Source organism: Echeneis naucrates, chromosome 9 (assembly GCF_900963305.1).
Source record: "Echeneis naucrates chromosome 9, fEcheNa1.1, whole genome shotgun sequence".
NCBI classification, from domain to species: domain Eukaryota; kingdom Metazoa; phylum Chordata; class Actinopteri; order Carangiformes; family Echeneidae; genus Echeneis; species Echeneis naucrates.
The window spans coordinates 3,971,615-4,036,031 of NC_042519.1; the positions used below are offsets into that span (position 1 = coordinate 3,971,615).

Consider the following 64,417-nt stretch of genomic DNA (forward strand, 5'->3'; position numbering starts at 1 on the left):
AGACACATGTCTTATTGATATATTCCACCGTGAAGTACAGGAAGACATCCATCAAGAAAGAAAAGAGGATGAGAGTGGATGTCCAAACCTTGAATATTACATTGCCACTTAATGGTGTCATGACATTCATCTTTGCTTTTCTCACTTCAAAGCTGTTCAATATTAGTATAGTAATAATAAATCTAGTTTATTATGGGTAATGTCAAAGGGGTTGCTCATTGAGACCCACCAAAAGAAAATTATAGCCTGACTTAGTTTAGTTTCCCTGAACGTTTGGGAGCTTACTTGAAAATGTATTGTTTTGATATCCAATATTTTTGTTCACCTTCACTGTTCTCTATGCCACAGTCAGCACCTGTCTTTAAAACTACCATCTGCCCGGAACAGCCTATGGCACTATGGGACAAAAACAGAAGTATTAAACTTGCCTTTCTCAGGTGGTCAAAAAAAAAAAAAACACAGCACTGAATTAATGTGAATATGAGTTTGTGCCTGGTAGTTGTGTAAATAGCCAACACAGTCACTGTTTTAACTTCCAAATGATGATAGGGATGATTATTGTTGGGCAGGTCATGAGGCCAGAGTCTCTTGGACCCACAAGGCTGGAATTTTAAAAGTAAAAATATCATTCAAAAAGTAAAATTAAAATCACTGCAGAGGACAGGTGCAAGAGAAAGTACCAAACAAAAATAAACCATTGCAAAGCACGGAGAAACAGAAATGAGCCATTCCATTGCAGAGCAGGGAAAACAGAATCCAGCAGTTCAGAAGATAATAAACCAAAAACCAGTGTGCAGCAGGGAGAAGACAAGAGTAAAACACCAAACGTATCGAAAGAAAAATCACTACATCCAGGGACACAGGTAACGCTAGGGAGACAGGAAAAGCCAGCAGGTCAGGCTGGGAACAGGAACACAGTGCAGGAAGACAAGGCAACAATCTGGCACAGGACACACCACGACAGCGGGTATATATACACACCGGGAGGTGAGCAGACGAGGGACAGGTGCAGGGCATGAGGAAAACCAGGAGGTGATTACAAAGGAGGGAAAACACAGGTGTGCTGTGGAAAAAAAGAGCCAAGACAGGAAGTGCTACAAAATAAAAGAGGAGACACAGCCAACAGGAAACGGAGGGAAAATAAGGCAAAAGGATCATATAATCATAGGTGATATTAACCTGTTTCTGTTGCTTTCAAGTGCCCAAAGCTTTAAACATATTGGTTTATAGATGTTTTTGAGAAGGAATTTATAATTTCATCATTGGACTGGATTTACAAAAACATTTACCTCCAACCTTGTTATATCATATATGTTGATATTTTTTCTTATTCATTACATTACACTTTGCTGTCAGGATTTTTTTAAAGAAATGTTAAAAAAAAAAACTACTGATCTGTAGGTACGTCTAACCTACTATTTTTTAATTTTAAAACACATCACATTTGCAATGTTTTTGAGTTTTTGACCACCTAAAACTGAGATTTTTTTTTTTTTTTTTTCAGCAGAAATTCTGCTGACTACTTTCAAATTTGACTAATCTGGGGTTTTGTTGTTGTTAACGTCCTTATTTAATCTTTTCCAGCTAAACTACTGTGGGTGTAAAACAACATGGATTACAAAATGAAAGCTTCACTGACTGTTTTGTCTTGAAGCAGCTGTTGTGCGGCTTAATTCTGCATTTTACCATGGAGGGGTATTTTCTTTATCCTAACAAACTATAGAAAGGGAAATTTACTCCCTGCCTCATGGAGTCATGTGTATGCTCAGTGTTCTTGAATCGTCTTGTCATATACTTTAAATTGTGTTTAGGCAATTAAAAAGTACTACCCCCCAAGTAGGGTGGGAAATAAATCACCAAGGAAGATTTTTTTTTTACCCTCAAAGGCTTCCTGCTTCTTGGTGAAAGTTCCTGTGGCCAGAATTCAGCCACAGCTTGGCTTTGGTTCTGTGTTGCATCAATGACAGCAAGGAAAGATGAGAGTGACAGCGATTGGCAGTTACGCCCAAAGTCAATCAGAGAAGAAGTATGGCCTGCACTCTGGGAAGTTTGGATTTTTGACGTCAAAAAGGGCCATCTGTGAACATTTCTGTTTGTTATCTGTACCATGCTTTGTCTGTTGTACCAAAATACAGCACCGCAGTATGGGCAAGGAGTTTGAGAACAGACTGGTGGCACGCCTTGAGAAATTCTCTGTTTTCCAAAATTGCACACAACACAATCTCCTAACAAGATACAAGACTACACGATAACAGATAGTACATGCTGCATATCCAGAGGACAAAGAGAAGGAAGATTGGAAGCAGCAGGAAAGGCAAGGAAAGAAAAGCAGGAACCTCTTTCTTTGTTCTACTGAGTCTTTAGCTACACACAGCCTGCCAAAAGGAAAACACAGGACCACGTCTTCAAGTGGCATCCCAGACCCAGCAGAGGGAGGGGGCAGAGGCAGCCGAGCCTGTCCAGCCTCAGCAGAGTGCCTAACATCATGCGCCTAAAGTCCTGGGGAGATTATGCAAATGACATTTGGAAAAGTTGTCAAAGTAAGCACAGTCAACCGCCAGCCTGCTTAGTGGTGCTAAGAGAAAACAAAGGCTGTATAACAACTATGATGATGCCATGTTAAAAGAAAGTTCAGCTAGTCGTTGGTCAAGCAGTCTCTCCCCCCACCTCCCCCTTTTCCATCTTCAAGCCAAAGCTCTGTACCACAGGAAACAATCGAAGAAAAATTTAAAAATAGTTAAACCGTGTGTTGTGTTGATAATTTTGTTATTTAGCCAATATTTGTTGGTCTGGTGGGCCCACTGTATTCTTTGGATTTCTAATTCAACCCAGACAATTTTGCATTTGTTCAAATGGGATGCAATTCTTATCTCCTCTGTAACACTCGCCTGCCTGTGTCATTATTATTCCATTATTATATGATCTATTTATTTTCTTTCTTTTGGAGGTTAGGTGCATATAATTATTTGCATCAGTATTTAATATGCATGAAATTTTCGCTCAGATTTTGGCGTTAATATGATTATTATAACATGCCCTTATATTTTTTCTTTGGTTTTGTCAGATTTAAGCAGGGTGAGGTGTGGATCTGATATGACCGCAGCACTATGACAAATCAGTGCAGGTTTTAAGGGCTTTGTTGGAAACCAGGAGGTAGAATGGGTAGGGCATTCCAGCACGGACAGGACTGGAAGGTACTGTAATAGTGCCAGCAGAGATCCAGAACAGGAAGTTGGGCTCACAAGAGAAACACGGGAGCTGGTGTGGGCAGGCAAGTTACTGGGTGAGGCTGGATGAGTTGCAGCGAGATCCTGGACACAGAGAGTATATGTTAGGCAGCGCTGTAGTGGAGGCTTAAAATTTGCAACCCGTTGTACCTACGCAAGCACAAGCGATGTATCTGTCTCATTGTTGCGCTGCATTATGGCCCGTGTCGGTGTGACCAATCACTGCCTGTGGCGGCTATCTGGAAGCGGCAGGTTGTCTCTGCTGATCTGTGGTGCGATACACTGCAATGTGGTTTGGAGAATGGACTGCTAAAATGGACATTAGGCGATTTCCGAAGCGTCCCTCCAGCGTCTAACCTCCTACAGATGCAAACAAAAGGCCGTGATTACAACGCAAGTCCAAAGAGCAATACTTCATGTTTTCTTTATAGTTGTTTTGATTTGCATAAGATGACACATTCAGTCAGTGACAATAATGCCTTCACTATTGGGAACAGCTCTTTGATAGTGAGTTGTGTTAATGCGATGCTGTACAGCGTGGAACAAAGCTTATTTTCCTCTTACAATGCAATCTTGGGTATAAAATCACAACGAGCAGTTGTAGATGATGTTGGTGCATGTCATCACTTCGTAGGGAAAGAAAGAGCAAGCTTGCTCTGGTAGAAAGTTTTCTAAGGGGGGGGCGCCCCTTTCTGGAATCTTTTTCAGCATTACTATCCGACAGAATTGGATATAGGTTAGGGATAGGGTTAGTCTAATGGTCACACATAGCACACATGCACAGGATAAAAACATTGGGTAATAGACTGCAGCTATTATCCCATTCCCTTTCACAAAATGAACATTCAACAATAACCACAATATCATCATAACCATAACCAACAATTTTGACAGTGATGACACCAGTTTGGTATGGCACAAAATATAGGCCTACACCACGCGGCTGCTCGCGGTCTGCCCTACTGTATTGTCGTCAATCTGATCACAGACTTCATAGTTTACCCACCTCAGCCCTGAGTGGCCCACCCACATTCAAGTCACAGACATGACAGACAAAACAGAAGACAAAGGAACCATACAGTAAGCGGAGCACAGGGAAGACACTAAGGCCTCGCAGGGGGCCGTGACAGGTTATGAAACTGCAGACAAAGGTTTGTAAATTGGGAGGACTTTCATGGAGTACCTATGACGAAAATCCTAGATTGGGAAAAAACCCTTCCTCTGGCAGAATTCAACGTAACCTTCTGTCTTTTTAAAGACACCATTGCAAAGTATATCCACACTGCAGGGAGGACCCCGATACCTATTTGGCCACAATATCAGAATTGGACTCACCTACTGTAACAGTTGCTCCGTCTTTTGTGAGTATCACAAATCCACAGATATAAAGCCGCCACATATACTCAGAAATTCAATCAAAAACTGGATTGGCCAGTAATTGTCGAGACATTTTATTGGGCATAAAACCTTGTGGATGCAATTCCTTCTCCCACACAACCTCTGTCCAAGAACAGTGCTGCAGGAGCTGTCTAAAGGTCGGGTTCACTCTCAAAATCTCCCTTCTCCATTTGCGGAGTAAGCCCCAGTGGAGTTGATACAAGGAAATATTCACTCAAAATATCTCATAATAGATCTCTTAGGTCTTCTGGATTCCTCAGTTCCAAATAAAGACAGCTTAATCCTCCTAAAACCATTTTCCTTGTACGACACAGATGATTAAATCATGGGGGCTGGTGCGTTGCTGGTAAAAGCAGACATTGCAGATGCCTTCATGGTCATAGTCCCTTGGAATAGCATCTTTTTGGTGTTAAATAGTTTTCAGAGGTATATTTCTCTGTCAAGTTGACACTTGGTTACCATAGTAGCTCTTGGATTTTTAACACCCTGTCCGAAGCGCTGTAATGGATTCTCTATGACTATTGTAGACATTAATCTTGCATCTCCTGGATGATTTTTGGTAATAGACTTCCCCTCGGCTCAGGTAGCCCACTGCATCTGCAACAGTCAAAAACCCCACTCACAAGTTAGGTGCCCCACTTTTGGATCCTCTTGGCATAATTTTCAACAGTGTAATCATGCAAGACTCACTGCCACAAGAAAACTTTGCTAGGTGTCACACCTCATGGATGTTTATTCATAACCTGCTGGCTGGTATTGGCTCAGGTTTTAGATGAAGGTTGTTGTTCAGATTTGCGTCTTTGGTCTGCGAGGTTTAAGTTTCTCTTCAATTTTTTCCTGACGCTGCTCCATCGCTTTGTTTTGGGGAATTATGCAATAATAAATTGTTAGCAGATGTCTGGCCAGCTAAAATTAAGTCCTTCAGTGTTTCCAAATTCATCACTCTGCGTGAGCTTTACCCAATTGTCGTCATTTGCTTGCTATGGGGTAGCCACTGGACCTGTAAGCAAATATTGCTGTTCTGCGAAAATGCAGCTATTTATACATACATTTGAAATGGTCAGTAAATGTCACTCAAAAATACCAATGCTCTTATGCAACATGGACATGTAATCTAAATAATTTCATCCTGAGAGCTACCTTCATTCCCAGTCATGAAAACCAGTTCGCTGATGCTCCCCCTGATTTCAAATTTCAGGAGTTCACAACTGTGCCCTCAATCCAGGGCCTCCAGCCTCCAACCTGTCATGCCCTCCATTCACTCTGATGACACTCAATTAAACATTAGAGCTGGCCGTCTGCTGAATCACCCAGGTTAAAGATTTGAATCTTTGTATTGGATCACGAATGATGAGTCCGATGTCCTATGGTTGGCTGCTGCTAAGTACAACATGGTGAGTCAGCAGAATCACCAGAAACATTACCGAATCAGACGATTCAGGTGAACCGGTTCACTGACTCAATAAACAAGTGGTTGAACACACTGGTGTTTGTTATGTAACTGATATATTTTATGCACTTGCTACAATGATGATGATGATGATTATTATTATTATCAGGAATAGTGATATGGACTACTCCTAAACAATGCAGCATATTTTACTGTAAGCAAAACAACAACTATATTATACTACTAAGTTGAGAGAAAGCACTGCCACTTTCTAACCACTCATTCATAAAAAATACTTTCATACATGGATAACATCTAAGGAACTACTGAATGGCAATTTTTTTTATACATATTAAGAGCAAGACAAATAATATTAACATGTCTTACAGTACTTAAATTCTCAGCTCATGAGTTCTTCCTATTATTAAATTTTTGTATTTTAATAATTGGAGCATTCTTGTTCTCTTGGCTTACATGATCCTGTTGGTTTATTCATGTTTTATAGTTTCTTCTTAGAGCTTCTCTACCAGCACATAATGATAATTTTATTTAGTTTATTATTTATATATTTTATTTAACGCATGATCTGTACAATGCAATTATCTTTTTTTTTTTTTTTTTTTTTGCCATCTTCATAACATCTAAGGAACTACTGAATGGCAATTTTTTTTATACATATTAAGAGCAAGACAAATAATATTAACATGTCTTACAGTACTTAAATTCTCAGCTCATGAGTTCTTCCTATTATTAAATTTTTGTATTTTAATAATTGGAGCATTCTTGTTCTCTTGGCTTACATGATCCTGTTGGTTTATTCATGTTTTATAGTTTCTTCTTAGAGCTTCTCTACCAGCACATAATGATAATTTTATTTAGTTTATTATTTATATATTTTATTTAACGCATGATCTGTACAATGCAATTATCTTTTTTTTTTTTTTTTTTTTTGCCATCTTCATTCTTGAAATTCTTACAAATCAAAGAACTGATGATTAAAATCATGGCACCCCAACAACTGACTCTTTAATGTGTTTTGAATGAGTAGCATTGAATTACAGGGATTTGCACTTTAGTATTTAGGTTTTCACTGCTTCGTGTTAAAGCAGTTTTGCTAAATAAATGAATCAATTAACAGAATTTAAAATTACGCTTCTTGTACTCAAATGCCCCAATTACTATCAAAAGAGTTCAGGACTGAAATAAATAACCCATTTGAAGATGTTAAAGACAAGCTTGGTATTGTGTCACTGCGACTTCAAGAATTTAAGACAACCAGTTTCTCTGAATGGAGTGAGTAGCCACTACTAAAGCCTAAATTGTCTTGATGGAAGAAAACTGAATAAGTAAAATTATGTGGGAGCATTTTTATGATGAAGATACATTTAAGTTTTTGCTTCTAAATTGCCATTTACAGCACCAGTCCAAGGTTTGGACGCACTTACACATTCAAATGAATAGGAAAATGTGCCCAAACTCACTGTATCACTGTAGTTTTAGGTTGATACTCTTAATTTTATGTGCACATTCTAAATACTTAATTTCTGTTACTGAATCAGAAGTAATGAGTTGAGTAAGCCTGTAGTAAGTTAGTAAGCCTAAATGATTCAAGACAATTGGATTTGAACTAACTCATGATATTTTACAGGGGTAAAGAAACTAATATAAGACAAGTTTATGCCTTTTTGCACTACAGCATTATCTGATCTCATTAACTATATTGCTTATCTATCAGAGTCAATCCCAGCTACTGAACAACCTGCACAGGTCACCGGTTTATTGCAGGACCGACATATGTAGACAAATAACCATTCACATTCACGACTATGGGCAATTTAGAGTTACAAATTAACCTAGACATGCATGTCTATGGACTGTGGGAGGAAGCCAGAGTACACAGAGGAAACCCGCACAGGCACAGGGAGTGAAGATTGGTCCCAGGCCTGGGTATCGAATGCAGAACTTTTTTGCTGTGAGGCAACAGCACTAACCTCCATTTTTCACCATCTACATATTTGGCAATATGTGATTGGTTTTGATTTCCTCATCTTATACTTGGCAAGACAGCAAATAATTGTATTTTCTAAAATGTCAAATATTTTCTTTATCAACAGAACAGAATTCAGTTCTCAGCAATATGTAATTTGAGTGGCTGTTGAAACTCTATTAGTCCAGTTTAATAAATTGGCATCATTATGACCTCCTGCCAACCACTGATAAAGTGACATATAGTAACATTAGTTTACATTTAAATTCCTTAATTAAACCAAATAACATACAACTATGACAAGACCTATATGTTGCATTATATTCTGGCTGAGTACATTTGAGAAATGTTTAGAAAATAGGACCACACATGCACCCACATAGCCAGAGAATATATCTCATCAGTCAAAAAATCTGGGACTTTTCCTAACTGTCAAAACACTTAAATATGGGAGGCATAAAAAAAAGAAATACTGCAAATGTGCTCATGTGAGCACATGAGTCCTGAGCTCCATCCTAATATGCTGCAATATTGGAAAGAGAAAGATAAAAGACAATGAAAGAAAAAGTAAAAGAGCATGACTAACAAAGCAGGAGAACATATAAAGCGAAAACAGGAGATTAAAAAAAAAAAGGAATGATCAATGAAAAAGGGCCAGAGATGAGAAAAAAGGGAACAGCACAGAGACAGAAAGCAAGCAAGACTTGCATGTGTGTTAGTTCCCAGCCCTGTCAGGGCCCTGTCAGGCTGTGATTTATGGCACTGAGACTGGGAGCAGTCTTTGCTGCCAGCTCAGTATTGTTACAACTGACAGCTAATGAGGCCGGACGGGCTTTCAAGCACAGCACTTAACAGAGGCCTCCATCTTCACAAGTCACAAGCTCGCCTCTTTATTTTTCCCCTCTCTCTTTCTCACTCCAATTTACTTCTTTTTCCAGGGTGGCAGCAGTGTGGCCAGTCACCACAGATTTCTGAGGGTGCAGAGTGAAAATAAGGCAGGCCAACAGAGATATGTGGCAACACTCACAGTTACTGCCGCACTTCCACTCTCTTCCTCCTGCATATTATTAAGCCAGAAGCTCAGCTCATATAAATAAGGTAGGGAGGATGAAATGCATAAATGGAAAGGTTTAGCTTTACGTTAGACTATGCTTCTCTTCTACCAAAAATATTCTGCTCCTGCTACTCTTACCCTGCCATGCCATTAAATGCTGGAGTCTGTCCTCTCATCTGTAATATGTGTGAAAGTTGCTGAACTTTAAAACTAGCCTTGGCCGGGGTGTGCTGTACCTTCATCACCCCTGGCCCGGACTGCCTGGAACCTGCTTCATAATCACTACCAGTCTCTGGCAGAGCTGCCCTCCCTCCTCTCCACTTCCTCCCGCAGCCCCTGGTCTCTTGTCAGTCGTGATTAATGGCACTAGGGCCCCGGTGTGGCTTACGCTGCCAGTTCCAGCGATGTTCCCTTGATACTTAATGAACTCTGACAAACTTCTTTTCCCTTGCTCTGTTGTTGCCTTTCCCACTCTACCTCCCCGACCATCCCTGTTTTACATGCACAGCACAGTATTGCCACTGCAGCACCTAGGGGTTAGCGCTGGTCCTTTGTAAATTTCTCAAGTGGCCAGCATCTAAAAATAGTGCACAATCATTTTAGTGTCAAGACCTAGTTATGTGTCAACTGGAGGCCTGTTGCTGATCAAGGACAAACTGAATCAACCTTTAGAGTTTTTGTTAAGGGTTAATCAGTTGTTTGTGACAAATTAAAGGTTTGAATTTAAAATGTTAAATCTACCAGTTTGTTGCTTATGCAACCAGCTTAACCACTCCAAGTGACTGAATGATTGCAATAAATACATGCTACTTTAAAATAATGAAAATGCTTTGATACTTTTGTAAAATGTTGAAATGATGTCAGACTGAAACAATGAGGTCTCTTTGGCCTATTTATTATGTGTATTCAAAAGTTTAAAGTGGTCTCTAATGCCATCTGCTGGTGAAATCAGCAATGTGAAATCAAAATTCGCCTTTATACCATGAAAATGCACAAAAGGTTAAAGAGATATTAAATTGCAAAGTGAAAAAAAAAGTTAGTTGTATAAACCTTATAGCCAAGGCTATAGTGCTAAGGCTGTTGGTTTGTTGTGCAAACAATGCAAATGTATGTTTTGAATTAATTTTATTTGTCATGTTTATCAATTATTATAGGGGACTGCTGAACTTCACTGAAAGACTTATGTGTGCCAAAAAAAAAAAAAAAAAAAAAACATACACGCCTTCTGCTGCTTCAGCAGAAATCTCCATCCAACATCATCCACTTCCAGTCTTCATCTGTCCTGTTTGGTTTCCACCGGAGTCGCAGATTTCTGCTCCTGTCTGACAGTAGTGCAACCTAACATGTTGCTCTGCTGTTGTCGCCCAAGCTTTGATATGCTGTGCTAACAGTGATGCATTTTTGTTGACAAAGAGTGATTAACTGAGTTACCGTAGACTTTCTGTCAGTTCCAGCCAGTCTGCATTCTCCTCTGACCTATTTCCGTCCACAAAGATATTGTTACATTTTTGTAACAGTACAGTTAAATTTTTTTTTTTTCAAACCGTTCTGAGTGAAGACCCACACTGTTTTTCATAACAATCCCAGAGGATCTGCAGTTGTTCATGTTCTTGGCAACAATTATATCACAGCCAATATGACTGAAATAGCATTTTTCTACATTCATGTCTTTGATGTGACACCACTGACCTGTATGTGCAGAATTTAATAGGCTTAAGTGTTCCTAATGAAGCGATCCATCAGTGCATACAATTATTTGTTTCAGCAGTAAAGTATTGCAAAAGGCTAAAATTTGAAGCATGAATGAAATCTGTCACTTCCTTGAACGAAAATTCGACTGCTTATCTGTCAGGGTCGTAGAGGTGGTGACAGAAGAGCGTAATACATTACAGGTCAGACTCAAGATGACCAACAACACAGCCGAAAGAGAAATTAAAAATTCATGCCATGAAAAAGTTCAGGTCTTAGGAGGGTGAGGCTAAAGTTCTGTTTTCGGCAGCATTCCTTTCACAGCAGCATTAAAATAATAATTAAGTGTAAAGTTTAAAGAAGTGGCTTGAAAGATGTAACCTCCCTCCCCACACACACACACACACACACACACACACACACACACACACACACACACACACACACAAGTGTTTCCCGACCGCCAGGGGGCGCGGCAGTAGCGTTGTGAGTGGCACAGACTCAACCGAAGAAGAGCAAGAAGCGCTGACTGCTTCCTAACACTTCCTGTTGTCATCTCGCTCCAAACTGCAGGTAAGAGTTGCCGAGCGACGAGAACCGCTGTCTCTGTCTATAACTCTAACCCTCATCAGGAAGTAAATACTTGCTAAGATTGTTGTTGCTAACTTTGTAACAGCGGTTAATGAATATTTGCCTTCCTGTTGTGCTTTAACAGTCTCACTGAGATAAAGGTGCCTGCAGGAAAACCGCTTATTTCAAATATGAGCAGTCCTTTCTTTGAGGTAACAATAGTGCTGTAATTTGGGAACTTGCTTTTACCGACAGCCCGTGAAACCAAATCTCCGTTCAAAATGTTCACATATTACAAGCTAACTTGCCAATAAGTCATAAATGCCCATCTCAAATTGAGTATTTTAACGCTATAAACACTTGTTTGGATAAACTCCCACCATTCGGCAAGCACGCGTTACCTTAATTTATTTTGCTAGTGTTATTTGTGAGCTGCTTTAAGGCTGTAGTCGTTTCAGGTGACGCCGAGGGTGAAGTGCTTTAATTGTTCCTGTTTCGATCTCCCCGCATCTCTGCTCATTTCCACTGCGATTATATCTGTGTTTGTGTTATGGAAAACTAATGACAGCAAAAAGCAGCAAACCGGTGACACGCGATTAACAAAACAAACAGTGGAGATCGATGACTAGTTTAAACGTGTATTTTTAAACAGGAGTTAACTCCTTCGAGTCTCAACATGAATTGTTTTGAGCCAGTAAAGCCACCAGATTGTATCTCTGCAAATCCTTTTCAACTCCTCATCCAACTCATTTAGCTCAAACTAATTCCATTACCACTGAATATACGCATGTGGAGAAAAGAAAGCACTGCTACAAGACTGGAGTGGCAGGTTTATGTGGTAATATATGATAAGAGAGGTTACAACGTTTTTGCACTTTAGTCTCAATCCTCTTTAACTGTGACAAGGTCATTGAGTCCCAGCTGATGCCTAAGCCTGAGCTGAGAAGAGATAAACCAGTGAGCAAGAAGCCAGCTTCAAAGTGCTACTACACAAGCTGGTGAGTGAGTATAGGTCATGTTGACTAGGTGGTTAGCGAGTTTCTCCGTCACTTACGGTTGGAGGAGTGTCTGAACATGTGAGTGTAGTTAGGGTATTGTGAAAGGGAAGTCTCCTTTCCCATCTGTTTATGTGCGCATGCTGTCTCCCCCCTTGCCAGGATGGCACAGTGGGGTGCCATATTCTCAATAATTGCTGCTCTAGGAGGAGCAGTCCTTCTAGCCTCCGTACACAAGATCGATGAGGGCCACACTGGAGTTTACTACAGGTGAGATAGCAGGACCCCAGTTTTATTTTATTTTGTGTTTGACACATTAGTGATATATTGCTGTACTGTGAAAAGGGAAAGATAGAAGTGTTTTCCTCATACAAATAACTGCTGGATAGTAGGTTAAATGTCTTGTGATTGCCAAAAAATGTTGTTTATTTCTGTGGTGCTGTACCTTCCTGGGGGCCGGGACACTTAGGTCTTATCTCTTGAGCAAACATGCTGTAAATATGACTAAGCTTGTGGTCTCTTTTGACTCATACAAATGTGGCCCAAGAGCAAAGTTTGATTCTTTACAAATAGAAAGTCACAGAGAAAGATGGCAGATAAGGAACAATGGAATCAATTGTTTTGTTGCCAACATTAACTCCAAAACTGAAACTGCCTGACCTCATGTCTTTTGAATCCTCGTCTTTAGATTCCTCTTAACACAAGTAATTACAGTGTAATTTGTGTTTTTCAATTACAAGCTAACATCTCCATAGGGGGTAGTTTTATCCTACTCTGAAACCTCTCGACCAACCATCTCTGTGACACACAGGGGAGGTGCTCTCCTAACAACCACCAGTGGTCCTGGTTTTCATCTAATGCTTCCGTTCATCACCACTTACAAGTCTGTTCAGGTTGGTGAAGTCAGTTTTATTTGCATAAAATCATATCACATAAAAGTGCTAGGTAAAGGGGGTAAATAATCAATTCCTTTGTTTTATTGACATTGAGATAGAGATAGTTATCCTCACACCGCCGAGTGAAGTGTTCAGTGGTGTTGTGATTGTCCAGGGCATAGTTGTTGCCTGTAAGCAGAGCTGTTGAGGTATGTTGCAGTGGGTGATAGACTGATGCAGTCATGGGTAGAGAGGGTGTAGATAAATAGTCGAGCAAACGAACTTGCTTCACTGCAACAGAAATGTTTTTTTGTGGCCTTCCCTAGATCTGTACCCTAACACAGTACTCCTAGAGTCAGTGCATACAGGTCCGCTCTTAAGTGGTTTTTTTCTCTAATCTGGATTATCAGCTGTAAAGTCTTATATAGACAGATGTGTGGCTGTCTAGTCAAGTGTTTTTACCACAAGTGGGCTCCAGTTGTAGAAACATCTCCAATGTAAGAGAGAAGTAAGAGGAACCTGAGCTAAATTTGCCATGCCAATTGAAATGATCTGAATAAGTGTTTTAAAAATGATGTATCAGTTTCTAGATGCATTTTCAAAAAATTGAGAGTGTTTTATTTTGTCATTATTGGACATTTAGTGTAGATTGGTGTGAGAAAAAAAAAAAAAATAAAAAAAAAAATATATATATATATATATATATATATATATATATACTGACAACATAGATCTTTAAGGAAGGTATGGAACTTGCCAGTGGTATTTGGATAAACTATCATACAGAGACTGAGGGCTTAAAACCAAATTTGCCACTTCTGTGCTGCATTTTGTTGTGAGTATATTTATCTGCAATAAACTCGTGTACTAGTCTGGCCCATATTTATTTGTATAGTGTATCAAATGCAAAGTTCTGCTGCTGACATCCAGAATGTGATAGTAATACATAGACACGGGACTCTTTTGCATTGCAGACGACGCTGCAGACGGATGAAGTGAAGAATGTACCATGCGGCACAAGGTGGATTTGCTATTTTGACTGTTTTAAATTGCATCATATGCAATTTGTGTTCACATACTGTTGTTTTTTTTTTTATTTATATTTCCTTAAAGTGATTATTTTCTTCGTTTTTTTTTTTTTTTTAGTGGAGGAGTGATGATTTACTTTGATCGGATTGAAGTAGTGAACTATCTCATTCCCACCGCAGGTACAGTAAACTTGCCTGAGTTGAACTGGCCAAAAACATCAGTGATGCCTTTGAGATTCTGTAGCTGTGCGTCATTCAAACAGACACATCTGGAGAACTTTTTTGGAACTGACATATACACATTAGTGGTTTATTTCCAATAACTCAATTCCTGTGTTCCGTGCAGTGTACGACATAGTGAGGAACTTCACAGCAGACTACGATAAAGCTTTGATATTCAACAAGGTTCATCATGAGCTCAACCAGTTCTGCAGTGTACACTCACTGCAGGAAGTCTACATTGGATTGTTTGGTAAGTGTTTTGTTTAATTGTACTTCTAGAAAAGTTCTAATTCCCCTAATCTCCACTCAGTCATTGGGCCTAACTTTTATTGGCAGATTTTCCGTTTCAGAATTGGAACCTGATGTGCCGTTGTATCCACTCTGCCTCAATGTGTTGTACATTCTGAGATCATGAGTCTCTGTTGTGTGTGAAAATGTCAGGAGTAATTTCAGCTCCTAGGTTATATCTGCAGGACTATATGTGCTGCTGTAGCACGTTTGACTGATAGGAGGGCAATAACAATTTTTTAAAGGTAGTGTGATGTCTCAATCAAGCTATCTTTACACATGTTTGAGTTTGAAGTCAAAGAGAGTTTACTCTGCATCATCTGCTTAACCATCCTTGCCTTTTTAATTTTCCACCGCAGACCAAATTGATGAAAATCTGAAGTTGACACTACAAGAAGATTTAACATCCATGGCACCTGGTCTTATCATACAGGTACAGTGAAGCCACCAGAAACACAGGAAACTCACTTGCTTTTGAAGATATCATAAAAACGTTAGAGCATTATAATGCTGGAGCATTTATCATAACAGTACAAGAGAAGTCTTATATATATATATGTAGATTTTTAAGTCACGTTTATTGTTGCACTTCTGCTGTCTGTTTCTACCTGCAGTACAGGCCAGAAGTTTGGACACGTTTGGCCTGTACTTTACTTAACAGAGCGTCTCTTTTTTGTTTGTCTTCCTGGCATGCAGGCGGTCCGTGTGACAAAACCCAACATCCCAGAAAGCATTCGTCGGAACTATGAGCTCATGTGAGTTTTCTTTTTTCTTCTTTACCCAACATGCTGTACCGTGAAGCCTGTATTGTGTATTACTTTCACTCTCAAAATGTTCTCAAAACGCCCACCACCAATTCCTGTAAATGACTATTTCAAAATCCAAGAGCTTAATTTAGCACCATTGATAGTTTGCTGTATCCTTCACCTCTCTTGCTGTCCTGTCCTGGGGCCTAACCATTGCATACTCACAAAACAGGCCCTGAAAGTGATGCACCAGTAAACTAACTTGGCTATTTTCGTTAGCCTCTGGATCACTTCCACTCATTTATCATCGACATCAACCTTCATAAAATTTCTTTTCAGCTCTTTATTGCAGAAATCAGAGTAAGTTAACTAAAACGAAACAAAGCACACTAAGGGTCAGTCTGGCATAATTGGTCACTGTGTTTTATCAGTCCAGACAACTGAGTTTAATCCTGGTCCCGTCTCTATCAGTGCTAAACTTAATATGAACACAAGAAATAGCCCAAATACTCATTCATTCATTCACCTTGTACCGGTTATCCAATCCCGGGTCAGGTGGGGTGTTGGAGTCAATCCCAGCTCACACTGGGTGAGGGCAGAACGACGACTCACACTCGGACCTACAGGCAATTTAGAGCCACCAGTTCAACTAAACTACATGTTTTTGGATGGTGGGAGGCTTTCATTTTCAACAGTGTCTAGTCTCTAAGGCTTTACAGGAAACAAAACTGTCACACAAAGTAATATCGTCTGTATAGACAGAGGTCATTTTCTGTACCCATTCTTGGGTCAATCCGTGCTGACATGAGGCAAAGGCAGAGTATACCGTGCAACATTTTGACCACCTGCCAAACAGAAGGTGAGGCAGGTACCAATCAAGCCAGTGAAAAGGGAATGACGTAAATGCCAAGTAATTATCACAAATATCACATGGGATCAGTTGCTCTATGCAGGCGAATCCCTGGTTAAACTCCACGCAAGTCATTGCATTGAAGCTTGTTGTAAGCATAGCCCTTGATGCCCTTGATAAATTGTGCATTATTTACAGGGAGAGTGAAAAGACGAAGCTGCTGATCTCTCAGCAGACACAGAAGGTTGTGGAGAAGGAGGCTGAGACAGAGCGGATCAAAGCTGTCATAGGTAAGAGAGGAAAAAGGAAAATGCTGTTGGCTGTTTCAGGGGTACCCCTCAGCAAGGTGACAGTCTAATGTTGACTCTCCCGATGCAGAGGCTGAAAAAGTGGCTCAAGTTGCAGAGATCAAGTTTGGTCAGAAAGTCATGGAAAAGGAAACTGAAAAAAAGATCTCAGAAATTGAAGGTTTGTATGTCTTTGAACAATTTATCATAATATATTTGATCTCTTCTGCACAATCAGACTCTTTAATCTTTGTCTTTAATATCTGTCCATCCATTATCGATACCACCTATTCAGGGAGTATCTTGCCCACATGGGGTGAGGGCAGAGTACACCCCTGGACAGATTGCTCATCTCTCACAGATTTGACACAGAGACAAACAACAACCCACGCTCAAACTTTCAATTTAGAGTCACCAATGAACCTAAAGGTGCATGTTTGCGAACTGTAGAGGGAGATGAGAAAACTGCAGATTTATTCACCATGGCTCTTATTTTGCAAAGGTACGTTGTTGGGTTCCTCTGGGTACTCCAGTTTCCTGTTTGGGTTAACTGGTGACTCTAAAGTGTCCGTAGGTCTGAGTGTGAGTGGTTGTTGGTCTCTGTCCTTCTCTGTGTGTTGGCCCTATCATGAACTGGCGACCTGTGCAGGGTGTATCCCACCTTCACCCAAGTGAGCTGGGATTGAATCCAGCAGACCCTGCAACCTGGAAAGGGATAAGTGGTATAAGATGGATGAATGAATGAGTGAAGTGTTTGCATTGCAGCACTCACTTCATCAGTGAGCACCTTAACAGTTTTCAGGGGGCTAGCTTTAGTCAAAATCTGTAATTTCCTTTCAACAACCAAACTTGAAAAGGATAAACTGCTGATTGATTCTGAAAAGAGCCTTCAGATTTTTTTTTTTTGTTGTTTGTCTGTTTGTTTGGGTTTTTTTTGTTTTTTTTTCTTTGTTTGTTTTATTGTTGGAGCTGCAGATGAGATTGTAATTCATGGACGGCTTTACACCACCTTCTTGCTTTGTGGGCTGTAAAGCAGAGTAAACTTTTTGTTCTTGACTCTTTTTGATGACTTATAGACAGTGCTTTCCTGGCCCGGCAGAAAGCCAAGGCAGATGCAGAGTTCTATACGTCACAGCGGGCTGCTGAGGCCAATAGGGTAAATGAATGGCACATACACACATCCCGCCATAGCCTGATGAATAGGGACTGGACAGTTTGTTTGTAATTTGAATTCTATCCCCTCTTGCAGCTGAAGTTGACTCCAGAATACCTGCAGTTAATGAAATACAAGGCCATCGCAGCCAACAGTAAAATCTACTTTGGGAACGACATTCCCCAGATGTTTGTGGACTCTGGCTCTGCAGGGAGCTCTTTAAAAGCCTCGGCAGCCATAGACATTGTGGGCGAGCAGATTATGGACCTAGATTAAGTAATAGAACTAACAGGACCCTCTAAGCATATAGGACTATCTGCTGGAGTAGTAGCTAGCCTAAAAGCTGCAGGTTACTACTCTGGTCCAGAGTAAATCTGCTGACCAAGCCTGGGTTTCTCAAACATTTCAGAATACCTACTAGATATCACATTGATAGTTTCAGTAGAAAGTAGAATTCTTCTCCTTCGGATTAAAGGACCCACATTTTTTTAAAGCTAGCTGTCCTTCCATTTGTTCTGACAGAATAGGCCATCAAGTACATCAAGAACCATAAATAAAGAGGAAGTAGGAACTTTATTACATAGCATCACCTGTGGGTGTATGATTAATTCAAATTACACAAAACAATAGTTTAAAGAAATTAGCCCAGTTGCTGCTTATCTTTTATGGACTTTTTCCATACCACAAATCCATGACCATTTATGTGCTTATACTGTGTTATCTGTGTATGTGTAATGTGTCCTAATTGAACATCTGATGCACTGATATTTGCAAACTGTTGTTTAAAAAAATAAAAAGAAAAATTATTGTTTATTATTATTATTATTATGAAGTTAAATTGCACGGTGGTGAACCATTGCGTGTCTTTAATTAAGCTTGTTGTGCAATGGCTTCAGCTGCAGATAAACAACTAAATCATCATAATTTTTTAAGTTTTGTCCCTCCAATCTGTTGCTGCACATGTATCAGACCTGTAACTTTAAGAGTTTCACTAGAATACTTTTTTGTAATTGTTTCTAGAAGTTTATGGTAACGATTTTTATCAATTCAGAATTTTTTATGTGTTTAATTCCTATTACTATGAGAATCCAGAGAAAAAAGGGACTTCTTGACTGCTACATACATTATATTATTCTAAAAGACTAAGGCTAATGATATATATCCAAGAAAGAGGTTAGCATCGTCACCACTTACAGAAACCATAAAGACTTACGTATAAAGAAACACTCCTGTTTTTGTATTGCTGTTTTGAGTTTATTGGCTCACTCATGTGGCATTATTGGTTACTTTTTGGGCAACTCAAAAGTTTGCCCCAAAACTCACAAGAATCATAGGTCGGTGATTTGTAAATTCCCAAATATCTGTGCCACTTCATTTGACCAATAAGCAACAAGGAAACTCTGTGAGAAACAAGCGCGACCTCATAATTGAATCACCTGGCATTCATGTAATCAGTGAGTCAGTCAGTCACTGACATTGTCATTTATAGGACTTGCTTTGCTGTTCAGTCCAACAGACTCATAAAGTCGAACCGCAACATTTTCCCCCACGGATATGATAAGACAGATATCATATAATTGATCACTGTTTATCAGGAATTGGGAATTTAAGCAACAAGTGCGAAACAATGACATTTAATGAATGGACGAGTTACAACCGAAGGAAAAAAAAAAGCTTTTCATCCAGTAAATGGAAACTGTTATTCCAAAGCTCAGGATATTTATACACAAGCAGGACACAAGATTAAGAGAAGTGATAAAATAAAAAGCTCCTGTGTCTAAGAAGGACCAAATATGTGTGTCTCTGAGGGAGGTGGGTTTTTTTTTTTTTTTTCTTTCAGAATTTAATGAGACTCATTACAGGTTATGCGAAGGAGTGAGCCTTTCATTCTTAAGCAACAGGACAGAGGTCATCAGACCTGCAGAGTAGAAACTTGACTGAAGTATTTTGGTCTACCAGCTTAGAACTTTTTTTAATGTCATTTTGATATAACCTAGACCAAACTAAAGTGAGTATGAGTATGGTGTGCTTTCCAAAGAACCACATGATTCACTGGCGAGAAACTATTCATTTTTTAAGTTCAAGAGTCAGGAAGGAGGTACCAAATTTAGCGTGTGAGCATTGTCATCCTTGGAACTTTAGGGATTTTTTTTCCCATCAGTAAGCAATATTTTTTTGGTTTAAATTCACTGTGATCCAGTATTTACATCATCATGTTGTTACTCACACTGCTCTCTGCAGTTGAAATTTTGTCCAGTTAGGCCTCATTGTAACTTTATTTTGCAGTTTAATCAAGATTTTGAAAGGCAAATGTAATGTCTTTCATTTGGTCCTTGATTTCTTTGTACAAATGTACAATTATGATATGTTTTTTGATATTAAAGTAAAACATTGTCATTTGACAATAAAGCACAGGGTTGATCTTACAAAAGTATTGGTGTTATTAAATTTTTTGATTTAATTCTTTTACATGGCAAATGTATTTGTTATATGTTATATATATGTTTCTTCATGTTATTAAACAGTATAAAAGAAAACAACTGTCTCAAACATAGTAATAGTCCAATATCTAACCAACTATCACCATCCACTGCACAGAATAGTAATTATACTGTAAACTGTTTGCATTTCTCATTATAAATCATATTTAACAAACTTTTCTCTAATCTAGCCATTTAAAAAGTACCTTGAAACATGACAATTTTATTGCCACTGAGTTGTTAGACTGGTTGACATTTTTTACATGGAATAATATCACTGTACTGATGTGTTTAGGTGGCCCGCTTCATTTTGAAAGTCTGGTGTGACCTAAAAACAAAAACTAATATATGTGAAATATATGAAGCAAAGTTTTTAAGACTGTGACAATGTCAGTTTAATTAAAAGCTGTTTTTTTTTTTGGAGAGGAAAAATACCTACACTAGTGTTCATGAAGCCTTTAGTCATTACCAAGAATCTAGTAGGGAGCATAAAAAAGGACTGGCCTGATGACTACAGTATGTCACACGTTTTATTTTAAATCTCAACATCAAGAGTTCATCATGAGTTCATCATGAGTTATATATATATATATACACATACATACATACATAAATGTTTACATATGTTCAGATTAAATTGTATGTAATGTAGACACAATGATAACTGTTTCGTTCATGCTTTTGAATGAAGTCCTTTCCCATTAATACTGTACTGAAAGATTATTTTCACGGTAAAACTGTGCTCCGCATACTCTGTATTGACTCTTGGAAGGGTAAGACCCAGTCCTTCGTGAACATAGAACCGACTTGCTAATTCTTCATGACCCATCAACCTGTCAAGCTTTATCATTCACTTTGCCTATTTTGCTGAATGACGCATGGAGGTTTTTCAAGTATTTGAGTCATTCTTATACGATTTGATTCATATGTTTTGTGTCAGTGATGCTTTCTAGAAGATCTCATGACATCAGACCCGGTATCGGACCATATTAGTCCTGCTGATAGATGAAAATGAGACACCCCTTTCCCAGAAATGCCCCTTATTCTGGGACAGCAGTTTGTGTTCATTTGTCCTCAAAGTTCGTAGGAGAGACAGATTTTACTCCTCCTACACTGTGCCTTGCGTATGAAAATAACGATAAAAGAAAGATATTTAAAATCGTCTTTCTTGAAATAATTTCAGTCTCAGGTCCCTCCCACCACCGAGAGACAAAAGACAGGAGAATGCTTCCAGCTGCAGGAAGAACGGGACGGCAGCCGAGGAGAGCACCTAGATCTGCCTGAACAGGGACTGTCCGGGCAAAAGCTCTGTCACATGCAAACTGAAGACACAAACGTGAAGAGTCTTGTCTGTGTTTAAAGGGATGTCGGCCTGATCACTGCTGCTGTTCCTGGGAAGCGTTGCTGTTGGTGGGAACCGGACGGATGTAAGAGGTGTTGGTGGAGAGGACAGCCTCAGGACAGTCAGTGATGGATGCTCAGTCCGCGGAGACTCCGTGTCCGCGTGCCCTGCAGGCGTTGTGGGACCACCTGAGAGTGGGACAGGAGGAGGCCCTGCTCTCCCCTCACCTGCCCGCGTCCTGCGCCTTCTTGGCCCACGTCTTCTTCTGCGCACCTTTCCTGGTGCTTGACGCGCTGGCCAGTGTCAGCCAGCGGGTGGGGTCGTGGAGGATCGACGCGAAGTCGAGGCGGCCTCCGTCTCTCCGCCGGTGGCTGGACTGTTTCTGGCGGGTGCTGTGCAGATACCTGACAGCCGTCCTGCCGGCCACCGCGCTGCTCCAGAGCCTGCGGAGCCCCGAGTTACCGGCGCATGCTCCGACCTGCTGGCAGCTCTTCGTGGAGGTGTGCGCGTCCTTTTTGCTTTTTGACACGCTCTTCTTCGCTTGGCACTTCTCCATGCACAGGTGAGCAGCGTTCACATATCATTTGTCAACGTTGCATCTTTATAAACGCTACACGATGTCTACTGTTTAAAGAGCCAGCTGCGGAGGAGCAGAAAAACATCAAGTCCCATCTGGAACAACTCCACACAATACACACAATACACACAATACACCTCCTTCATTGTCCCAACGGTGTGCCAGAGCGGAAAGTTCACTATCCTACTACTGCGCTAACTTTCACCTGACAATGTTGGTTCTCTAATAATTATGAGTCCACTAAAAACCATGCAAATCTGTCTGACATATATATTAATGTGTGTGTATGTATCTATATGTTTATGCGTGTGTTTGTGTGCGTGCGTGAACGATTAGATTAGATTAGATTTGCTTGATTTATCCCATGGTGGGGAAATTCCCAGTATTGACAGCAGCAGTACACCGACACATCCAGTGCACTCAGTGCACATAGGTGGACTGTATAAAAACAGGGAACAAAAGTATAGAAAAGATAAGAGAAATAAAAAAAAGAAAGGTATATAGCAAAAAGGGAGTAATTGTGCAAATATATACCGTATTTTTTGCACTGTAAGGTGCATTTAAAATCCTTAAATGTCCTCAAAAATCAGCAGTGCGCTTTATGTAGGAATTTTTGTAGTGCTTACTGACCTCGAACCAATTGTATGTGGTACACTGCGCTCAAAAACCTGTCAGAATGTTTTAGTGCGACTTTGGTCCGCAAAATACGGTACATGTACGAGGTGGCCAGTCCATCACAGGGCCAACACACAGAGACAGACAGAGACCAACAACCACTCACACTCACATTCAGACCTACAGACAATTCAGAGTCACCAGTTAACCCAAACATGATGTCTTTGGACGGTGGGAGGAAACCCACACAGGCACGGAGGGAACATGCAAACTCTGCACGGGGAACTAAACTCGTGAACCTGACTGTGGGGCAACAGCACTAACCTATGCCGCCCCCAAGTAGTCCAATTCCCCCTAATTTTTTAGGGATTTTACAGTGGACAACTTTAAAGAACATATTGCAGGTAGTTTTTTTCCCCAGATGTATATAATACCCTCTGAAAAGTTAATGGAGGTTTCAAAAATGTTTTCAGGACATAAGAGTGAAAATTTACTCCAAATAGTGGAAGTTTTGATCTAAGCCTCTAAAAACCCTTTTTTTTTTTCCCAACACCACGTCATATGACGTAGACAGAGGGAGCTATATGCCGGGCTCAGCCATCACCCAGTGTGGGAGGAGGTAGCTGTCGGTAAGAGAGTTGATGTGTTTCCAGTAATGTTGTGTTGCTTTCATTTATCATTATCATGGTGAATTATTGCGGTTGCACAAACTCCAGCCTGTCAGCACATCGAGTCCACAGGTTTCCTAAAAAAAAACAAAAACAAAACGGCGCTATCTTTTGTGCAGCTGAAGGCTGCATCAGCTACGACAAAAGACCCTTTAGACCGGAGGATTATCAACCAAGCGATCTGATGGATGCCGAAGCAAGACCCAGATGCGACTGACACCGGGTGCGGTGCTTTCGGTGCACACGGCCTCCTCAGCTCTGTCCGAAGCAGGCTGAGCCGCCGGCGCACAATAAAACAATAAAGTGAGTAAAATAACTAAATGGAGGAATGGATTATTTCTGCCCCAGACATAACATCCTCGTGTCTGCTGGCCTGGAGAGGTCCATGCTCCTGCCTATCTGAAGCACAGAGGGGTTCCCGGGTGCTGTCTGGGGGATCTACCCCCCTGCAGCACAGGCTCTCCTCGGCTGTGGTCATGGCCCCGCATTTCCCACACAAGCACCTATCAAACAAAACGTAGATCACCAAAGTGTTTCTCTCGCTATACCTCGTAGTTTTGACGGATATGACGAGTATGAGACACTTCATCAAGATAATTAGTTTTCATTATTTTCCAAGTATCAATACTCCTGCCTGTAATAGATGACCATTAATAATTTTGCTATTGCCTGACATATGATGGTACAATCTGTGCAATATTATGACGTGAACACAATATAACATAAGCTAACACCGGTAACAGGCTCGTAGTTATCGGGCTGCAGTCCGTCACATGTGTAACGGTGCACTTTTAACGTTTCTTCTGTCAAAACTGAGATTGGGGTTCATTGTTCAACTTCACTGCTCGCCTTCTGCCTACGTCACTTCCGCTTTAGTTTTTTCGGATGCGGAAGTAACATTTCCGCAAAAAATGACTCCAGGGGTCTCTAGCGCGCAATATGTCCTTTAATTGTGTAATGTATTAAAATTTCCGTTGATGAGTACTTATCATTATCAGTACTTATAGCGTTTTGATTGTAGGATTTCCCCTAGGGTATATTGAATGGTATTTCAGCCTTCACTTATAGAAATTATTAGCATATGTCTTTCATCACTGTCTATAGGAAATCTGTTGTATCTCTTCACCTCCATTGCTTCACCTAAATCTCAAGCTAATAGAGAACCGATGATAAAGTGTAAGGCCGCGGTTTTCAGTCAGGACGTTAAGACAGAAATAGGTTGTAAGCAACAGGTAATATTGCTACTACAGAGCTAATACTTTCAACTAATTGAGAACTATGGGAACATAACTCTATAAGCAATGTTACATCAGAAGCTGAGATATCCTGACTCTGCTCCCGACTAATCACTAAAATGTGAGAGCCCCTTCTATCTGAATGTGTGTATTTTGAAAGTTGTAGTTTTGTTAAATGAGTAGTAGACAAGTGACATCAACATTATATAGCTCTTGAAATATTTTATTTTTTTTCCCATTACAATAAAAATATGAAAAGTCACAGATGTTTGTTCCTCTTCAGGGTTCCCTGGCTCTACCACAATGTCCACCAGCTGCACCACCAGCAACAAATACCCTTCGCTCTGGCAGCCCAGGATGCGACATCAACTGAGCTGCTCTCTCTGCTCCTGCTGGCTTTGAGCAGTGCCTGGGTAGTTGGCTGCCACCCTCTGAGTGAAGCCCTCTTTCACCTCCTCAACAGCTGGATGGCGGTGGAAGACCACTGTGGCTACAATCTGCCCTGGGCTCTGCACAGACTGCTGCCCTGTCTAGGAGGAGCCCCCTTTCACCAAACACACCATAGCCTATACAGGGGAAACTACGCTCCCTACTTTACACATTGGGACCACCTCTTTGGGACATACTATGCATGAGTGCTGAACTCAGATCCAAAGTGATGACATTGTTAGATGCAGTAATTTGGGAGCTTAAACATTCAGGCTACGTTTAATGGTTAAAATGGATATGAAGTCCTTCTTTGTTTTTGCTATCAGGTTTTCCTGAGCATACATAACACAGCATGCATAACAAACTGGTGGGAAATAAATGAAAGGGAAACAACTGATTGTATCTGAACTATATTCCTGAGATCCTGCTTTTTTATGTGTCCTTTGTTGTAGATATTTTGTTCACATGCATTACCTTGACTTCTTTATATATATATATATATATATGCATGTGTGTGTGTGTGTGTTTTAAAATAAGTCAAGTGTAGTGGACACCAAGACCATCTTTATGTACTTTCATAACTTAACATTGTCACCGGAGTGAGGGGATTCTTTACTTGGATAATTTGGATAATTAAAGCTGATACAGATTTATCGGGCTGACAAAGAGAAAACAGGATGTGTCTGAATATGGGATACAGTTGAGGAAGATGGTGAAGAAGAGGAATAAGTTAAAAGATGCAGTAGACTAACACAAGCTGCCAGTCACAGAGCCAGAGAGAAAGCAGAGAAGATGTCATGCTATGTGGGACGGGAGAATAGGAGTAGCTTGTATGTTTGATTTGGTTTCAAGTGATATCTTAAGTTACACGATTGTTGTTAATGGAAACAAAATATGATGGATGGATGGATAGATAGATGTAACAACTATAATACAGATTTATCATTATGTATCATTGATATTTATTAGTGATCCTTGAGGTGTAAACATGTCTGAATTAAGATATTTACATATATGCAAATGCAAATTGCTTCCAAAATATACTTCTGATTATGGTCAGATGGTTTTCAGGAGGATATGATATCACTCTATCACTCTATCAACAATACATGTATAGGACAGTACATATACTATGTTTCTTTATCGATTTCCCTGTGTATAAGGCATCCAATAGGTTAACATTTGTGTCATTAACAGAAAGGTAAACTAAAATATTGGAACATGTATTTTGTTTTTGGGTACTTACTTGCTGTCTTGTCAAAAGCTGAGGAGGCTCATGTCTATAGCCTACAGTAAATTGTCTTTCTTTGTGTCCATGGTGTTTTATATATATGTATATATATATATAATTTTTTTTTATATCTTCTTGATTTAGATGATATTCATCATTTGGAGTTGGCAGATGATTGCAAAATGGTTTTAAAAAAGAAACCTTGGAACTGGATAAGAAGACGTTGTCGTCTCACGTCCAGACTTGTATTGTACTGCTGTGGTTGGTGATATGTTTGTCTCTGGCGTCTCCATTGTTTATATGCCCTGTTCTATGGGGACTTTGACTAAGCACTGTCTTCTGAGACACTTTTCAGTTTCACTATTTGGACCACAATGTGGAGTGCAATTTTTTTTAGACTGGGTACTAACTCTGTAATTAAAATCAGAACATAACAGCCCTCTTTTCAATTTTCCATAGAATTCAACATTTATCATGGCAGACGATTTGCAGAAGGAAGTGAAAGTTGAGAGTATGAGATTGCTCAACCCTCCTGTACTTCATCACAGACTAAGTTGAGCGCATGAGATTGCTCAACCTTCCTGCATTTAATCTCAATTATATGAAATGTGGGTGACAAACGATAGAGCAGCAATGCATTTCCTGTAGCAATAACAAGTTTACATCATTATGTATTATTATTCATAATGACTCATTTTATTCATATTGTGTCTTTCTAAATATTACTTTATAAAAATTCATTGATTAACATTCTTGTGGCCAATTTGATTGCTAGAAATGCATTTTTATGCAATTCAAAGGCATTACTTTTTGTGAAGGATGACATATGTGCATGTTTTCTCTCTTCACTCACCCTGAACCAGTTTGACCGAGAAATCAGTTTGAAGGTAAGAATGACTTGTGGAAGCATATGAACTACACCGAATGAACATCTGTTCTTCATTACTGGCTCTTTCGATAGGCCATTTGAAGTTTCGCAACATCAGGGGAAGACATGAATTGAGAAAATATGGGTGTGCTTTCGGCGGCTCCGGGATCTATGAAGATTATACAGTTCGTGTGCATTCTCTTTTGCCAAGGAAATGAGGGACTTAAAGAAAGCGCAGGAAAAAAGTACTGGGTGGTGGTGGTGGTGCCATGAGATGGAATGATAAACATGTGAACCAAAACGGAAACAATCAGGCCTTATTACAGGCCCTACGTCAGAGTCAGGGCGAGTCACGCAGTTTTGGATGACGCACCAAAACACAGTGAAGCGCACGTCCTGCAGCCGATGCCACAATGTGAGGCAGTGGAAAATAATCCCTCTCAGGCCTGTCCCTCCAGTTACTAATGATTAAGTGTGCTAACTAATTACATAGGCAATTTCATGTTCAAATGGAGCAATGTAACAACCAGCAGTAGAATTAAATTCTCAGATAGAGTCATGTCAAAACAAAAAAGAGCACAGAGGCATCTGCAGCTGGACTTATCATCACAGCAAATAATAGAGACTTTCAATTCATATTTGATGTTTTCCATTCATTGACAAAGGCCAGATTCATATTTCTTCCACCATTCTGTAAATATTCAATTAGTAAGCCTGACAGAGCTAAGCTGAGCTGTTGTCACAGTTACCGAGGTTCTTGCCCTCTGGTCTGTAACCATTTTTAGATTACTTCTGCTCTCTTCGCATATGAGGAGTCAGTCAATGTCCAACTTGTTTGCTTTCTAAAAACATCTCAGTGGACCTGCACTGTATATGAGGTACTAAATCTTTTCTCCTAGATCAGCTCCAACTGCCAGCCACAATCCAATCTTTACATCACTCTTTATGTCCCGCTTTATTTTTCACATGCCAGTCTATATGTGTATTTGATTTCTGTCCTTGACCTCAACTCAACAGAACCGTTTAGCCCGTGCAATGTGATTGAAAAAATTAAAACATTTAAGAGTTTAAATCTGATCTGTATCCTTTATTTACATCTTCAATGTATCATTGGTACATGGAACAACACACTGCTCTGGCACTGATCTGGTTTAACATTCACAGAAAACATAATGAGGATAAAAATACTCTTTGTCTTCTGTTCACCTCTTCTTTTTTTTTTTTTTTTTTTATGAACAGGTTTTCCATCACAGCCGCCTGCATCTGCTTGCTGTCAGTGTGAGCAACAGGCCATTCATAATGTTCATTAGCAGACCTTCCACTCAGTTTCCCATGGTTCTTTGTTTGTGTGTCATGTATGACCTATGACCTGTGAACTGATACTGCTGGACTGACAGACTGATCTGCATGTGAGCAGTGCGTATCACTGGTCTAGCAGCTTCTTCCACATGAATGAAAGAAGGTGACAGACCAAGATGCTTTGATGAATGATTTCACATGGACAATAAATTGCGAAACAACAATGGCACAATCTGAGTAGTTACATACATTGTGACATGAGAAAATAGGAGTGTAAACTTTCTTACAAAATAAGGATCTGTTATTGAGTCACTTCATTTGAGATTACAAAGTAAATGTACTTTTGGGAATTGTTGCTATTTCCCATCCCACAAAAAAAAAAAAAAAAAAAAAATAGTCCAAAAATCTTTTGAGCTACTAACACATTGTCATGGTTAAAAAAAACAGCTCCGATCTAAGTAGCTCTGTTGTAAAAACCAAAAAAAAAAAATAATAAATTAGAACAATAAATAGACTTTTATTTGACACAAGCAGCAGAGGTATTAAAGGCTTACGACAAAAGAAAAGAACTTTATCTCCTTTGGATATCTATAAAGGGAACGGGACAAGGTGCTTCCCAACACCCTTTTCCGCTCTTCGTTTTGTGGCAGAAAAATATATCCCAAAAGGCAGTTTTAGTGTAAAATTGATGAATAACTGGTTGGAGGTATGTTGGGGCACATGACACTGGGTCAGTGGGTTGAGCCAGTGGAGATAGTTTATTACCCAGGAATGTGGAAAACCTCTGCTGCTTTGTGCTGTTTCACCCCCTGCCCCACTCCAACCACCTCACAATTGCAGCCAGTTCTCCAAACCTGAGTGGTGGCGAACATGTTTCTCGATCCCCAACACCTTGCTATCGCTTTAGCTTGGGGGAGTGGGAAAGAGGCATGTGAATTGGGAAACAGGGTTGGGAGAGATAACTGTGCCACCAGGACCCTGCACAGCACCTACGTATCAGGAGGCCGCAGGAGGCAGGAGCCTACAGAGTTAATGTCTTGTCAGGTTGCCTCTGGGAGGTCATTTCACTGCACTGGGACACATGAAGTGCTGATTAGTGTTTGCATCAAGTGGGGAGGCCAGAGATAAGTTGAGAGGAAGACAGATGTCCGAGGGAAGTAGGGGGAGGGGAATAGCTGGCCCACTAGGTCACATCAGCCTGTGCTCAAGAAGGATGTGCTTGGTTTGGTCCTTTGGGAACTTGTGTGCCTTTTTATTCTTGTTTGAGTCACTAGAAACAACATGTTGGCCGTAGAACTGCAGTACATTATTACCGCTCTCTAAATAATGACAAAAGATGGTCATGCCTTTGGCAATGTAAGATTAAATACAATCTCACAAGCCCTTACTAGGCTTCCAACAGCTGTCCCATAAATACATTCTTGGCTTTTCCAGCTTATTGTATTTTCACTGTCTTTCCTCCTAATGTAAGACTTTAAGAAGAGTTACACTCTCTGAGTACAGACTATCTGCAGCCACACTCAGCCACCACCATCCCTTCAAACTTGTACTTATAGGTGACCACCCCTGTGTCATCCAGATATAGCAGGGAGATGGGGTCCAGCTTGGTGGGAACACAACAAGCCCGCGCTGCCTTCTGAGGACTGTTGATGTTGATCAGTGTCTGGACAATGGCATGCTTGGTGGGTGTGACATGTTTTGTCAGTGGAAAGGAGCAAATGCCAGTACACTCAAAGGCATCATAACCAGTGGGTGCTAAGATCCAACTGTCCCATCCGATGTCTTTGAACTCTACATATAAAGATTGTTTCTTGCAATGGTTGCCTTTCGCATTGCGCCGAATGCGGGATGCTGTGTCATAGATCAGATTGGAGCGCATTTGGATGAGGTCCTCTTCGTCTGGCTCAGCTTCTTCATTTTCCCCATCTGTATCCCTCCGCAGCTCACCCCACAGGTTCATCCCCAAGCCATTCTGTACAACCATGTTTGAAGTTTCGTGGTCTATCATCTCATTCAGCTCACGCCTATCATCGCGGTGATCCCTGCTTTGGTCATCAGAGAAAACAATCAGTAGCGGTTTGTGTTTTTCCCAAGGACTGTTGTCAATCTTCATGTCTCCTTCAACTGGATTACCTTTGTTGTCCTCTGTCACACCTTGACCATTGTCATCAGCCAAACTAGCAATGTGCACTTCCAAGCGGTGTGTAGTGCCATGGTTAGAGTTGTGCCAGCGTTGAACAGCAGCAGTGATGTCAAAGGCCTCCCAGCCATTATCAGTACCATAGACTTGGCGTGAAGCCAACTCAACCAGCTCAATCCGCTCCTCTCCCCCTCTGAATCCATCACCTCTCACCGTGTTTCCGTCAGTCATGTTGCTATCCAGGTCGCACAATACCAGCTCATAGATTGTGACCTTGCGGTCAACACCAGCAAATAGGTGGCGGTCAATCTGGACAAGAGTGTAGAGGCGAAGCTCAGCCGCTGCGATGCGTTCATGATCAGGGACTGACACATTGAAGAGGAGAGGATGGCGCCTCACTCCACCAACAGCCACAACACTGGAAGATGAATCTGGGGAAGATATATAAATGGTCTAACTTAGGAGTTCTGCAACATATCTATAACATATATAAAACTTATGAATATTTGTTCTCATTTTCATTTTTAATTTGGAAACAATGAACTGTTTTATTCAAGCACAAAGCCAGGAAACCATTTTCATATGATCATTGCCTTGCAAAGAGAAGTAACAGGAAACATGGTCACGGCTACGACTTGGAGTAAATCAACAAAAGTTTGATTTGTATGTGCTTGAAGTCAGTCTAATTATGAACTGTATGAACGAAAACCCTGCAAACAGTTTCACTTGTTATATTAGAGAGAGAATGATAAAGAAAATAAAAAATAACATTGAAAGGATATGAAAAGCAGATCTTATCTTTTATCAATCTAACGAATAACATAAGAGCAGAGTGAAGCGTACCTTCATTTTTGAAGCTGCGGACGATGTTGGCAGAAGGCATGGCAGTGTGGTCATTAGCAAAGCGGTTGTAAAGTTCCATCATGTACTCAGGTGGCTCTTCTCGTGTGTTTCCATGAAGCAGTGAAGGACCCTGTCCTGACAGGTTGAAAGTGCGCAGGAACTGTTCCTTCAGGCTGTCCAGCAAGCTCTGCATGTCCACGTTGCTGGTTTGTTCCAAAAGTGCTGTATCCACCACCCCTCCGTGCCCATCTCCCAGCCCTGGAGACGGCCGATGCCTTCGATGTGGGCTAGAGATTGGGCTGCTTTTGCCACACAGAGGCAACTCAAGCAGCAGGATGGAAAACAACAAGAGCAAAGTCTTGGCGCTGCAGATGGTGCCTGGCTGAGAAAGCCAAATTCTCGCCATGGGAAAACCAAAAATTAGCAGTCTTCTATTTTATGCCCTTTGAGGTTCTCTTTGAATGAGGCAACAACAACACAAATTGGACCCCTCAATCCGAAAGATAATTTGAGTGGTGTTCAGTTTATCTGTGTCTTCAGAAAACTCTGGTTCCGTGGTAGCAGTATTGCTGACCTTTGGACTGACCAGTGTGAAACTCTTTGCAGGAGCGTGTATTACTGCTGCTCTCCTCCAGACCTCACAGCATTTATTCTCATGCACACCTTTTGATGTCCTTTGTGGCAGGGCGGCAGTTCCGGTGATAGGGTGGCCAAGGCTCGTCTTTGTCCGCCCGGCTCATGTCTGTTCTCTCCTGTGTCAGTCTTGTTCTGGACTCTGCTCTCGTCTTCCCAGCTCTTTCTTTCTGTCCCTTATCTGGTGGGCTCTGCATTTTTTGCTGGTGTGTGTGTGTGTGTGTGTGTGTGTGTGTGTGTGTGTGTGTGTGTGTGTGTGTGTGTGTGAGAGAGAGCGTGCATGGGTGCATGCCCTCAACTTTGTGTGATGCACATGAGCGTGTGTTATCTCATAACTTAAATGAACTTAATGATGAGTTTGTAAACACTGTCTTGTAGCTTCTTCCTACAAAGTGCTATTTTGTTTGGGTGGGTGCTTCATTTGTTTGTTTGGTTTGTAGATGGTGGAGTTGGGCAATTTTTTTTTCTTTTTTTTTTTGGACAAATTACACCAAGGGTCTGTTGAATGTACCAGGATATATCTATGAAACAACACATGTCCAAATGAAATTGAAATGTAATGAAGTGTGAAGCCTTAATGATCCTGAATGAAAGATACTGAGCTGAAGAGTGTCAACAACCTTTCAAGAGGCTTGTGAGAACATAGTGGAGTAGGACAATATTATTGTTTGCATTCATTCAACAAAGCAACAGTGTTATGTTGCGCTTGCTCTGCTCCATACTTGATGATTGGACGCTGTCTGGAATGATTTATCTGTGCACAAGAAGCGCCTTAAAAATGTCAGAGCAAGTTCAAAAACAAACATTCATAAAAAGGCGGGTGGCGTCCTGACTGCAGAGACGGATATGCCGTACATGGAGAACCAGGCTAGCATTGCTAAAGTTTGGGTGAGAATGTCAGCAATTCTTTGGCAGATTTGAAAAAGCTCTTTGATTTGCCATCCAAAATCTCATTTAACTATACAACTGTCCTTCATTCCTGAGCTTCTTTGGGTGACCTGTAGATACACTCTTGATTATGGCACTCTACAAAGATGGGAAGGAATGAACTTTTTCCTTCCTCTGCCACTCATCTGCCAGGCTGACAGTTGACAGAGGTGCTGTTATCTGTCACTCTGTTAAACTGCTGTCACAACAGACTATCACATCTTCCCTGATGGCTGTACAAAGACTTGATAGTGGCAATGTCCTCTTCAGTCAGGCCCCTCCAGATGGTCTCAATTATAATGCACATAATTTGGATCCGTAGAGGGGCTTGCTATTTTTGGACCTAACCTTTCAAGGTTCCAAGGTTTTGGGCTATCCAATATCCAAATTATATAAATATTTTGAGGTTTATTTTCATGTAAAGAGTTGCTTTCTGTGTCTGCAGACTAAGACTAAAAGACGTTGGGTACCTCGTAGCTTCAAGGAGAGGGGAACTCTGGTGTTAGATCACAACTCTGGTTGGTGAGATAATTACATATGTGGCTTTAATTATACCGTGAAACTGCATTCTTTTAAGTAGCTTAATACAGATATTAGAGTTTTTGTTATGCTGGTGCTTGGCTCTGAATGCTGTTATTCAGTTAGATTTACAATATCCAGCCATTATCTTGTTCTTATGGGGTCACAGAGGGCTGGAACCAATCAAAGCGGACAATAGGCAAGGGCGGATTGCACCCTAAACACACAACCAATTAATGCAACTGTGGGAGGAAGTCAGAATGCACAGAGGTAACCCACATGTACACAAAAATGAAATGCTGACTTGCTGGTATAGAACGTGACAAATGTGGTGTGAGATTATTTTTCTATCAACAAAGACAGTTTAGTTCATGCAGTTTTATTAATTTACCACTAACAGGACATATCAGACAATTAACAAATGAATTATTCCAATATACCAATCATTCACATTATACAGTTCAGTTGTCCTGCAGTCTAATCTGATATTGATGAACTAAGTTCTTCCATTTTCATGGACAAACTTTCTTCGTCCTGTGTGGTGCTTCATTTTGTCAGAGTCACCCTCATCTGAAGCCATGAAGAAAGCTACATCAGACTCAGAAAGTGCATAATCAGCAACACCACCTCTCCATTAGAGAGAACAAAATGTGCTTGAAGAACTCTTAACACATTTTGAACTAAACGGAGCTCAAATGCAAACAATCTAGGATAATCCCTCTGGAGGACAATTTTCCAAAATCAGCCCAGTCATGAAAAAGACAGGTTCAGAAATCCATGTAATAGTGAACGTGATAAAGAGAGAAAATGACTGTTAGGTGGGAGCATGTGTCTTTCTGCTGAGGAATTGCTGAATGTCTCTTTGAAGCTCCTCGTTGCGTCTCTGGGCCTCATCTCGACTGCGTTCTGCGTTTTTCAGGCAAATCTCCAGAGCAGTCACACGGTGGCGCTCAGTCTCCAGAGCCGACTGAAGCTCAGCGACTGCGGCCTTCAGCTCCTTATTCGCCTGCTGCAGACTGTAACAGATAATAATAATAACAATGGTAATGATAGCAGTCACAGAGAGCCCAGATATGCAAACTTTCGGTCTTTCCTGGACACAAGTTCTGTCCTTGCAGTCTTTGATGTAAAGCAGATTAAGCTTTTCCATGTCAAAACTTTCTCATGACAAACGGCAAAACAAACCAACACAATTTAAATGGTTTCAAAATGTACCAGCAGTAGCTGATATAAAAAGCTGTTTACTGGACTCAAATGCAATTCTTTCGTTCCAATATTCACCTGGAAGATTGAATTTACCTGGAAACACACCTGCAAACTCTTTCATGTACTCAATATGAACTTTTTGAAAACTGAACTTAGGTATTCAATTGAAAAATGACATTTTTGGCAGTCGTGCTAACATATAAATTTCATCCGTTTAATATTGCCTTTCAAAGTTATATAGAAGAATGTGATACTCTGTCTGGTATGTGGTGAGTCAGTGACACAGTTACCGTGTCTCAGTGTAACTTAACTCACCTGTCTACAAGCTGCTGGTTGTCCTTCTTCAGCTCAGACTTGCTGCTAACCTGCTGACCCAAACCAGCCACTGTCAGGGTCTCTGTATTCTTTTGATGGGTCAGCGCCCTGGCAGGCTGAGACTCGCCGTCAGGTTGTTTAGAGTCGGCTGTTGAAGAAGCTGTGCTTTCACTTCCTCTGTGGGATGTGACTTTATCCACTCCTTCCTTGTTATTCATCTGAGACCCCCCAAACAATGATCCTGAACTCCGGAGATCTAGGATCTTAAAAATGTCCTCTGATAACGTTCCGCTCTTCTCTTCTGTCGTCTCCTGGATGCGACTCCACCTGTTGAGAGCATCAGCTTTCGCTGCCATCCCAGTGAGGGGGCAGTTGAAGGTGGGCAGGGTCTGGGTGCGTTTGCGGGGACTTCCGAGCCAGTCATCTGTGTGTGGCAAGCCAGGCTCCTGAAGGGGTGTCTGGGGGCTACACTCTCCTCTGTCTGGACCTGGACTGTCTGCGTCCTCCTCCTCTTCTGGAGACTCAGACAGAGATGCATCACCCATCTAAGAAGAACACATAATAAATAAATACAACACATTTGGGTCTTCGTGGACAGAGGTGGTTTTAGAGTCAGAGAGAAAAACTAACTGTAAGCGAAAGAGACAAAATTTAAAAAAAAAAAATAAATAAAAAAATCAAGTATTTGTCACAAAGTACAAATAAATAGTAACGCAATGTGATCATGAGCTTGGATGTTTCTTTGTAAAGTAAAGTCTGAGCTTTGATAAAGGGAAAGGTAAACAGTCCCATATTTTATGTTTTCCACTTTTTCATTTCCACTTGTTCATTTACAACCTTGGGGTTCTCTCTGGAACTCACTTTTCAGTTAAAGGCTGTGTGTATGTGCCTGTGGCCCAACCTCATTGATACTTTGTAGTATGAATGTCAAATCTAGACCTGCTTTTTAATCAAAAAAGACATGGACATTTTGCTTTACAGCAGGGGAACAAGGATTTGATAAGCAAACAGCTGTGGACCCTCTGAAATGACCTGTATTAATGTATAAATACCTAAAGTATGCTCTGATCTTAGAAAGTTTAAATAATGAGCACAACCTGCTTTTACTAATAACACAAATCATTGTATTATTTTTGTTCATTCTGGATGCATCATTCAAACATTCAAAGTGTAGCCTCAGTTTATGAATTTGTAATAATTGTAACATTTGTAATATTAACATTACAAAAAACATTAACATTTAACCAATGAATTATTGTGTCTGTTCATATTGCATAGTTTGGTTGTCCTGCAATCTAAGCTCATGTTGACTGGCCTTGAATTTCTACAGAAACTCTTTTATATTTTTTTTTTATATACCAACTTTCAAATATAACTTTGCAAAGAAATAATCTCCCCATGCAATATAGATTTGCAATGGGCATAATTAATAAATACATGTAAGGCCACTGTTTTTAGTGTGGCATTAGCTTAGCTCCATTGTGTCTGACAATACAAATGACTTAAATAGAAGTTCACACTGTCGATTGCCACTTTATATTCACAATAATATATTCTATGTGCACGCACCACATTATTTATGTACCCATGTACCTCTAAGATTTGCCAGGTATTTTGAGAAATGAACAGCAGACTGTTGAACCTAGCTGATGAAATTAAAACTCACTTTCTTCCTTGACTGACTTCATTCTGTATTGTCGCACATATATATATATATATATATACATATAGCATGTGATATGTGTAACCGCACAACATCACCTACAAACAGGACACAAAAAACACTTCATTGTACCTCTGCAGACTCCCAGCCCACAAAGTTACGGGGCGCGTTCTTCTGGCTCTCCACCTTGTTTGCGGGAGGGGAAGGGAGCACATCCTTGGAGAGAGGAAACAGGGCCTCGTGTTGTCTGATCATCACTGTCATTAGCTTCTGGATCTGAGGGGTTGCTGTGAGGTAAAAAGAAAAACAGATGAGAAAATCTTCTTATCAAAGTGTCTCGTCTTTCACTTACTTATACAATTGCCTGATTCACTTTTGTCAGTCAAAAAATCTGTTGATTCCAGGTTTTATTTTCTTGCACTTACTTTTGATTCAGTTGCTATTGTTCAAATGTACAGGCAGACCATCCTATCTGAAACGTTTGTGGAATTGACATATAAATTGAAAGATGCCTGCCTCACCTCTGAGACCATGTTTGTAAAAGGCTGTTTTCATTTCAAAATAAGGCATCCAAAACGAGATGGATGTAGTCATGTCACCAGATTGCCACTAATAAAAATAGCACATATTATCTGGATTCCGTACAGTGATGTTATAGCAACTATTTTGAACATATCCAAATATAACTTTTATTTATTTATTTATTTGTTTGTTTGTTTATTTTATTTTTTTTGTTTGCCTTCCAGCTTTTTCCTATTTGGGGTTACCACAGCAAGTCATCTCTATGACTTGCATGATTGCTTTGGCCGCAACCCTCCACGTTACTCTAGCCTTGGGACCGGCACAAGCATATCACTGGTTTGCCTTGTGGCTAGGGTTTGAACAAGGGGCCTCTGCGTGCAAAGCAAGCACTCAACCACCAAGTTATGTCTCCTGGCAGAATAAAATAAGTCTTCTCGTTGAATTTAATTCATTCAGCTCTTGAGAGCACACTGTAATGTATGCTGGGGAGTGAGCAGTGTTTTCTCACCCTTCATCACAGTGATGGGGTCTTCTAACTGAGGTTTCAGCAAATTGATTCCCATCACTGTAGCCAAGTTCTCCACGTTCATCTTATTCACACTGGAGTGCTGCTGTACCTCAAACAAAAACCTTGAAAAAAACAAAGGTGATTAAGAGACATAGCTGCAGATGTGTCAGGACTGAAAAGAGATCTGAGAGTAGTTTACTCTGGGTTTTTTCCAGAAGTACTCTGCAAGGTCTGTTAGATTTACAGTCAAGTGTGATTCTCAAGGACTTTTTGGACAGGTATTAGTGAGACATCTTTAGCCACAGATAATCTTTTGTGGATAATAATGCTTTGTGCTGGAGCCTCTACTCACCGGCACACATAACTTAGAAGATTGTAGTTAATCCTGGGGAGAAGAGAGATTTGTTTCTCCAACTTTTCCCAACCCTGAAAGCAGTGATAGATTAAAGGGCGCATTCACATTTAAATGATCTGATGTCATACATAAATACAGACACACAGGTACTGAGGCGCAGACAAACCTCTGTGCTGGGGGAGTCCAGCAGGTTGGTGCAGTCCAGAAAGTCTTGGTACTGAGTCCAGGGCACCACAGGCTCTGGAAGCTCTCGAAGGTACAGCTTAAGCAGTGACGCCACTGTGTGGACATCTGTATCACTGCAAAAAAAAAAAAAGAAAACACAACTAAAGAACACGTTTTTGTGGTGAAAGTGACATTCATTCATTTTTCTTCCACTGGTTATCAATTTCCTGCTCACACTGGGTGAGGGTGGGGTCACCCTGGACAGGTCACCAGTCCACCACAGGGCCAACACACAGAGACCAACAACCACTCACACTCACACTCAGACCTACAGACAGTTTAGAGTCACCAGTTAACCCAAACATGATGACTTTGGACGGGGGGAGGAAACCGGAGGACCTGGAGGAAACCCACACAGGAACAGAGAGAACATGTAAACTCCACATAGAAAAGCACCAGGCTGGGAACTGAATCTGTGACCTTTTAGTTGCAAGGCAACTGTGCTAACTGCTATGCCCCCATACTGCCCATGAAATTGCCCAATTTACATGAACCTGTGAGAGTTGTAGCCTCAGTTTCAGTTTGGTGTTCTTGATTGGCCATGCCTGGTGTGGCCTTCTGCTGTTGCAACTTCAAAGTCTACTTCAAGGTTGTATGTGTGGGGCATTTAGACATGCTTTCCTACATTTTGGTAAACCAATCTGGCCTTTCTCCTCTCACTTTAGGCATCAAAAAGGCATTTTAGCCCAGAAAATCTCCTGTCACTGGATATTTTTTTGCACATTCTCTTTTTCAATGTACTTTCTTCATGAGCCATATGGATAGTTGTGCATGAAAATCCCAATAGATCAGCGGTATCTGAAAAACTCAGCCAACTCCATCTGGAACCAACCACCCAGTTTAAAGTCAAAGATTCCCTCTTTTGCCCGTTCTGATATTTGATTGAACAGCAGATTGTCTTGACCTAGTCAACATGCTTAAATGCACTGAGTTGCTGCCATGAGAATGGCTAATTAGATGTCTGCATTCACAAGCAGTTCATTAGGTATGGCTGGCTAGTGACTGAATATACCTTTGTTTAACCAATCTATTTTTTGATAGATTAGACATTTTATCATAAGTACATCTGTAAGCATTTTTGTAGTAATTATAAAAGGTATTTACATAGTGGTCTGTGGTTGAAACATGGTCTTTGATCATTTCTACTACCTACGAGTGCAGACATAGCTTTAGGAATGTTGCTGTTTGGGCCCCTAGGCCCAGTTTTGTATGTTCAGCTGTACATCAGGATTATTACAAAAAAATGTTTCAAAAAAATACAATACAGGAAACAGAAAATCTTATATCCTCTTGATTTTGAAACATGATATACCTGACCATCCAGTTGCTCCTTGACTCTGTTTACATTATCTTACTTACAAATATTTGAAATAGATGTTTTAAGCAGCAGTACCCAGTGAGAGGAGCATCTGATGTTGAGTAAGAGATGTTCTGCTGCGCCTGCCAGAACAGGATGTGGTGACACAAATCTAACTTCATCTCTCTCATTTCTACTTGCCTCTAAGAAGAAAAAAAGCTGATTCTGTTCATTGATTGAGGTAATGACATTTTCACCTTATATAGCAGTGACCTTTATAAGATTATGCATTGTCCAGCCAGGTAAAAAGGCTTAAAAAGATCAAGTTTAACATATTTGAGAAGGGACAGTCAGAGGGATGTAAATACCATTTTATAACCCCTGAATATTCAGCATTTGTTGCGTATTTAAGTAAAATACCCTTCCATACACTCACACATATTCACTTTCTGTACTAGTCATAGATATTTGTGTGTAAATGATGAACAAGTGATGTCAGGATCTGGTCTAGTCAAGTCCAGTCTGGTCAACACTGAAATCAACTCCATCACATCGATCTCTTCTGTACGGGGGGTCTCACCTGGGAAAGGAAGGCCTTTCTCCAGCATCAAAGGCATCTCTGAATTGTTTGACGGCGTTGTCCTGTCCGGGCAGGCGGAAGATGCCTTCTTCATCCAGCCCGTGTTCTTTTATGAACTCCACACACTTCTGCACCAAAATTGGCACAATTTGGGGCCCAAAACGTTGTTCATACGTTACTGTGTCTATGAGACTCTTTGCAAACACTGCAAAGAAGCAGAGTGGTATTAGATGACATCCCTGACCAGTAACACTTGCAAAGAATAATTGGAAAACATGTAATGTAGGTCTAATCATCTCACACACTCTACCAAGTGAGCAACAATTGTGTCCATGTACAAATTAAATAAATGAGATGAGCCAGGTTATCCGAATCGCTCTGTTTCCACTGCATACAATAATTAAGATGATTCTCTTGAGAGAGTCACTTCAGATTTAATATATAAAAAAAGAGGCATCAATCTTATGATCTAATCCCTCACAAGAAATTTAAAACACCAATTTTCGGGGCAAACGGGACTTGTTGCCAAACCCACATTCGTTTTTTCATTCTTCATGCTTATCCACGTGCAGTTGAATGATGCCATACAGGTGCAGTATGGAAATAATGCACCACACATCAGACATCAGAAACAAACAGCTTTAGACTTAAAGAGTTTACTAAACCTCCACTTGTCGGTGCGCCAATGACTCTGCGTAGCGTGCGTACCCACTCCTCCAAGTCAGTCTGGGAGTTTGTCATGAACACATATGGGCATCGTTCTCTGTCTCCAGTTGAACCTGTGAAATTAGGATTATTGAAAAATTACATCTCAGTATGTAGTGCTTAGTATGTTAGGTCTCTTTAACTCCATAAAGACTTTGTGTAAAGTGCCCTGATGTAACTTTGGTATAATTTGGCATATATACATACATTTGATTTGATTTGATTTGTCTAGTATATGTATATATATATATATCTATATATATATATATATAGATATATATATATGCTTCTGCAGGATAAGTCTTGTGAGAGGGCTCTTAAACCAGTGGAGGAGACCCAATTTGAATATACTGTAAAACAGAACATGGTAACTTATGAGGCCTGAAGTCAGATTTGTTCTGTTTTCAAGGTGGACCGTTTGCTTACGTGGTATGATCTCGAAAAGGAACTTCCCCGGGTCATCTGGGCTTGGGGGGAGTTCATTAACTTTACTGAACCGTAGCTGGATGACTCCCTGAAGACCAGAAGAAAGAACATACACTGACACAAGAGACGTGGTGGAATATCTAACCACACGTACAATATTACGTTATTGTATAATATTTCCAAATACATTAAATGTATCTAATATAATATGACAATAAAATTATAGTGTTTGTATTTCTTGACATTGCTGTCCCCGTCCAAAGGTGGTGAGTAAGCTCTGCTCCATGTTCCTACTCAATAGCTACTGTAATACCGCTCATGATTACCATTAATCATTTCCAACTTCACTTCTGCTAAAAAACATATTTTCACATACTGCCAACATTTAAAAAGGCACATTTGTGGTACCATCTGTACATTTTGTTTGTATTTCTATTACATTTTCTCTCCTCCTGCTCTCACCCCACCACTGTTGCTAAGTGCTTGCTCTTGGAGGGAAATGCTTTGGCGCTGTGTAAATACATTCGATGTGATTTTGATTAGATTTGTTTATAATCACCTTGTGCTCCCATTAATTTTGACATTATATGTATCTATGTCTTGTGACTACAGGTGTCTCTTACATCATGGAAAAACTGTCACAAGGGCTTTTACGGATGCTTTACCAACCTAAAAGGGCAAAAAGGGCAAGAAAATCCTCTTTCCTGCTTTGCTATCATTTGGTTCAGGAGCCACTGCTGTTAACGTTACATGATACACATGGTAAACTGCACAGCTGGGTCCTAATATGACACTTCTTTTATTTGATACTATGGTCTAAATGCTCAAACACGGTAAGAGCAGGATCAGAGGGTTCACTTTTCCACGTGTAAACACTAGTAACGACACAATGGCAACCGCATGTTCCCATACACCCTGTAGTGCCTTTTTGGAAGTTTGCCCAAATATTGCACATGACATGAATAGGGGATTAACATCTTGTGTTCATTCCACAGAGACAGATGTGCAGCATGATAACAAGTTCTGGCTGCATGGTTCCAGTGTGTAACAGATTTGAGAGTGAAACAGTGGAGTGGAAAAGACAAAAAAAATGCTTTTCATAGGATGAGTCTTCTTTTGAAAATCCCTTAGCATCAGTTGTTGTTTACAGGAGGAGCGCAGAGTCAGCCACAAAGCCAGAAATGTGTTTGTGGTATTGATTAGAAATGATAAATTACCCACTAATATAAATGATTTTAGGGATTTACAAGATATGTAAGACAAAAACACTCGTATTTACTACTCTCAATTTTTCTGAGCACTGCCTTATGATACAGAAATAATAGAACAGAGATAGCCGCATGCAAATTCAAAAGTTCATGGCTCCCTCTTTGATATTGTTACACTTAGTACTTAATATTAATTGCTTTGGATAAAATGAGCGTAAATGTTTCTAATGACAAAAGGACAAACATGAATTGAGTATAAAATAAAGCAGATCTGTGTGTTACCTGGACAGTGGTCTCCTTGTCATCTTTGTGGTAGGTCAACGTGCTTCCTCTCAGCACAAAATAACGCTGCTGCCAATTCTTGACCAAAGATCGCTGTTGTTTCTTGAGCCAGCCTGCCTTCAGCGGCCTCTCCATGGACCTTGAGGAGCGTGGTGAGCCTGAGCCAGGGCTTCCCTCTCCAGGTATCACACTCTTGGATCGTGCTGCCACACACCAGAAGAGAGAAGTTGGGAAAAAATTCAAAAACAATCCGCAGTGTGTCGCTTCACATTTACCAAAATATCACCACTGTTCCTTTGCAGAAGAAAACTTCTCCTTTTTGTATATGAACATGCATCAGCCTTGAGTTTGCGAGGCTGGCTTAATGTTGTCTATTTTTGTTCCCATTTATAAGGAAACTGCTGGTCAGAGCTGCCCAGCTTGGATGACAGTGTGGATGAATGGAGCTGTGTATATAAAATATTTAAAAAAACATACACAATAAAGTGAAAAAGTCAGAGGTCATGCTGCGTTTAGCCTTAAGTTGAACTGAAACTCACACATATGACCTCCTCTTCTGAGATTATACAGTCACCTTTGGTTGACATTTGTCACCATTGAGTTCTTGTGACTGTAATGCCATGCTCAATGAAAGAGCAGAGGCAGATGCTTGGCGCCTTAGCAGCTTGCAGTGTTGTAGAACTACAGACACGACAAGACTGAGATTGAGGCCCATTGCTTAGTTGTTCTTAAATTCATTGTGTCTTCTCAAGCAAGATGAGAAGAAGGGTTGCGCTGGGGTAAACAGGAAGCTTCAAAATAATCCCAGAGGGCTGGCGATACTTTGAAGGTCTCCACCTAGAAGCTTCAGAGGCTTTTGTGTAGCTTTACCCGTCGCCCTCCCTTGATTAGTGGATAGCTGTGTGTGCGGCTGTGTGCCCACACACAGGCTAGTGTCACACAACGCCCTCAGTTTATTTAAACTGGCATTGGCCTCTTAATACAGTGCAAGTGTAGATGAGCACCTCGAAGATATGCTCAGTGCCCAGCGCTGGAAGAAATTACATTTTTCAGTGTAAAGCTTCCATGTCAAGATGGGCAGAGAATTTCACAATCCCCTGACAATGTCATATCAAAATATACAACAGAAAATTTCAGCAGTCAAGTTTCCTATCACAGCTCATACATTCTGCAAAAGTGAACGAGGAAGAGCAGTTTACTGCATCATGAAGACTCAACACCAGGACTGTTGGAATCACAATCCTTCTGTTATCTTTACATTTCTGACTGTCCATGGTGTCTTCTCGAAACTTTATGAAAGGACGGCTGCGGCATTGTTGTGCACATTTCATACATTTCATACGTGCAGGTCATATGTACACCTTCATACTGTATATGCAGAACGGCACAGCCTACAGACAGGAACAGCTCTGCAGGAACTGAACTCTTGCATCAGTTTCCTGTGTCACTTTTGTTGCTGTGTATAAAATCTGTCATCTGCCATGGCCTATAAGGCATTTCAGGGTACAGTCACCATGTGTGGGTCAATCGCTCGCAGGAAGTCAGAATTTTGTACAGGAGCATAGCATAGTTGCTGATCCTCAGTCAACAAGAAGCTAATAAATAGTGCACTGCAGTCTGCTACATCCTTCCAGAACAACTGGTTCCGCCAATTGTAAAAATGATCAGAATGGGAGCAAGCATGATGCACACTCTGAACAATGGCTGTACTGTGGAAAATGTACCCAGTCACCGCACTGAGTATGCAAATGTTGTCGACTGTTGTGCCATCCGAGACTGACAGGAAACCAGACAAGTTGCTTCTTTTATTCCAAATTATGCAAACACCAGTAAGCGTATTATTAATGAGTCTTGAAAGCCCTGCAGTCACTTTAAAATACATGACTGCGCTTAGTTTTGCATGCACACACAAGGGTTGCTCAATGTCTCATTCGAACCACCGGGAGAGGGCGTGACTTTTTAGAATACTTAAAAAATACTTTGAGGTTATGAATGTCAAGCTACATCAAAGCAGCATGTCTGAAAGCAACTCTGGTTACACTCAGCAATGAGACGGCCCATTACGAATCATCATTATTTATACACCTTATGATACGTCAATAAGATGGAGCATCAGTTATACCAGATATAAATACATTTGCAAGTGATAAAACATATTTCGAGAGAAAAGAGCCACATATTGTGTAATTTCCTCCACTATGTGGATTCGTTTCCACTGTGTCATCACTGATGTCATGAAAGAAGAGAAGAGGTAGTTTATTTTATCCTATGTTAGCTTACATGCCAAACAGTAAAGTGCCTGAAAAAGCAAGAGAAGTGTGAGAGTGCTGGATCCACAGCGAGGATAGTGAAGGCAGAAAAGTCACAGCTTACCTATCCGAGCTGTCTCAGCCTTTAAGGTGCTGAAGTCCCAGTTGCGAGGTAGTTTCAAAGACATTGTCCTTAAATCATCAACACAGGTCAGTGGTTCATGTCACACATACAGCCCCCTAGAGCACGCACGTACACACACAGACACAGACACACACACACACACACACACACACAAACATACACATTGACATTGACGCACGCTCACACACATGAGAACTGGAGATATCGCAGATCACACTTCCTATTTCCTGTGTGTTAATTTTTCTTCTTCTTTTTTTTCAGCCCTTCAAAACACGTCCCCTCCTGTTGCATTTACTTCCATGTTCATACTTGCTCTGATAAGCATGCTGCATAAATCGCTTCCAGGTTGAATCACTAAAATATCTGCAGGGCTTCATCTAGAGGGGATTTTTCAAACGACTGTTCCTGGTTTAACAAAAAAAAAAAAAAAAAAAAAACTGGGTTGTCTTCTAAACGGAAATGGTTTTCACCCCTTTTTTACTAATTTAGAAAGGATATTGCTTCACAGCTTGAGCTGCCAGAGAAGTGAGTCAGTATTTACATAGCTGGATTTTAAAGATGAAGCTTGAGGAATTGTGATGACTCACAGGCTTCCAGAGAAATTAGGTATTGCAATTGGTCATTAGAGATGGCTCTGTGTTCATTTTAAATGGGGAAGAAAAAAAATCAACAAGGAAGCAACCAGTAAAACAGCCAACCACGTCTTTTTTGTTGTTGCTGTTCATCTTTAATTTTCTCTGAACGAAAGCAAGGCATTAATTCAGCAAAAAAAAGTACTTTGTTCAACACAATGGTACAATTTCACACAAACCATTGCTGATTTAATAACATGAAATCATACAGGTTTAAAGGATAATATATAAGCACAAAATAAATCCACAGAGGGGAGCTTACACAATACAGTATACGGGACAGTTAAAACTCCCATACATTCTTTTCAGAGGGTCCTGGCTTCCACAGCAAAGTGGCACTGTCTTGAGTCTAAATGGCACGGAGGGGTTTCCTGAGTGCCATGAAATGCAAGAAACACTGATTTTGTTTTATGTCTTTATATCCTCCTAATGTTCCGGCTCCATGAAAGTTAATCTCTGGTTTAAGGGCACTGGAATGTATCAAACAGCAGTAAGAAAGGCTCAAACCTTTTCTGCTCAATTGCAGCATCAGTGTTACACTTTATACAATAACCACGCAAACTCCAGCTCTCTCTAGTGGCCACCTGTGACACCAGACAGAGAATTGGCAGTACAAAGCTGCAGGGGAGTCAAAAAAAAACAACAAAAAAACCTCAAAGATCCAACCACTTGCAGCGGCCATAATGCCTGAGATATCTACGACTGCTGAAACAGTCATCACGGTACCTTCAGGAAACTTCCTGTGTATTCAAAAGGAGACAATGCAACATTAGGCCACAAGTATCTGCAGCATTGCTTCAACTTGCAAAATGACACACAGGTTGATTCACATAACAGCAATCAGGGAATAGCCAAGAAAACACCAGGTGCACTAAAGTCACAGCAAGAAGAGACAGAGAGAAATACTTTCCTATCACAATATTTTTTTCTATAATGATAATAACAATACTTTATTCCTCTGATTAAAAATACTATAGAGCACTCAACATACCTCTTAACATCTTCGATATACAATATAGGTCTGATTTGCTTACAGTAAATAAATATTGTAAGAAAGATAAGTCAAAACTGGTTGAATATGACACAAGTCAAACTAAAGACCAATATGAAAAGGTATGAATGGAAAAAATCTAAAGCCATGCCTGCCACAATGGAGCCCCCCCAAAAAAAAATCTGGGTTATAAAAGATACATTTTGCTAATAATTGTGTTAAGAAATTGAAGCTGGTGAGCTATTTTCTGATAAGTGAAGCATTCATTGGCAATAAAGAGATAATAGCCCGTTTTTTATATGATGACATGGATGGAGACACTGGCCTTCACCTCCCTGCTACACTCATCTGCAACATAAACACAAAGATTAAATCATGTCAACACTTCACACAGGAAACAGCAAGTCTTCCACCTGATTGGATAGAGACAAACTGATGACAGTGTACAAATGTCATTAGGTGCCGAGAAAACGTAACTCACATAGTGTAGATACTTTAGTGTTTGTTACAGTTGCTAGGTCCCTATATAGTATTCCATTTTCCATAGCAACCTATTTATTAATTGATTGGAGGTTTACTAGATAGCATCAAGATGATTAATTTCAATTTAGCCAAGTTTAAACTGTTGCAGTTGTTTAAACATTTCAGAGGGCTGTATCGTATTTCAAATAATATTTTCGACAAAAAAAAATTCTCAACTCAGTCTTCAAGTATTGTGTTGGTAGGTATTCCCAAAGGATACTCTTATCTTTGCATAAAATTTGGGGAATTACTCTCCACATATTTCCCTCGTTTTGAAAATGTCATCCCATACTTTGTATCTCAGTCTTTTCAAGTAAAATCTTGGTGGGTCTAAATGATATAACTACAACATCAAGGATATTTAAAAAAAATGTGAGCATGGGTGTAGCACCCCTTTCGGTTTAATGACACACTGTGGAAGAAACCCTTTTTGAATACTTAAAAACCTGAAGTAACAGCAACAGTACAACAGCTTTGGCTTTTATATTAACAAATATTAGCCTCCATCACACATCAAAGAACCCTCCTGATCCAAACACACTGGTGTGGATACAGCAGGTGACTGCATTGGCAAACTGAGCTTGTTAGAAGACAACAGGTCACTTTTTAATTAATGTTTCACTCTAAGTGTTGGAGTAGTGAAACAGGTTCCGCTCTGAAGGTGTGAACGTGTCAGATGTAGACACTGGCAGTGCAAAAACCATCAGCAGTGATACAAAGAATCCCACCCAAACAAGATCATTGTCAACAAAAGCTGCTAAGAAAAAACCTCAACATTTCACTGAAAATGTGTCAAGCAGCTGCTTCTTCCAAATAAAAAAAAAATATGTTAAAACAAAACATGACTAGTTATTCTTCTTCTTTCACCTTGAAGTAGCAGTCAAGTGAAGGGAGTGTGTGTAGATTGCGCTGGGTTTCTTCGCACTGGTCTACGTTTGTCAGATTCAATCAAATACAGCTGTGTAACTTGGTCTTTCATCGTATATTTCTGATCTAAAGACAATGACTTGGCCAAGCATGAGAAGCTTTGAAATGCAGAGTGGCAACAAACACAAGGAAAACGCAAACACAAGGAAAACGCGCACACACACACACACACACACACACACACACACACAGACACAGACACACACACACACACACACACACACACACACACACACACACACACACACACACACACACACACACACACACACACACACACACACACACACACACACACACACACACACACACACACACACACACACACACGACAAGATGGTAAAAGTGAATTCACCCTAAATTAAAAAGACACAAACAACCTTAAGATATAATAGAACATAGCAAATATAAAAACCATCTATGTATAAATAGAGACAATCAAAAGAAAGGAAATTAAAAATTCAATTTGTGGGAGGAGCTGGATTAACATTACAGTGAATAACAGGGTTGCGAGCACAGCATTAAACAAACAAACAAACAAAAATTGTACAATAAAACATTAACACGTATTAATGGGTATATAGAGGTCGGCCTGTTTACAGGGAGAAATCTACAGCTGACCGACATTTGTTCAACAGTGTGAATAGCTACAAGTTGTTTATAATGGAAATGTAACAGTAATTGACTAGCTAACCCTGTAAACACTGGCTTCAGAAACAGGGTTCACAGACTATGAACACCAACACAAATAACTCTCAGCCCCAAATGAAATGGAATGGCCCAAGCCTCTCGTTATTTGTTTTCCCCAGATGTGTTCTTGCTTACACAAAGCACATCAGGTCTCCCAGTTTTCCAAGACTGCACAAAAACTGTGGGACATAGTGGTGGTGGAGGCGGTGGTGGTGGTGGCGGTGGCTGTGCTGCTGCTCCCCTTCTCTCCACTTGCTCTTCAAGGTGAGGCTGGTGGGGGTGGATTTAAGCGGTGGCCTCCTCCAGCGCTGGCAGCAGGCCCTTCTCTGTGAGGTGAGCCTTGAGGGAGTTGAAGATGTGGAGTTGCTGATCAGCACGGAGGGCAAGGAGCTGCTGGATCACTTTGCTGGGATTGGGGCCCCTGAGAGAAAAATCAAATATAGATCATCTTCCTAATCCCTCTTGCAGATAGTGGTTGTCCATATATAATTTGCAACATTAACTAGGAATGGCAGGGATATTTATAGTTATACAAAGACACACAATGTGATAAATCGATTTAATGGTGTTTAACTGCTTTAACATTAACTGCAATTAAAACTAAAAATCTAATTATAAATGCAAGGCATACATATGGAATCTAACAACTGAAACAATGTCCTGAACACACTGACTTGGTCAGCTCTTTCATCATGTGAAATAAAACTAATATTTAAAACAAAAGGTCTCATCATGAGACCGCAAGGCTCAGATAAGAACCGTCTGTCCTAAGCACCTTAGACAAGCATTATCTGATCATGTAGTAACTATGGATAATGACCAAGTTCCAATGAATCTCAAAGAGCTCCTAGTTCCTCATTGTGCCAGTGGGTCACTTTGCTCTCTAAATAAAGGTTTACTTGTGATATTTGTCTTTCAAGCATGCTGAATTAATAGTTACAATAAAATAAATTAATTAAAAATTGCACAAATGCAATACAAAATAATGCTCAAGCAATAGAGAAACACACAAAAGTATATCTTGTACTGTCCACTATTGAGAGTTGATATAGAAAGTTGAAATGATATATTGTTGCATAAGGCATTGTAAGATTTTGCAATAAGGATAAAATGCAGCATTTTCAATTGTTAGCATATACAGCTATTTACCTGATAAAGCTAGCAATGTAGACATTGACAAATGTGGCCATGAGGTACTGGCAGTCGAATCTGTCCATAATGCCACCATGACCCGGGATAGTGTTGGCAAAATCCTGGAGGAAAAAAGGACAAATGCTTCCACTCTTAGCACAGTATAATATGGAAGACTAAGCAAGCCAAGAATTTTATGCAAAATGTGAAAAGGAAAAGACTCAAGCGGCATCAGCAGACTACCAGTGGAGTAACGGTGCATGTTTGCTGATTGGTGACTAATCAGGACAGTGTCATTCTCTACCTTGATCTTGAAGGCTCTTTTGAAGCCGCTGGCGAAAAACCCACCAAAGGGTCCTACAATGGAGGCGAAGGAGGAAAGAGCGATGCTGTGTATCTGGAATGGGTAGAGGTGCACCGTGGTCTGTGGAGACAAAAGGGAATAGAGACTTCCTAAAGTATAATTCTGTCAAGCAACTCATGTTCTTACTCCTGTTCTCACCACATTTGCATATATATGTGTGTGTGTGTGTGTGTGTGTGTGTGTGTGTTATTCTGTCAGAAACACAAAATGACAAAGGACAAATACTCTGCTATTACTTTGCTATGAGAATACTCTGCTATTCTCATGAGTCTTACCCATCCAGTAACAGACTCCATGATGCTAGGCAGTGCATAGTCCTGCAGCTGGAAGAGGTCAGATGGCTCACAATCCACCTGAAAGCTGTTGGAGTCATTGTTGAACTCCACTGGACACACAAAGTAGCGATAGCCAGCCATCACATAGGAGAGCTGGAGGGAAAAAAAAGGCTCAGTTAGAGCAACAACCTGCTGAACACCGCTTCATAGACTTTATATGTCAAGGTCAATGTACAACTAATCAGAACAGTGCAAACAACTATACTGTCAAATGTAAATTTTCTGATTTTATTTCTTTTTTTTTTTTTTTTGACAAATGTTTTTGGATGCCCATATGTAGATCAATCTCACTGTTATCTGAATTAAAAAAGTACTTAGCAGGACTGGCAGAAATGATCATACATGTCATGTCAATATGGCAAAATTCAATTTCAGTATACAAACACAAAATGAGAAGTCAGAATAGTGTTTTGTTTCATGTACGTTTGACTATCTACCAACTTCAGGAATTTTGCTGTGTGTCGTAATCATATCTCACCATGATGCCAAAAACAATAGTGGAAAAAAATCCACCAATGAATCCTTCCCACGTCTTCTTAGGTGACAGCTGCAGATGTGGATACCAGATTAATATGTCAAAGAAAGCAACACATTACAAACAAAATGAGAAGGTAATTCTCACATATCAAGTAGTTACTTGATTTCTCAAACACTTGTTTATACAACGGTTTACAAAGCTAAACAGAATGAAGCTTCAAACTGACCTTGATTAGAGGTGTGCGGCCAAAGAAGAATCCAAACATGTAGGCCATGATGTCGTTACAGATCACACAGGAAATTGGCACAATAAACCTTTCCACACAAAGCAGAGTGTACATCAGCCATCATAATAATTTGATTTTACTTTAGTAGAGGAAATAGGGGAGATTTCCACTGATGTAGTTAAGCAGTACAGTACAAAAAGAGATAAAGGACTGTTTACCCACCAAATCATCCCTTCAAACAGGTTGTGAATGATAAGGTGAGACTGAGTCACCACAATGAGCAGAGTGACATGAGTCCAGCCAAACTGTGGAGACAAGATTAATGGAGTGTGTTTACATAAGGATGTCTCAAATGTCCTTTAATGCAAAACATACCGCTATTTATCATAACAGAGTTCATTTTGACCATTAAACAATGGACAGAGAATATCAAGATCTTCTTAAGATGATTTCTAGGTGAAAGTAAAATTACTTAAATTGCTGTGAAAGTTATGGAATTAACGGTGGCTGCACAATGAGGAGAAACATGTGACAGGGAGAGACAAAATGTGAAATAAAAACAGTTTTCTTACGTACACAACATTATCGAGTTACTTGTGTGAGAATATTCAGGGATACTCCAATTCATAATTGTCCAGAAGATGCAAATTAACTTTAGCGGTTTTTGTTTTCTTTAATCACTTCATGTAATAAAACAGTATAACAATATCGTTCCATTGCTAGAGTGGAAAATGTGTCTAACAGGCTTATTTGGGTTTATGTCTGTAAAACCAGCCCCACAGTAAATATTGACACAAGAGCAAAGGCTGCCCTTCTGCTCTTCAACGACTTCAACGACTCACTTCTTGGTCTAACACACAGGTGGAACTATATGTTAACTATGACCATTTCTCCATCTATTTGAGGGCCTGGGTCACCAATGCTCCATTAGCATTAGCAATGGAAGCTTGTGAAGACAGAGGGAGGAAGGTACTCACCATGTAGAACTGAAGGCGATAGTGCTTCTTCACCAAACTCAGCACAAACATGCAGAAACCTGAAACATCAGGACAAATAATGCATGAAATATTTAATGGGGCATAATCAATTAATTAATTCAGAATCAAGGAATCCATCTTTACTCAAATCCTTGATAAATTTAGTCAGAGCTGTGGGTTGCTGCAGTCGTTAGTTTCATTCTATATGCAGGACTAAGGGGAGGACAGGATTTAACAATGGAGCGAGTGTCTATTAATGGGAGAGAGGAAGTCAAAACAGATGCACTAATGAGTCCAGGAAGCTGCTCTTTCCCAACACTTTAGAACCTGAGAAAATGCGGTAGATGAGTGTTGTTTTGGAACTCCAGGGTGAGACACTATTATCGTCACTGTAAAGACATATGAGAAAGTCAGGCCATTCAGTTCCATCTTGTGTTTAGCAGGCAGAAGGCAAAAAGAGTCAGGTTGTGTCTTTCCTCACCACATCCTGTTTGCCACCAGCTAGCAGCTATAGTAGCATTAACAGAAAATGAGCAATACAGGAAGTGGAATATCTCCAGTTACTGTGGTGTCTCTAAATGGACATGTATTTACATTGCAAGCGGACCTGGGCCTCTGATGCCATCCCTTCCTTTGTAATCAATTAACGATGGACATGTTCATTAAATATATGACCTTTAACAAGAGCAATTTAATGGTATTACTTGGTAAAATGTAAATGTATCAAAGGGACATTTCAGATTATACTCCATGGCAGTGTGTGAAGTAATCATGCATATTCGTTTATTAACGGCGGAAGAATCAAAAAAAAAAAAAAAAAAAAAAAAAAAAAAAACTACACCACTGGCTTAAAAAACCCAATATCCAAGTGTATGCTTCATATTAAGTGTTCTGTGTCATAATGTTCCCATCAATAACAAATGCTGAGACTATTCCAAACGAAGCAAACCTGTGAGGTAGAGGGCGAAAGAGATGAAGCGGTGGTATTTGCTGAGGATACGAAGTGGCTCCTCCCTTTGTACTAGTGTGAAGAAGTAATCTGTCACAGTTTCGCCATAAAAGAAGTAGTTCACACACAACAGGAAGTACCTGTGGAGGGGGGAAAAGTTGGAGCAGATGTACACATTTGATGGCAGCTAATCTCTGAATTCAGTATGCCCTACAGAAAAACCACTCCTGCGTTGCACTCTGGTACAAAGATATGTCACATTTTTTTCAGGGATCAATTAAAGTAATCAGTCGCATGAATCCACCAAGGGAGTAAAATGTGCTTTATGCAGAAAGAAGACCAAATAGTTTGTCATTTGATGACAGCAACAGAAATTCTTCCTCAACTTTCTATCGGGTTTTTCAGGCACAGTTTTTCTGGCATAGTGAATGGTAGAATTCCACTTTCTATCAATACCAGAGGTTTTCAAACTGTGAGGCCAGTCCCCCCTGTGTGGCATTAAAAGTGATATAAAAAGTATAAAGTTGCCGCAAAAGGTGGAAACGGGAAGGTACATGCTGCTGTTAAAACAACAGCCATGGGACTTCATATGTGATAATTATTTCAAGCTTTGCTGTGAGGCTCATGCTTTCTGATAATCAGTATATTTGGGGGGCCTGCGTCAGACTTTGAAAACCACTGCTCTACACTGTACATCTCTATTAGTAAAATCAAACAGCACTGATGAAGTGTTGTTGTCTTTTGCAGCTGATTGGCTTAATAATCCATTTTCAGTTTGCTAAAGATTTAAAACAGGAGACAAACCTCAGGAAGTCTGTAACAAAATAAAACATGAGACAAAAAATATAAGAAAGAAGAAAAATAAGCAAATGTGTTGCATACATGACACCGCATAAAATATGCAGTTGTTTGTGTGTGCACTTGCGTGTTGTGTGTCTGTCCTCACCAGCTCAGCGTTCTGAACCAGGGCAGGTGGTAGGAGTGGTAGACACTGTAGCCAATGGTGATGATTTCCTGGAAGCACTTGATCTGAACACAGAGGACCTGCACAGAGAATCTGTGTCACCACATACAGAACTAATGGAACTCCAGAGCTTTGTGTGCGTCCTACTGACACAAAATGGGTAGCAGGCTGATTTATACAGAATTCCCAACTGAAAGTAGCAGCGGTCCTCTCTGTTATTAAAAAGCCAGGATCTCATTAATGCGTGAGATTGCATTGTTCATTGTGTGTCAAAGGTCAACTCCGCAGAACATGCTTCTGAGAGCAACAGTAACCCTTGATGATTATTAACAACAATTTCAGGATTTGTTCAAACACTTTGCTCCTACTCACAATCATCATAAGCACCATGGGCCCCAGGTAGATGATGAAGAAAAAGAAGGAGATCATGGCTAGTGTGAGGATGCCTCGTACCCACCAGTTCTTCCATCTAAGGAAAGCACACAAATATTTTTGTTCAATGTCAACACAAAGACAGAAAAAAAATAAAATAAAAAATAAAATAAAATAAATAAATACAAAACCCACGGTTTACCAGCAGAGCAAATATTCTGCCAAGACCAAACACGTTGGCTTTCATTCAGCTGCATGAATCATCTTTGTCACAACTCATTTCGTAATTGATTAATTTCTTAGTAGCATATGAAATAAAATGCTGACCTAACCCTAACCCTTTTCTCCAGAGGGTGACTGGGCTCTCCCTTATTGATAGTGTGAGAAGCTCAGTCATTTGGGAGACACCCGAAGTAGAGCCACTGCTCCTTTGTGTGGAAAGGAGCCAGATGAGGGGGTTCGGGCATCTGATAAGGATGCCACCAGGGCATCTCCCTAGGGAAGTGCTCCTACCACAACCAACTGGGAGGAGTCCTCAGGGCAGACCCAGGACCAAGTGGAAAGAAAATATATCCTCACAATGTGCTCAGGATCCCCAAGTCAGTTAGATGAGGCTGCCAGGAAAAAGGTCTGGCCTTGTTAAAGCTGCAACCTCCACGACCCAACTTCGGATGGATGGATGTAAGCTGATGGTCCAATATACACAATTAATTCTCATCAAATTAGTTTTTTGTATTATATGGATTCATATTATCTGGCTCTCCACCAGTCATTGATCTCAATGTGAGGCACATATAGAAACTGTTGTAATTCCTACACCGTTCACCTGATTTGGTTGTAAATACCCTCAAATAAAAACTGGAAGTCTGCAGTTAAAGCACTGCTGTTTGTTTCATTTCAAATCCATTGTGGTGGTGTATAGAGCCAAAAATATGATAATTGTGTCGATGTCCCAATATTTATGGACATGACTGTATGATATCTATCTATTATATCATGCTAAATTAGAAAACTGTTATTGATTTACATCAGGACTTCTTGATGTGAAACGCTCTATGTGAAAGGTTGTCCACAAGTGTGAACCGATTATGTCATTGTGCATATACAAGTATGCATCATACATAGCTGCAGATTTCAAAAGAACAATGTAACTGCACCTACACAACCAAGTTTGAGATTATTTTTTCACAGATCACACAGTTTATTGAGTTATATCAGCTGTTCAAAAGAAAACTCTGTGTGAGGAGGGACCCCTCTATATAAACATGTAGATCAGACTACTGTCACATAAGTATAATAACTTTGAATCACTATAAATGTTTTTGTTGCCGTCAAGTTATTTAGTTTACTGTACACACGTATTGTTTTGTTTTACAACATTGTTCTTTTTTGATTTTCTCTTGAGAAGTAATTGTACCTTGAGGAAAGTCCAGACAGGGCCTTGTTTAGAACCTCAGGGGTGTCATCAGGAGGGACAGGCACCTCTGGGACCCCTGAATCCACCTTGGACTCAGTGTCTGACATGCCATCTTTTTCCAATTTCAGCTCACTGTCTGAGCCCTGACAGGAAGAGGAGAAATAACATTTAGTTAAGACAGAATCTTACAGAGGGAAAAAAAAGACAAAAGCAAACCAAATAAACCCAGAAGCACTAGAAACTGTTGTTTCATTTGCATTCATATTTCTGTTTATTCCATCCTCCCTGCCTTGGGAGCAGGACTTTTCAGGCCTGTTTCAGTTTCAGGACGGTTCCTGAAAAGTGACATTTTCATTGCTCTACTAAACTTGGTTTAGGACAAAATTTCATCTTGTCTTTTAAATGTACAGCATGATAGTGAAATCAGCATCCCTTTGAGGACATCAGGTCATTCTTTAAGAAAATCTAACCTTGTACCACATTCTTGCCATGGGTGTAACAAATAACTGATTAGAATGGGAAAATCGGTTTTGACATAAAAAGATGTGCATTGGTACACAGACCCCTAGATCAGTCTGAATGTAGCGTTAACCAGCCGATGGCCTGATTACAAAGTTATGAATCACTTTGCTCCTTGTTGCCGTGCCACTGAATCCTCCCTCTGCTCTGGGTCTACAGCTCTCTCCCTCTCTCTGTCATATACTGTCGCGAGACTTGTCATAGTAACGTCAGATAGCACCCGTTTTGAAAGTTTTAAGTTAGTTTTCAATGTATGAAGGCTTTTGTAAAGTACCTAAAATGCAATATCACACTAATAAAAATGTATTTCAAAATTCACGTTATCAGGAAAAAAAAAAAAAAAAGAAAAAGAAAAACTTTTTCCCTGGTCTTTGATAAATCTTCTTGGAAGTAAGCAATGCCACATTTAGTAGTCAGAGTACTGACTTCAGTTCATTCCTAAAGCAAAATGTCTGTCTTCAATATCACACCAATATCATGTATCATATCCCATCAAATTGGATCAAATCTTACTGAGTTGAATTAAACCAAATCGTTTCATTTGTATCATCCCTGAATCAAATCGTACATCATGTGTCTAGATAGTTTTCAGGTCTTCTTTTTTGGAGAGCGTCACAGCCATAATTCTTATGCAATGTGCCTTTTATCAAAGCACTTGTTAATATTTCCTAAATCAGATTGTAATCATCAGCTTTGTATATACATCCAAGTTTTAGATAATGGCACCTAATTGGTGTTAAAACAAAATAAAAATAGAATTAATAAAAAGGATAAGCAAACAGATATACTTATTGATAGTGAGTAGACAGATTTCAGACATTTCCAAAATGTTTAGCATTGAATCAGAGTCAAAGTGCAAAGACTGGAAAAACCCACACAAGTATTTCCTGTTGTGTCTGAATCTTATACATTTTTAAAAAGTTGGCTAAAGCTACACTTGTTCAAGATCACCGAACTGTGTTTACTTAAAGGATGCTTTATCGTCAGTGATTAGCTTTAGAGCTTTCTCTTCCTATTTTTACATAGTTTGTTTCACTTGACTTTAAAGATGAGGACTGAGTTAGTGAAACATTAGGTAACTTGTTAGGTGCTAATTTTGAAGAGCTGCTAATGTTGACCTGAATTCTGAAATACTCACCAACACAAATTGGTTGTTGAAGTCACAAGCATGTATTTCTCTTTTGTGTCTTGTGATACAGCATAATCACGTATCAATTAAGTGCGGTCTATGTCTGCTCTGAAGAGCTAGTCAGGCAAAGTAAGTGAAATGTGTGTGGGTGAGTCATGCATCTGAAAAGCCTTTGAGGTCTTGTGGGTGAGAACTGTATGGTCCAGTCCTTCCATAAACAACCCATCAATGTGTTTTTTGCATTGTCAACTAAAATGCACTCACACAAATGATGTTATATAATCGAACAAGCAACAGAGTCAGACATGCTGTGTTGGGCCAACAGCAGCAGGACTGACAGTGCAGGGTTGAGTGTGGGAGGTTAAATACTAAACCAAATCATCTCCAACCTTACTGTAGATTTCTCAGAACCATCTGTTCACTTGATGGAAACCTTCATTACAAAGCACACCCCCCCCCCTTCTCCATGGTAACACCAGTTGAAGGATGGAAATCGTCAGAGAGATGTCATCATAGTTACAGCTCCTCTCGTAAAAAAAAAAAACAAAACAAAACACTTGATTTACCTCTTATTTTATGAAACACTAAAAATATGACTCAGCTGTTAGTTGCTGTCAAAATCTACCAACTGAATGCTGAAGCCTACACAAGGACACATACGGTCTCTGTCTGCTGGTTTCTATGGATACAATAGCTGTCATCCAGGATGCTTGAGTTAAAAATAGAAGCTTGTTTCACTTAAACAGTCCGCCCCTTTCATGCTTTTGGAGCGCTAGCAGCAAACCAGTGTCTCTCTCTGTTTTTTTTTTTTTTTGTTTGTTTGTTTGTTTTTTTTTTCAGAAAAATGGCAAATTTGCAACTTGCAATTCTGTATAATAGACAGATATTTAATAGTGGGATTATAGAGATTTTGGACCAAGACGTCTGAAATGATAAAACTGTGGGTCTTTTGTAAGAGGAAAGAGGTTTGTCTTCCAGGTTTTCAACTGTGCTGAGCTAGATTAATAAGATGCAAATATTTGGGAGCAACTGCTGAAATGCTTTTAATAACTAGAGAACACAACATGTACTTACTTGGAATAAGACTTCCAAATACAGCCTGACAGGACACAAAGTTTCCACAGTGAGATGAGGAATCTTGCTGGTATGGCACAGTGTTATGTAATGCTACAGTTAAATTCAAGTTTGACTCTAAACACACTAAGAAGTATTACCCAAATTACATCCTTATTTTAAAAACTGAGATTATCTCAATTATGGCTGTACTTGGAAAAACCAGAAATGTCCAGAAATAAACGTCACAGCACCACTTCTTTTTCTGAATCTCCTGGTATGATCACAAGGGCTCTATAATAAACAGCTTAACTGTACAGATGATTCTGTGCATTATGGAAGATGTTCTCGTAGTCTTGAACCTTGAATTTTCTGTTCCATTTCCTCTTATCCTGTAGCTTGCCACATTAACACACCATCAACATAAATAATGCATTTACTTCGCATCAGTTCGATCCATGCCAGAGGTTCATTATAACACTTATTATTATGGCACTCGGGTTAGTCAGGCTGCTCCACTGCCTGCTGTACAGCCTGATAGTAAACAGTCAGCTGTCTTTACCTAACGCCGTAAACAAACATCAAACACATCGGTTGTTGAATATTTGCTTTGGGCGCTTTCAACGTCTTTGTCGTCACGAGGTTATACTGTGTCACCAATCATCAGTCAGATACTTTAGATTTCACTGTTACTTTGCTACACAGCAAATCAAGAAGACGATCCAAATATAAGTTCCCTTGCATCTGCATGCAGCTAATACGGAAAACACAGCTAAATGTCCCCGGTTTGCCTGGTGTTGTGATGATAAACGCACATCCTGGAAGTAGGCAAGAAGCGTCAGCCAATCAAGTTAAAATTAGCAGCAATTTGGCGGATGATTTGTTTAGCGCGCTAAACAGCGAATCCCATCAGCTCACAGACGGCAACTGTTATTGTGCTAACTATCGCGAGGAAAATACCAAGATTTAATCGAACTCAGTGTGACATTCTCCCTCAAGCTAACCTGGGATGGGAAGCTGACACCGACGTTTGGGATAGCTGCTCGGCTAGCTAGCGCTAGCATCAGATCCGAATGGCAGCACGGGGTCCTACCTTGTCCTCCGACGGCTGCTGCTGTAGCGCTGGGTCGGTGTCTCTGGCTCCGCGGTGCCTGAGCTCTGTCATTTTAGCGTAACGTGTAGCTTAACGACTACAGCGAAGGTCCAGGGACCCGACACACAAACTCAGACCGAATGACAGGTCCTCTGCTACGATGGGAAGCTTTTCGACAACAACACTGTTCGCTCGAAGGACCCAATCGATTGCACCTATTCAGGAATCAACGAAAAACGACACTTCCGGTTTTCAAAATAAAGTCAATGTAGCTAAATATGGATAGAATATAAAAAAGTTTAACATTAAGCTCCATTTATATAATGGAAAATATAAACACAAAATTAACCACAAATCAACCGTTTATTACCCATGATCCCATTCAACCCCACAGCAAGGTGGATTAAAAATTTGGATTCTGCTATTATAAAAGAAAAGAAAATAAACTCTCCTCCATTCAGAATCCCACTAACTCCTAATTTTTGCCTTATCGGTGACCTAACAACATCTAACTTACCTAACCATCTGTCCCAATCTGTTTTCGTAGCTCTAGCCACATAGATGTGGGTGACAAAGTGACAAATAGAGGAAATTGAATGGAAATTAAATCTGCAAAGAAATCTTTTAGGGAACTGGTTCACTCCTGCAGAGTTTGCAACACAACAGTACATATCTCTTGCATATTCATTGCAGTCACACTTTTTCTTATTCGTCCATAGCTACGCATAAATGCAGTTACAAAAATTACAATGTTAATAATAATCATCATCATCATAATCATCATAAAACAAATATTTCAGATGGTCAGGTTAATGGATCACCAAATTTTAATTACTATGCAGTGTTCAAAGTGTTTAATGATCTGAAATAAAAATAATTAAACACGTCTCATGATGAGATAAAAGATGTACGGTGTTTTGCAGTGTGTTTTATGGCTGATGAAAACATTTAATCAACTCTTAGCAAATAACTCAGCCCCACCTCATTGAAATAAAGAGAGCTTCAGACTTGCATTTGTCAAGTAAAAAATTTTAATAGGAAAAAACTGAATTTATGTGGAGTAACAGAAGCCTCTTGATCTTTTACTGAGAGTTACAGATTTTAGATTGATACTGAAATCTACTTGATGAATTATAAGGTTATATTTATGTCCAGTAACTAATTAGATGAGCAGCAGAAGCATTTTGAACCTTGAAAGGGATGGCACATAAATTGGTAATTGTCAGAGAGGAATTGTCACAGGATGAAGAGTAATGGTGTAATATCAAAATAATGCTGCTTTATGCAGCATATAAAGTGTACTGTAACATTGGAGGGAAGATTGTTTCCAGAGGCAAAAGGTTTTTGACATTATTATCAGTGTTCTCTGATGTCATCAGATGAGTGGACAATATACAAGGCAAATCCCTTGTAATAGCTGATAAAACATAATCAGTGTCAGACATTATGTGTTTCTTTTATTCTACACAACAATAAAAACAAAAATTTATGACAATCTTAATCTGTCATATTGGGCATGATGGCAGACTGTATTCTTTATTTATCTTCTGCAGTAGAAATTAAATTAGATTAGATTAGATTCATCATTGTCATTGTCATCATTGTATTACACCATACGATGCACTCAGGAACCACACGCAACATATAATAAATAATTTGACAAAAAACAAAAATATATGGGTTATTGCGCATAGTTAATTTCTCCAAGCAACAAAACTACTGTTCATGTATTATATGTAATATTTTTCTTTAAAAAAATCTTATATCCAATAACATTTATTTGAAAAGTGTATGGCATTATCAATTTATTTCAGGGCAATATTAGTCAAGATCCGATGAAGACTAGAATGCTAGATGGCAGTGGTACTCTGCTGCCTATCTGTAATTTGCACATGCAACACCAAGTGGCAGCAAAAGCTCACTGTAATTATCTGTGTGTGTATGTGTGTGCATGAACACGTCTGTGTGTCTCTGTTAATGTGTGAGATCCAGGTATTACTCATGTTAAATTTGTTTATACTGTCACAATATGGAGACTTGTCTTCCTTATAGGTACAAAACGTAAACATAAACTGGTTAGGTTTAGGTTAACAAGGTAGAGGTATGGTTTGGGTAAGTAATTATGATTCAGGCTTACGTGTGTGTGGGTGTGTGTGTGTGAGAGAGAGAGAGAGAGAGTGTCAGTTATAAATACTGAATGGCCTACTGCTGTTGCAGTTGAAATAAAAGGAGGTGAGCAGCCCAAATAGTTCAGTGGGATCTGATTCCAAAACATTAAGTGGTCACTGCCTCTGAGAAAGGTTGTTTTGATTAATTCAATTTACATTTTCATCCAATATATAAAATATCATGTACATTTTTTGGTTATACTTTTATTACAAAAAATATCTTATTCTGTCCTCTATATGAATGAATTTCTTTTATTCTTTTACAAAATATGTTGCCATGGCTACTTGTAGTTAACACATCTCCCCATGTCTTTCATATTATCAGGGACAAAAGAGAATTTGTACAGATGATAAAACTGTCAATATACTGTACTTTTCTATATGGTTCTGTTCCTTCACCCTGTTGTGTTTGCCAGTAGCTTATTTTTCTTCTCCATCTTAGTTTATCTTATTTCTTGGCTTTTTAGGTTCATGGGACAAGTTGCTGTTGAATGATTCTCTACAAATAAACTTGCCTTAAAAATGAAGCAGCAGCAGAAACATTTTTTTCGTAAAATTTCTTCACTATGTTTTACGCTATACTTGACTAATGGGAGTGGAAAATCTGTGATTAATATTTTATTAAACATGATTTATATATCGTTAATTTCTGAATTCAGATTTTCTGCCCTGCCCACTACAGCTGCTTGCGTTTAGTTGAGGAGAAAGAGCAGCCGAGCGTCAAGATGGTGGAAACATCAGAAAACTCAGCAACATGTTTTAGCCTCAGTCAAACCTAGGTTCAACTGAGGAGTCTGTTGTGACTAGCAAACAAATCAGAGCTGTAAGCAAATTTAGCATCTTTTCTTTGTTTATGTTGTTTGTTAGTTTGCAACTGGTAGTGGCTCTTGCTCCACAATTATCTTTCATGACTTATGAAAAAATTGAAAATATTTTCGAGGAAAAACCAATGTCATTAATACTATTTTTAAAGAAACACTGCTAATATTGTAAGACATAGAAATCTTATAAAAAGTTATTTTGGAATAAGACTAAAAGAAAAGAAGGGAAATAGTTCAGAGAAATTAGCATGAAAAAATACTCATTCACACACCCATCTATCCAAAGAATATGACTGCAGTGTTTTGACTCTATTCTATTGGGGGCACTTCATCCTTGCCGCAGTGTGATGCCACAGACATTGCTCAGTCAGTCTGAACAGAGCACTACACATTCACTGTGGTACTGTGAACAGTCCAGTCATGCTTTGACCTGAGGTGCACAGTGAGTCCATAAAATCTGCTCTGTGCATGTCATGCAGTCCAAATTTTGGCTGGGACTCCTCAGCATCTCCTCCAAAACAGCAGGGCTCTGGGACATCTGCAATGCAGAAGTCTATATATAGCAATGGACTTAGAGGGAGCGTGAGGCTCACAGAGACAGAGAAAAAGAAGAGGGATGAAGGGAGACACACACTGAAAGCGAGACAGAAAGCAAAAATGAATGAAAAGAGGGATCCTTGAACTGAAACTTGGCTGGACAGTACTAGAGAGCCAATACAAATTAGCTTTGGCAACTCTTCTCTCAAATCCTAACTTTCAGTTCAAGCTACACAAAAAGTCAAATTCTACGATGTGAAAACTGAAAGTTAATATTATATAATATATAAATAAGTCTCAGAAATCCTTAGATCCTGTGTTCATGCATGAACACACTTGCACTTGCAAGGTCACTAATGAGAGTGTTGAGAGTAATGAGAGTGAGAGTGTCAGAGTGCGCCAGTATTTTAACACGCTTAAACAAGGAATTGTAATTTATGGTTTCGGACTCCCAGCAGCAAGAACAGGGAGGGGCGGTTGTTAAATGCTGAGGTTGAGTATTTAGTGCTTTATCTCAAAGAGTCTCGGGGGTGCACTGGAGGCAGAGGAGAGAAGTTCAATTATGCATGCACCTCCACAACAACAGAATCTGCTGACAACAGAGCCCGGCACGCACACAGCAATGGTGCAGCCAAATCAAGGACAATTCCACGGTCCAAGCAGGAGCAGGCCACACAAGCCCACAGAGCTGTGGAATTGATTCGACTCATGAATTTTCAATAAATTGCCCTCTGACACATTCCCTATCTGATATTCCACCACGGAGGCCCATGCTGAGTCATAACTCTTCTTGTGTCACAGAGAAAAGACAGAGCATCAGTCAATCTAAATCCAACGCACAGAGAAAGAAGAGTCTGCTAAGCGGCAACGA

At 39.9% G+C, this 64,417-nt stretch overlaps 5 protein-coding genes across 7 annotated transcripts; 2 read left to right on the forward strand and 3 right to left on the reverse strand.

The window, feature by feature from the left end:
- Positions 1-11,290: 11,290 nt before the first annotated feature.
- Positions 11,291-20,286, forward strand: erlin2 (ER lipid raft associated 2). 3 transcript variants are annotated; one of them, XM_029511515.1, is made up of 12 exons: positions 11,291-11,318; positions 12,473-12,580; positions 13,122-13,203; positions 14,160-14,206; positions 14,332-14,393; positions 14,560-14,685; positions 15,083-15,156; positions 15,420-15,478; positions 16,518-16,609; positions 16,698-16,787; positions 17,683-17,762; positions 17,856-20,286. In XM_029511515.1, exons 2-12 carry the CDS (start codon positions 12,474-12,476, stop codon positions 18,033-18,035), a joined length of 999 nt encoding a protein of 332 aa, XP_029367375.1. In that variant the 5' UTR covers positions 11,291-11,318; position 12,473; the 3' UTR covers positions 18,036-20,286. The 3 variants fall into 3 exon arrangements, with proteins under 3 accessions (XP_029367375.1, XP_029367374.1, XP_029367376.1); XM_029511514.1 differs by lacking the exon at positions 11,291-11,318 and adding an exon at positions 11,325-12,313; XM_029511516.1 differs by lacking the exon at positions 11,291-11,318 and adding an exon at positions 11,363-11,380.
- A 1,007-nt stretch (positions 20,287-21,293) lies between these two features.
- ch25hl3 (cholesterol 25-hydroxylase like 3) lies at positions 21,294-27,086 on the forward strand. Its single transcript, XM_029510928.1, has 2 exons — positions 21,294-22,143; positions 24,960-27,086. Exons 1-2 carry the CDS (start codon positions 21,710-21,712, stop codon positions 25,309-25,311), a joined length of 786 nt encoding a protein of 261 aa, XP_029366788.1. The 5' UTR covers positions 21,294-21,709; the 3' UTR covers positions 25,312-27,086.
- A 1,903-nt stretch (positions 27,087-28,989) lies between these two features.
- On the reverse strand, positions 28,990-32,229 carry bmp10 (bone morphogenetic protein 10). The gene is made up of 2 exons (XM_029511045.1): positions 31,487-32,229; positions 28,990-31,074 (listed from the first exon to the last, which is right to left on the reverse strand). The coding sequence occupies exons 1-2, from the start codon at positions 31,890-31,892 to the stop codon at positions 30,008-30,010; spliced, it is 1,473 nt and encodes a 490-aa protein (XP_029366905.1). The 5' UTR covers positions 31,893-32,229; the 3' UTR covers positions 28,990-30,007.
- Positions 32,230-33,912: 1,683 nt separating this feature from the next.
- Positions 33,913-45,294, reverse strand: arhgap25 (Rho GTPase activating protein 25). Its single transcript, XM_029511537.1, has 11 exons — positions 45,231-45,294; positions 42,858-43,060; positions 41,368-41,455; positions 40,902-41,015; positions 40,237-40,441; positions 38,301-38,433; positions 38,132-38,205; positions 37,780-37,901; positions 36,882-37,036; positions 35,087-35,631; positions 33,913-34,581 (listed from the first exon to the last, which is right to left on the reverse strand). Exons 1-11 carry the CDS (start codon positions 45,292-45,294, stop codon positions 34,380-34,382), a joined length of 1,905 nt encoding a protein of 634 aa, XP_029367397.1. The 3' UTR covers positions 33,913-34,379.
- Positions 45,295-47,779: 2,485 nt separating this feature from the next.
- Positions 47,780-60,227, reverse strand: cds2 (CDP-diacylglycerol synthase (phosphatidate cytidylyltransferase) 2). Its single transcript, XM_029511335.1, has 13 exons — positions 60,021-60,227; positions 56,227-56,369; positions 54,810-54,906; positions 54,420-54,517; positions 53,474-53,613; positions 52,525-52,583; positions 51,770-51,852; positions 51,548-51,635; positions 51,322-51,390; positions 50,784-50,936; positions 50,449-50,568; positions 50,163-50,266; positions 47,780-49,434 (listed from the first exon to the last, which is right to left on the reverse strand). Exons 1-13 carry the CDS (start codon positions 60,090-60,092, stop codon positions 49,299-49,301), a joined length of 1,362 nt encoding a protein of 453 aa, XP_029367195.1. The 5' UTR covers positions 60,093-60,227; the 3' UTR covers positions 47,780-49,298.
- Between the last annotated feature and the right edge of the window lie 4,190 nt (positions 60,228-64,417).

What these genes read in the sequence shown, in the direction of transcription:
- erlin2 (XM_029511514.1), top strand. Translation starts at nt 12,240, where the DNA reads ATGCCTAAGCCTGAGCTGAGAAGAGATAAACCAGTGAGCAAGAAGCCA. An exon ending in CCACTTACAAGTCTGTTCAG is followed by an intron (nt 13,204 to 14,159) that starts GTTGGTGAAGTC and finishes TTTGCATTGCAG; the next exon opens with ACGACGCTGCAGACGGATGA. An exon ending in AGTCTACATTGGATTGTTTG is followed by an intron (nt 14,686 to 15,082) that starts GTAAGTGTTTTG and finishes TTTCCACCGCAG; the next exon opens with ACCAAATTGATGAAAATCTG.
- ch25hl3 (XM_029510928.1), top strand. Translation starts at nt 21,710, where the DNA reads ATGGATGCTCAGTCCGCGGAGACTCCGTGTCCGCGTGCCCTGCAGGCG. An exon ending in TGGCACTTCTCCATGCACAG is followed by an intron (nt 22,144 to 24,959) that starts GTGAGCAGCGTT and finishes GTTCCTCTTCAG; the next exon opens with GGTTCCCTGGCTCTACCACA.
- bmp10 (XM_029511045.1), bottom strand. Translation starts at nt 31,892, where the DNA reads ATGGCGAGAATTTGGCTTTCTCAGCCAGGCACCATCTGCAGCGCCAAG. An exon ending in CCGCAGCTTCAAAAATGAAG is followed by an intron (nt 31,075 to 31,486) that starts GTACGCTTCACT and finishes TATCTTCCCCAG; the next exon opens with ATTCATCTTCCAGTGTTGTG.
- arhgap25 (XM_029511537.1), bottom strand. Translation starts at nt 45,294, where the DNA reads ATGTCTTTGAAACTACCTCGCAACTGGGACTTCAGCACCTTAAAGGCT. An exon ending in CTTCTAAGTTATGTGTGCCG is followed by an intron (nt 37,902 to 38,131) that starts GTGAGTAGAGGC and finishes GTTTTTTTCAAG; the next exon opens with GTTTTTGTTTGAGGTACAGC. An exon ending in TGGGCTGGGAGTCTGCAGAG is followed by an intron (nt 35,632 to 36,881) that starts GTACAATGAAGT and finishes TGTTCTTCTTAG; the next exon opens with ATGGGTGATGCATCTCTGTC.
- cds2 (XM_029511335.1), bottom strand. Translation starts at nt 60,092, where the DNA reads ATGACAGAGCTCAGGCACCGCGGAGCCAGAGACACCGACCCAGCGCTA. An exon ending in CCATGGTGCTTATGATGATT is followed by an intron (nt 54,518 to 54,809) that starts GTGAGTAGGAGC and finishes TTCTCTGTGCAG; the next exon opens with GTCCTCTGTGTTCAGATCAA. An exon ending in AAAGAGCCTTCAAGATCAAG is followed by an intron (nt 50,267 to 50,448) that starts GTAGAGAATGAC and finishes TTTTTCCTCCAG; the next exon opens with GATTTTGCCAACACTATCCC.